This window comes from Lontra canadensis, unplaced genomic scaffold (assembly GCF_010015895.1).
Source record: "Lontra canadensis isolate GAN:19392208 unplaced genomic scaffold, GSC_riverotter_1.0 scaffold59, whole genome shotgun sequence".
NCBI classification, from domain to species: Eukaryota; Metazoa; Chordata; class Mammalia; order Carnivora; family Mustelidae; genus Lontra; species Lontra canadensis.
The window spans coordinates 293,668-365,756 of record NW_022631053.1 but is presented as its reverse complement, the minus strand read 5'-3'; the positions used below and the strand labels follow the sequence as shown (position 1 = coordinate 365,756).

General features: G+C 41.3%; 1 protein-coding gene and 1 long non-coding RNA gene across 6 annotated transcripts; one reads left to right on the top strand and one right to left on the bottom strand.

The window, feature by feature from the left end:
• Positions 1-16,513: 16,513 nt before the first annotated feature.
• Positions 16,514-39,896, bottom strand: TESPA1 (thymocyte expressed, positive selection associated 1). Of its 5 annotated transcripts, none has more exons than XM_032876556.1 (10): positions 39,717-39,895; positions 35,960-36,126; positions 30,518-30,732; positions 29,532-29,574; positions 23,193-23,242; positions 22,482-22,535; positions 21,685-21,721; positions 21,315-21,413; positions 19,359-19,567; positions 16,514-17,551 (listed from the first exon to the last, which is right to left on the bottom strand). In XM_032876556.1, exons 3-10 carry the CDS (start codon positions 30,678-30,680, stop codon positions 16,599-16,601), a joined length of 1,608 nt encoding a protein of 535 aa, XP_032732447.1. In that variant the 5' UTR covers positions 30,681-30,732; positions 35,960-36,126; positions 39,717-39,895; the 3' UTR covers positions 16,514-16,598. The 5 variants fall into 5 exon arrangements, with proteins under 5 accessions (XP_032732447.1, XP_032732448.1, XP_032732449.1 ...); XM_032876557.1 differs by having other exon boundaries at positions 35,960-36,040; XM_032876558.1 differs by lacking the exon at positions 35,960-36,126 and having other exon boundaries at positions 39,717-39,896.
• Positions 21,242-23,800, top strand: LOC116878818. Its single transcript, XR_004384886.1, has 3 exons — positions 21,242-21,251; positions 21,429-21,433; positions 23,716-23,800. It is a non-coding gene; the product is annotated as an uncharacterized LOC116878818 (long non-coding RNA).
• Positions 39,897-72,089: the final 32,193 nt, after the last annotated feature.

The following is a 72,089-nucleotide window of genomic DNA, read 5'->3' as shown; positions in this document are numbered from 1 at the left end:
TAGGTTGTGTATTTGAGACCTTTCTTGTCTCTTGAGAAAGGCTTGCACCACTATATAATTTCCTCTCAGGACTGCCTTTGCTGTGTCCCACAGATTTTGAACTGTTGTGTTTTTATTATCATTTGTTTCCATGAATTTTTTCATTTCTTCTTTAATTTCCTGTTTGACCCATTCATTCTTTAGAAGGATGCTGTTTAGTCTCCATGTGTGTGTGTTCTTTCCAAATTTCCTCTTGTGATTGAATTCTAGTTTCAAAGCATTGTGGTCTGAAAATATGCAGGGAATGATCCCAATCTTTTGATACTGGTTGAGACCTGATTTATGACCCAGGATGTGATCTATTCTGGAGAATGTTCCATGTGCACTAGAGAAGAATGTGTATTCTGTTGCTTTGGGATGAAATGTTCTGAATATATCTGTGATGTCCATCTGGCCCAGTGTGTCATTTAAGGCCTTTATTTCCCTGTTGATCTTTTGCTTGGATGATCTGTCCATTTCAGTGAGGGGAGTGTTAAAGTCCCCTACTATTATTGTATTATTGCCGATGTGTTTCTTTGATTTTGTTTTTAATTGGCTTATATAGTTGGCTGCTCCCACATTAGGGACATAGATATTTAAAATTGTTAGATCTTCTTGTAGGACAGACACTTAGAGTATGATATAGTGTCCTTCCTCATCTCCTATTATAGTCTTTGGCTTAAAATCTAATTGATCTGAAATAAGGATTGCCACCCCAGCTTTCTTCTGATGTCCATTAGCATGGTAAATTTTTTTCCACCCCCTCACTTTAAATCTGGAGGTGTCTTCGGGTCTAAAATGAGTTTCTTGTAGACAGCATATTGATGGGTTTTGTTTTTTTATCCATTCTGATACCCTGTGTCTTTTGATTGGGGCATTTAGCCCATTAACATTCAGGGTAACTATTGAGAGATATGAATTTAGTGCCATTGTATTGCCTGTAAGGTGACTGTTAGTGTATATTGTCTCTGTTCCTTTCTGATCTACTACTTTTAGGCTCTCTCTTTGCTTAGAGGACCGCTTTCAATATTTCCTGTAGAGCTGGTTTGGCGTTTGCAAATTCTTTCAGTTTTTGTTTGTCCTGGAAACTTTAAATCTCTCCTTCTATTTTCCATGATAGCCTAGCTGGATCTAGTATTCTTGGCTGCATGTTTTCCTCGTTTGGTGCTCTGAATATATCATGCCAGTTCTTTCTGGCCTGCCAGGTCTCTGTGGATAAGTCTGCTGCCAATCTAATATTTTTACCATTGTATATTACAGACTTCTTTTCCTGGGCTGCTTTCAGGATTTTCTCTTTGTCACTAAGACTTGTAAATTTGACTATTAGGTGACGGGGTGTGGACCTATTCTTGTTGATTTTGAGGGGAGTTCTCTGCACCTCCTGGATTTTGATGCTTGCTCCCTTTGCCATATTAGGGAAGTTCTCTACAATAACTCTCTCCAATATACCTTCTGCTCCCCTCTCTCTTTCTTCTTCTTCTGGAATCCCAATTATTCTAATGTTGTTTCATCTTATGGGGTCACTTATCTCTCGAATTCTCCCCTTGTGGTCCAGTAGCTGTTTGTCCCTCTTTTGCTCAGCTTCTTTATTCTCTGTCATTTGTTCTTCTATATCACTAATTCTTTCTTCTGCCTCATTCATCCTAGCAGTAAGAGCCTCCATTTTTGGTTGCACCTCATTAATAGCTTTTTTGATTTCAACTTGGTTAGATTTTAGTTCTTTTATTTCTCCAGAAAGGGCTTTTATAACTCCCAAGAGGGTTTCTCTAATATCTTCCATGCCTTTTTCGAGCCCAGCTAGAACCTTGAGAATCGTCATTCTGAACTCTAGATCTGACATATTACCAATGTCTGTATTGATTAGGTCCCTAGCCTTTGGTACTGCCTCTTGTTCTTTTTTTTTTTTTTTTTTTTTTTGAGGTGAGTTTTTCTGCTTTGTCATTTTGTCCAGATAAGAGTATATGAAGGAGCAAATAAAATACTGAAAGGGTGGCAAAGACCCCAGGAGCATGCACTTTAACCAAATCAAAAGAGACCCCAAATCATGGGAGGGAGAAAGGGGATAAAAAGAAGTTCAGAAAAAAAAAATTTAAAAAAGAAAACAAATAAAGAAAAAATATAAAAAAGAAAAAAATATATATATATTAGATAAACTAGTTAAAAATGTGAAAAAAGAGAAGAGTAAAAGTTAAACAAAATTTAGCAGAAGAAAAAAAATTAAAAATTAAATTAACCGCAAGATTAAAGAATCATGGGGAGAAAGCCATGTGTTCCGTGCTTTGCTTTCTCCTCCATTGGAATTCTGCTGCTCTCCTTGGTAGGCGAACTTTGTCTTGGCTAGATTTCTTGTTGATCTTCTAGGGGAGGGGCCCGTTGTAGTGATTCTCAAATGTCTTTGCCTGCGGGGGAATTGCACCGCCCTCACCAGGGGCCGGGCTAAGTAATCTGCTCGGATTCGCTTTCTGGACCTTTTGTACCTTGAACGCTTTCTGTAGACTTCCGCAGGATGGGAATGAAAATGGCAGCCTCCCAGTCTCCGACCCGGAGTTGCCAAGAGTTCGGGGCCCCACTCCTCAGTGCACCCTCAGAGAAGAGAGCCCAATCACTCCTATCTCCCTGGCCTCTGGCTGCGCTCTGAGTTCACTCAGCCTGCAAACAGTTCAAGTTAACCCCGAGCTGAGAGCTCACTCCTTGGCTCTGTCTCTGTAGCTGGCTTCCCCGGTCTAATACCTGCGAGCTCTTTGACACTCAGATACCTCCAATCCTTCTGTTACCCTGCGGGACCTGAGGCCACGCTGACCCCACGTGAGCTTCACCCAGGTTTAGCCTCTGTAGCGATGTCCCTCAGTGGAACAGACTTTTAAAAGTCCTGATTTTTTTCTCTGTTGCTCTGCCGTTTGCCGGGAGCTGGCCCCTCCCCCCCGCAGTCTATCTCCCGTCGTTTTGGATTCACTTCTCCGCTGGTCCTACCTTTCAGAAAGTGGCTGATTTTCTGTTTCTAGAATTGCTGTTCTTCTTCTCTTCAATCTCCTGTTGGATTTGTAGGTGTTTGTAATGGTTTGATAAGCTATCTAGCTGATCTTCTGCTACCTGATATAGTCTCAGCCTGCTACTTCTCCGCCATCTTGACTCCTCCCCCAGTACTAGACTTTTTTCTACTAGATCCACTCTCTTGTGCTATCCAAGCATTTACACACAATCCTTTTTCACCAACACCCTTTCAGTGCTGATTTCTCCCTGCCACAACTACCCCTGCCCCAAACCCATGGCCCCTTTGCCTCATTGACACTCTAAATTACCTAGGAAACAGTGTGTAAGAAAGAGAGGCCAATCTGGGAGGTGGGACCTCCAAGAAATAGGCTGGAGCTCATACCTCCATGCCCCACCAGGTGAAGTGACAAGTATTTACATTCAAATTGGAGTTGCTAAGTATATTCTAAAAGGCTAAGGAATGCCAGGGTGGTTGCAGCAAATTTTTTCAAAGGAAAGTAATGTGGGTGGAAAGGCATTTAGGAGGTGGCTTTCCTGAACTACAGAGAGGCCTCTGAAGTCTGCTGTGTGGAAGAGGTGGGGTGGGGAAGGGGGGTGCCTACTATTGGCATGGGGAAGAAGGGACCAGGTTAGGCACCTGCCTAACCACAGAAATGCTAATGCTTCCAATCCATTTTTCCTAATCTGTGCGTCTGCCCTGCTACCCACTCCATCTCTCTCACCCACGCAGGAGATGGGAGAGGCGGGAACTATGGCTTGGCTCCAGGGACCATGAGCAGTTATCCAGCTGTGACCAGCCTGGAGCTCTGTCCCACCTGACACATTCTCCGTCACTGTGGGGGAATTTTGTGACTGGAGACAAGGGCGGAACTGCCCGACTGTCCTTAGTAGGGAATGGGAGGAGGTGGAGCAAGGCAATTGCTGGAGAGAGCTAAGGCAAGAGAGAAGCTGGGGGAGCCTTTGTTTCCCAGGCTAATCATGGAGTCTTATCCAGATGATTCTGATTACTGTCCGAGTTACTGGAAATCTGCCTGGGAGGGGACTAGCAAGCAAATGCATTGTTTTTTCCCTCTCTCAGTTATTGCCTATGTGGATCCATCAGTTACAGACCTAAGGAGGTTATCCTGTCCATTCCTTTGGACAGTGCATCTGGCAGGAGCTCCATCTCCTGCCAGATGCACTTTCTAGAAGCCTTCAGTAAGTCACTCCTATAAGGAATCTGGCAAAACTGAATGTGAGGGTTGCCTCTTTCTGGAGCCCCAATCCATTTTCCTCTATGAGATGGGGTCAGATACAGACTTTTAGGTTTTTTAAATGAGATAATCTCAGATCTTTCTGTTCTCTCTCATGATCAAGATGGCCTTAATGTTCCTCTCAGCTTGACTGTAGTTGGACTTTTTTTCCCCCTGACTCTAGGCCCTGACCTCCTTTTTCTTACAATGCTTAATTTAGAAAGCTTGTACTGTAAATCCTTTCTCAGACCCTTTGAGATACAAATCTCCTAGCCTTATTCCAATTTTACAACCCAGGCAAGTCTTTCTCTGGAACCTGAGATCACCTCTCTGAAATGTAAATATCAAGGAAGATAGGCCCCTATCTCCCTAGTTCTGTGGAAGGGTGGGAACCTAACTTCCGTGGGGCCCCTAGCTTCCAGTCATCACAAAGATGCCAGAAAGCTTACTTTTCCTTTAGATAAGGCCAATCAGCAAACATGGGTGATCTAAGATTCCTCTACCCCAGCTCTTAAACTCTCTGGTTCTTTGTTTTCACCTAATTTGACAACCAGACTTGGTCAATGTTCCCCAATTTCTCCCCTCTCGCCAGCAATCTTATTGAAATAAAATTAACTTTTGTCTGCTCATCATACCTGGTATGATTTTTTTTCTTTGACCCTCATGATTATGCTTTCCCTCAAAGCCCTCTCATCTGGTCTTTGTTGTCTTGCAATTTATTAGGCAACCGAGTAATACATTACTGGAAATATATATGTGGGGTGTGTGTGTGTGTGTGTGTGTGTGTATTTCCTTTCCTACTCTACCAACATTTTCTTAGGGGAGGAACGTCTAAAATGCTCTGTACAACATACTGCCTGCTAGAGTATTGTAGGGGCTCAAGTCTTGTTTGTTAACAAAATGTTTTCCCTACTACACAAACCACAACTGTTAATTCTCTTTTAAAACATGCCAAGGTTTTTATTTGTATGTTTTTTCTGCCAGCAGAAAATATGGTGATTGGTTTTTAATGACTAAGAGGAGGAACGCTGAATCTCGTTCAACTTTTTTTTATGACGATATAAAGTTTGAGATAGAGGGAAAAATTTGGGATAAGGGGGAGCCTTTTCAGGTGAGGCTTCAAGAAGGAGGACAGGTGTTGTGGAAGACTTCCTCAAATTTAACTGGGAACACATAAGTATATAAAGAAGTTCTAAGGGAACCCTAGGGCTGGATGCACCAAGGTTTCAGAGCCTGAAGGTGGAATTTTTCCTTCTTCACTTAGCTTGAGTCCTTTGAGAATGTTCCAGTAGCAATCCTTGTTCCCCAATCTCGACCATTGTTTAATCCTCTAACTGCCCTAAACAGTGTCAAATTTGAGTGCAAATTAAGTCTTTGTCTAGTTTACCACTGTCCATCTTGTATATTTTAATACCCAGATGGTAGAGAAACCAATGGGCAGAGAAGTGAAATGATGTGCCTCAGGTCTTCCTCTGTACGTGCAGCATGCACCACATGCAACTCTTGGCAAAGATTCCAAGTCTCTCAGTCTGGTCTTCTTTCCAGTGTACAGTGCTGCTTTTCTCCTACCGAGTTCAGGGGTTTGCTGGGCCAGGGAGCAGGACCTGGGTGTTTGGGGCAGTACAACAACCTCTTCTAAGGAGAGGTGGGAATTAGGCTGCTCTCTGAAGCCCATGCTATCAGAACATGTATGGTCATGATGGTGGAGAAAGCCTGCAATGGGATTGAGAATAAATGCATCATGCATTTTTGAGACAACTCTGGGGACTGGGGTTGATAAATGCTTTCCTACCCTACCTGTTGAAATGTTTCTCACTACTGAAAGTCACATTTAGAGGGATTAGCAGCAGCAGCAGTAGCAGCAGCAGCAGCAGCAGCAGCAAAGAAACCCTCATGTAACAGTTTCTGCTGTGCTCACCATGAAGTGAAGTTCCTTGAAAGGTTCACTTCTTACTGTTTTTATACTTATAAAGATATACTTTTATTCTTATCTGTTTATATGGATTGCTGAACACAGCTAGGGAAAATTATTATTTTTTTTTTAAAGACTGAATTTGAAGAGAGTGTGTGTGAGCATGAACGGGAGTGGTGTAGAGTGGGGAGGAGGGGCAGAGGGAGAGGGAGAAGCAGATTCCTTTTTGAGCAGGGAGACTGAGGCAGGACTCCATCCTGGTACTCAGGGATCATGACCTGAGCCGAAGGCAGATGTATAATGGACTGAGCCACCCAGTGTCCCAGGAGAAAATTATTAAATCCCCATAAATACATATTCTGCACCTTGAGCTGAATCCTAATATTATTCCCCTATTCAACTATTAATACATGCTTCTACTAATAAACATTCATCATTTATTTTTCATAGTGGCAATCTCAAACCTTTATTATTGTCTTCAAATTCCCTGCCTTGCACTGTAATGACCCTTTCTTTAGGAAAAAGAGAGAAATCAATAGGCAGAAATTTCTTGACTTCTCCAGGTGACCAATGTAACTGTATTCATGCTTGTCTTTTTTCTTTTCCTCTAATCTCAGACAAAGATCTGTACCTCTAGCTCATGGCTAAACGCTCCAAAAGCACTTTGTTTTTATTTTTAAATTAAGTTTTCAAAAGTGATTTGGATCTCAACTCATTCCAATTTTCCAGTGACTTCATATCATCATTCTCTTTTCCTTCCTGAACTATGGACTCCCCCACCCTACTGATTCTTTCTCTTCAGCAAATATATATGCTTAAACCTTCCCCATCCTAGAAAAAAACAGAACACTCCTTGGCGTCTCTTGACCCCATATCTACTTTATTTGCACAATTTCTTATTCCCTTTTTACATTAATATTTTAAAGCCCTGTCATGCAAATAAAAATTCTCTTATCAATGTTTCTAATCATTGTGTAGATGCAAATTCAATGGTATCTCTGCATTCTCCTTCTTGCTGGGTATTTTATGACATATGTTACTGAAACTATACCCTCTTTCTTGAAACAAATCTCACTTGGCTTCTGTCTGAAACTTTCTTTTTTTTGATGTATTCATTTTTCCAGTTTTTCCAGTTTTATCGAGATAATTAACATATAACATTGTATGAGGTTAAGGTATATACCATGATTTGATATACATATATATTGTGAAGTGATCACCATTATAATTTTAGTTAATATCCATCAACTTACATAATTAGAAATTTGTTTTCTTGTGAGGAGAACTTTTAAGATATACGTTCTTTACATATTTTGGATGTTAGCATCTTGTCAGATACATGCTTTGCAAAAATTTTCTCCCATTTCCTAAGTTGCCTTTTCATTTGTTATTTCTTTTTTTTTATTGCAGACACTTTTTAGTTTAATGTAGTCTCACTTGTTTATCTTTTATTTTGTTGAATCTTCTTTAGGTGTCATATCCAAAAAGGATATTGTCAAGACCAACGTCAGGGAGTTTTCCCTAAGTTTTCTTTTAGAAGGTTTATGGTTTCAGCTCCCACCTTTCAGTCTATAATCTATAAACAGTTAGAATGACCAAAATTAGCAAGACAGGAAACAACATGTGTTGGAGAGGATGTGGAGAAAGGGGAACCCTCTTCCACTGTTGGTGGGAATGCAAGTTGGTGCAGCCACTTTGGAGAACAGTGTGGAGATTCCTCAAAAAATTAAAAATAGAACTTCCCTATGACCCTGCAATTGAACTACTGGATATTTACCCCAAAGATACAGATGTAGTGAAAAGAAGGGCCATCTGTACCCCAATGTTTATAGCAGCAATGGCCACGGTCACCAAACTGTGGAAAGAACCAAGATGCCCTTCAACGGACGAATGGATAAGGAAGATGTGGTCCATATACACTATGGAGTATTAAGCCTCCATCAGAAAGGATGAATACCCAACTTTTGTAGCAACATGGATGGGACTGGAAGAGATGATGCTGAGTGAAATAAGTCTAGCAGAGAGAGTCAATTATCATATGGTTTCACTTATTTGAGGAGCATAACAAATAGCATGGAGGACAAGGGGAGTTAGAGAGGAGAAGAGAGTTGGGGGAAATTGGAAGGGGAGATGAACCATGAGAGACTACGGACTCTGAAAAACAATCTGAGGGATTTGAAGTGGCGGGGGGTGGGAGGTTGGGGGAATCAGGTGGTGGGTATTGGGGAGGGCACGGATTGCGTGGAGCACTGGGTGTGGTGCAAAAACAAGGAATACTGTTATGCTGAGAATAAAAACAAACAAACAAACAAACAAACAAAAAACTCAAGTAATCCAAATAGTGTGGTAGTGGCATAAAGATGGATACAGACCAATAGGAGAGAATGGAGAACACAGAAATAAACTTAGACATATATGATTAACTAATATCTGACAAGGGAGTCAAGAATACTCAGTGACAAAATATAGTTAAATAAATAGTACTGGGAAAACAGGATATTCACATAATAAAAAATAAAACTAGACTCCTACTTTACACCACTCATAAAAATTAACTCAAAATAGATTATAGACTGTCTGAAACTTTCTTTTACCAATCCATATGGCTACTGGTTTATGAACATCTTGTGTTTGATTGATTTTTAAATAAAAATGTTTCTAAGGATTACCTTTACACTTGGACTTCTGACTCTGCATAATTTCCCTGCGTGAACTATTATTTCTCATGCCTTCACCCATTATAATTAAGCTTTGAATTCCAACAAAGTCTATCCTCAAGTCCATATATCCAACTGCCTTATGGACTTTTTTCTCCATTTTAGTATTTCAGAACTACCTCAAACTCATCTTATCTAAATCTTAACTCATCAAATTATTCTAGACTTGAAAACAGACAAACAAGATTACCGGACATTCTTTCAGCAGAGTGCTAGTCTTGAGTTTCTCTTTCCAGGGCTATTTTACTACTCTGTCCGGGTAGGGGTTACCTCACAAATTTATGTTGAGTAGAGATGCAAGTACTTTATTTTTGTGTAACCAATAATCTCAGAGATGAGAGTTTATGGTGTTGCTTCTTGGTAGCTAGTGTTGTACCTAACTCAGGTTGTCTGTTCATAGCTAACTTCTCAAATACTCTTCGGACCAGTTCAAACACATTACTGGAATTCTTATTAATTGGTGGATTGAATAAAATCTTTGAACATGTTTGTCTTATCTTAACACAAGAGCCATTATTTTGCCTTTTTGAAAATTATACTTTTAAAATATTTGCCTTCCAACTTGCTACTGCTACTGTATTTTTTTCTTAGTAAAAGGACATACTCACTTAGTTGTTTAAGAAGAAACCACGAAATTTTGCTATGTTTTTTTCTTTTCCTCCCCTTCTCCCCAAACACAAGTCTGATTGGTCCTCAGTTTAGCCACTGAGCATATTAAATATCTCAAAGTGACACTTGTCCCCTCCAATCGTAGTATGCTTTTCTTATTTCTGGTTGTCCCATTTCTCCTCAGTCTTTTGTGGTATGCTTTTAAGTGATTTTTCCTTTCTTCTTTGGTTCCCGATTCCATCCATCTCCCATATTTCTGCCTGAATGAGCTAAAAGATAAATCTAATCATATAACTTCTTTTGTAAATTTTTAAGTGGCCTCTTATCTTTCTAGATTAAATCTAATCTTTAAACAACATTGATGACTTTTGTTTCATATCTAATTTCCATTTATCTTTTTAGTCTTAATTTAGATCTCCCCCATATTCCCTTTCTCCCATGTGGCACAAGGTGTAGTTTTTGAAGATACTATGATATTCTGTTTCTCTCTGCCTTTGAACACATTTATCTCTCTATCTAGTGTATCAGTGTCCCATTGCTGCTGCTTCTACTTCTCCACACAATTCTTCCCCTGTTGGACCTTTCTTCGTGTGTCCAGATTCATCTGGACATATCCTCAGGGAAGTTCATTTTCCTATGTCCCTGTGGCATTTAATGAAATTCAATAAAAGTAATTGTTGATTTTCCTTGTCATGTCTTTTGCTAAACTGTGAGCATTCCAGCTCAATCTGTATAACATTCCTCTTGTCAGCGAGTTTCTAAGAAGGCAAGCAAAATCCAAGGGTGGCAAGAGGGTATTGGCACTTAGTGCAAAGGCTTAGGGCACATAGTTAATGATGGTCAGTTTCAAGTACACGTTTCAAGGCTTGCTCTGATCCATAGCTACAACCCAAACTCTTGCACACTCAGGGCAGTGTGTTCTGATGAAAAGAGCACGGGTTTGGGAGTCAGGAGATCTGCATTTTAACTGACTAGTTATGTGATCTTGCTAAGTAATTTTTTTTCTCATCTAGTCTATATGATTAAAAGACTGACATGAGGTAACAGCTCTGAAAGTGCTGTCATGAGGGCTAGGTAGGGTATTGTGAAGGCAGACGGGGCCTCTGCTCAGCACAACTCCAGGAACCATGTTTGCACTGCAGGCCACTTGCATGTTGACACCTGAAGCCGTGTGGCTTGACAGTCTTGGATATAGTTTTGGAAATCCACCAAAACATTTGAAATGTAACACAGAAAATGGATGTTATGCAATGCAGGTAGAGATGATCCTTCTACCTTCCACAGCTCCAAAGCAGAATGGGGCAGTATAAGTAAAGGGAAGGCCAAGGAAGAAAAAAGACGCACACACAGGTGCGATGGCAAATACAATTTTAAAATAAGAGGCTTAATTTTCCCTGTCCTAGAAAAGGCTCCCCCCTCCTTTTCTGAAAGTGTGTTTCTTTAGAAAACTTCTAAGTTCTTTGTCTCTTTGAAATGTATATAAATCTTTTTAAAACACAAAATAAGCCTCTTGCCACCTTTACCACCCTGGAATGCCTTTTTCAAGGATTATGGAAGCCATTGCTTTGAAATGCAATCATCAAAGTCCCTTGTGCCCCTATCTCTCAGTTCCCATGAAAGGGTAGGAGTCTAACTTAGGTGCCTGGCTCACACTGGCAAAACCACCTCTGTCATGAAGATATGAGAAGTCTTACTATTCCTTTCAATAAAGGCAATTAGCTAACACAGTTGGCCATTCCAGTTCCAGGGTACATTTAGAACAAACTGTGTGTGACAAATGGTCCTGCAGTGTTCTCTTCCTTGAGGACCAGTCATTGTATGCATGTAAGGGGTTTTATCTGCCTGCTTCTAGAAGAGGGTGGGATTTCCTTCTATCTCTTTAGTGGATGGCCTCTGACACACATCATATTAAAAAATAAAAACCCTTTTCTTTTTCTTATACTTTTCTGGAGAGGTTTTCTGCAGTGGCAGAATATTTTGCTTTTAGAACTTTTTTTTTTTTTTTTTTAAAGTAGGATCCACACCCAGCATGGAGCCCAGAGCAGGGCTTGAACTCATGACCCTAAGATTGAGACCTGAGCTGAGATCAAGAGTCAGATGCTTAATCAACTGAACCACCCAGGTGCCCCAGAAGATTTTGTGTTTAATTATATTTCCCCAATAGATGCAAAATAACTTGGTAAGAATTGCAAGTGAGGCAGAAAAATAATTGTCACATTCTCATGATATCCTCTTGCCTTCTCCTCTCCCTTCCCCCATCTCTCCCTAAACCTTCTATCTGATAGTCTCTCTTCAGAATTTATTTTGGTATAAAAATAACTGCCCAGTGTGATCATCTATAAAATGAAGAACAATAAAAAGGTTATATCATTGGATTAAATGATTTAATTTCCACATAGTGCTAAGGCTTATGCCTGACTTATAGTAAGCACTATATAGAAATATTTGTGGTTAATATTGTCACATGGGTAAATCTTACAGCAAAGAGCAAGTCTATAGCTACCTGGTTCATATAGGTTCCACTAAGTACCAACTAATAGCTTTGAATTACCTGCCATTTGGGACCATCTAGGACTAGTTTTCTTCTTTATCCTATGTTCTGCACTGGCCTCCCTGCCTAATCCTGCCTGTTTCCTCCCACTGCCCCCGGCAGAGCTGCCTAGAAAATGCAACTCCCATCTCTAGATATGATCACTTTGCAAAAAGATTATATATATTAGTCTGTGATACCTCAGATCTTGCAAAGGAAACAAACAATAACAAAAAATAAAACATTAGGCCTGCTTCTTATAAACTTGATAAAGGTCAAACAGCTTACATTTCAGCAGCGGGGCACTAAGAGAAAGGGCTGTGCATCTGATATCTTTGAATACGGTGTAAACTATGAGGAACGATGAGGGTCATCCTTTCCTAGGATCTGGGGGGAAGATTAGGACTTCTCTGGCAGAGACTAAATGAGAGAGTGGAAGGGACAAAAACTGACAGCTGGGGATGAGATCCACTTTTAACAGAAGGTGCCCTTATTTTAATTGCAGAAAGGCACTCACCTTATGTAGATGAGCTAGGAAAAAAAAAAAGGAACTCCCTCTTAGAAGATGAAGACCTTTGAGATTTTGGATGGTAAGCATAGCAGGGCTGAAATTTGATCTCCTTTGTCTCTTTGAGTGTCTTTGTGCAACATGAAGACTATACATCTGGACACCATGGCTGTCTGGGGTCTGCTACTCCTTCCCACCCACGCTCACACCTGGTGACAAGTTGTAGGTGAACGTTGGTGCTTGCTACAGAGCTTCTGGAAGATCATTAATCCCCAGGAGATAATTTCAGACCCTGGAGGAGGCAGAGAGGACTTGTTTCTCATCCCATCAGAGGAACTGCCCCAGCTCGCTTGGCCTTTGATGGTAGTGAGTGAATTTCCCCCTTCCCTATTTATCACATAGCCTTTCATCTTGGTAATTCTGAGGTGCTTTCATAGGTATTCTCCCCTTTTTGTGATCTCTTAAAGGATGATAGAGGAGTGGATTGAGAGAGATAATCCATAGCTTTGAGAAAAGATGATTAAACAAATGTATGGAATATCTGAAGGGTTTGGAAACCACTGTGACCCCCTGTCTCAGCCAAAGACTGTGTCAGTGAAGAAGCGATCCCTTAGTCTTCTAGGGAATCATAGAAGGGAAATATGCAAAATAATTTTCTCATTTACCTGAGAGAATAAGTATATTTAATTTCTAAAGTTACAGTGTTTTATTGAATCTGATAAACCATTTTTGCAAGACTCAATTATTTAACATTTCACTATGGAGGTAAAAAAGAGACATTGGCTGACATTGCCAATTGTTAAGACTCATTCTATCTCAGAGATATTAAAATGTGGGAAAATGCACACCTTAGAATAAATGAGACACAGCATTTCTAACCACAATCTCTTGTGCTGTGATGAGATCCCATAACCCTGGAGGAAAATGGAATCTAGTTCCTTATCTGAAATATATAGCTCCTAGCAATACTTTCTCCCTGGCAATTCAATTCCAATTTTTCTGTACATTGGCAGTTGGCCAAAGGTTGGGCAGCTGTGTGAGAGGAACTGGTGTCCTGGATATTGCCCAGAAAGGACCTGATAGGTCCTGCTCCCAGCCTACTCTACTGGACATCTTGGCATTTTCTTGTGCGAGGCTGACATCTGTTGGACAAATAACACCTGAGCAAAGCTTTGCATTTTAGAGTAAATTAGGTTATTGGCAAAGTAACCTAGCTGTGGAGCATATACTCCACATTTTCTATTTTAATTTGATAAGCCTACCGGTTAATTTCCTTTTCAAGTTTATACACTGTGGCTGAGTCTGAATGAGCTGTAGCAAGAAAGCTTACCCTCAGTGCGTCTTTAATATATGAAGATATTAAAACAGAGAGAATGATTAAAGCAGAGAGAATGAGAGAGAAGAGCAGGGGGAGGGTCAGAGGGAGATGGAGAAGCAGACTTCCCACTGAGCAGGGAGACTGACATGGGGGCTTGATCCCGGGAACTCTGGGATCATGATCTGAGCCCAAAGCAGATGCTTAACCACCTGAGCCACCCATGTGTCCCTAAAGTAGTTATTCTTCACCCTCATGGTGCACTGGAGTCAATGTGATGGACATTTATAAGATGGCACAACAACCCTCCCATTCCACATGGCTTTTTGCATTGTGACCTTGCCACTCCTGTTAAAACTTAGTCTGTTTTCCTTCCCTTTGAATCTCGGTTGGCCTTGTGACTTGTTTTAAATTTTTTTTTTAAATTTTATTTATTTCTTTGACAGAGACAGATCACAAGTAGGCAGAGAGGCAGGCAGAGAGAGGAGGAAGGAGGCTCCCCACTGAGCAGAGAGCCCGATGCGGGACTCGATTCCAGGACCCTGAGATCATGACCTGAGCTGAAGGCAGAGGCTTTAACCCACTGAGCCACCCAGGTGCCCTTGTGACTTGACTTAACCAGTAATGTGGTTGGGGGACATTGTGAAACTTGCAACACATCCCTAAAAGGAAGCATTGCAATTTCAGTTTTTGCTGAACATCCGCGTGAAACAAGCCAGACTGCCAAGGAATGACACGGCATACGGAGAGAGCGCCCCCTGCCTGTCAACACCAACATTCTAGATATAAGAGGGAACCCATTTTGACCTTTTGGTAGAGGCCAGCCAAATAGCCAAAAACAGCTACATAAGAGAACCCAGGTTAGAAGAGCAGAAGAACCGTCTGGTAAACCCACAAATAGTGACAAAAAATAAATAACTTTTTCTTTAAACCATTGCATTTTGGGTAGTTTGCTATGCAGCAGTAGGAAAGTTTTAAGAGAAGAAGAAACGATGATGCCCAAATCCAAACCTCAGAGATTTGCATTTAAGTCTATTGAAAATAGCAATTAAAAAATCTTGTAGGATTGAGAATCACTGATCTAAATATTTTATGCCCATGAATACCTTTTCTAAAATCAGCAGTAGCTATGTTATATTACCTTCACACCCTCCCTGTAATATATTGAATCGCTACATAAATGCCTAGTTCATATGTATACACACACACACACATATATATATATATAATTATATACACATATATGTATATAATTATTCTCCTATTAATAAGATAAAATTAAAGTCAAGTGATTTTTGCAAGATCATGGAGAATTATATAGGGTCGGTCATTTGACTCCATAGCCTAAACTTACCTAGCTGTATATGATGTATTGCTGCCTTCTGATATTTACTTCTTTTGTGAGTAATTACTGTATACATATAATTTATATACCTGGGGAAGAAAGTAATGAGTAAGAGAGAAAGAAGAGTGACTATGGCCCTAAAGTCACAGAGAATGAAAATTAAGAGTTATAAGTATAAAGGTCTTTGTGATTCTGGACAAGTAACACTGCAAATTTAGGGTATTGACCAAAAATAACTATTGGGCCAGGAGGTGCAGTAAATTAAGGAATTTGAAATGGAGAGAACTCTAAGCAAGACTCATTGATTTTATTCAAGAAGGATATCAATTTCTACTACCTTAGAAAAATCATTTAATTAATTAATTAATTAATTAATTCCTGATACCATCTTCTCTCTGGTACTAGGGAGTAGGTGCCTCATTTATCCTTGGTTTAAATAACAGATTTTTTTTTTTTTTGCCAAAACATTCAAGATCCCAGCAGAACTAAGAGCCAGTGGGGAGAGGTGTCAGATGGCAGGTGGCCATAGGGGAGAGGCTGAGTATACTTGAGAGACTCGGCTTCTTCTCTTGTCACAGGAGCGCAGTAGTGAGGAAGGCAGGAGTTGAGATGCAGCTCTGTGTCCAATGACAGGTGACACATATACAAACAATATTGCAAATCATCATAGCTTCTCTTTTGGCAAGGATCTGAGAGCTTTCCCAAGAGAGGTCAGCTCTTGATAGCGGTACTGTCTAGAGTCCCAGACAAGAGGAGTCTTGAGTTTTTGAGAGTCCACAGGATGAAGAGTTGGTGGACCAAAAGGATGTACCCACCTCATCCTGCACTGCCCCTTCTAGAACATGCTCTGGTTCCATAGGATACCTGGATATACTGTTCAGAGGCCCCCAAGTCTGCTCCAGGGAATTGTACTGGTTTTGCCTGGTGTCTGTTGTCTTAAAGGTCACCCTCTCTACTAGTGTATGCATGCCCAGGAACAAGTGATGACCAACAGATGGCTATTTGTGTGGGTAGAGGTTATGTGGTTTTTGGATCTGTAGGCCAGGTGCTCACACATCTATGTGTGAAATCCCTTAAGGTCTAGGATAGATCTGGGCATGGGAAGAGAAGGGGATATTCCTGAGCTGGGGAGTGGCTCTGCCCACACTGCCATGTTCTAGCACAGAAGTCCTAAGAATCTGAGAATATTAACTTTGAACCTGGACCTCCAGGTATTTATGGTTACAAATTTACTAAGGTAGAAGAGAGCATATTTTATTTACTAGTGTTTAGCTTAGTGTATAACTAGCCTCTATGTGTATTCTAGTGCAGGTCCCACAAATGATAGAGCCAGGTGTGCTTGATGAGGAACTTCAGTGAAGATCAGATCAGATGAGGAATTAGAAAAGCCTGAAAACCTGGATGATCTTAAGAAATTAAGCCTATTTATCTTTCTTCTTCTCTATTAACTGGTTCCCAAAGTTTTTGGAATGTAATTCAAGAGTTGGTATATCTGGTGAGGACAGGGAGCCTGGATTCCCTTTACTGAAAGGAAAGAATCCAGAACCTTTCTCTGCCAGCCTCTCTCTTGCCCCCAACTCACTTGCCTCCTCCAAGTCAAAAGTGTCCTGTAGCTGCTGGGTTAGAGACTGGTGCCATGCTGGTTGCTCTCGGCTCTGCTGCATGATGGACAGGTCCAATGACTTAACTCTCCTGCTCATGGGATTCTTCTGAAACAAGCTCTTTTTTGCTCTGCTCTTTCTTCTCCAGAAAGTCTCATCCTTGGCCAAATGGACTTCCTTATTGGTGGCCTGTAGACCCCATGGCTCTCTTTTTACCTGTGCAGGGTCTGTGCTCCGCTGTAAGGGCAGAGAATGCATGCAAGGGGTTGCCTCTGGTTTAGGATCCAGAATTTGTGATGGTGCTTGCATTGTGGACATTCCCTGCTGTGTTTCCTCTCTGGGGCAAAGAGCACATGGTCCGGAAAATGTGGGTAGCTTTGTATCCCTGATGAGTGGTACCGGATCTTCCTCTGAGCCTGGCTCAAATCCAGGGTCTTGCTGGAAGACCATCTTTTCTCCTCTCACTCTGTCCATTACTTCCCACACCACTTGGTCCAGACTGTTCCTTTTGGGGATATTATGGGGTGGTGACAGCCGATCTCGGGGGCTTGTATACAGGCACATCTTGGAGATGGCTTTCCGGAGGCGGTCTCTGGGTGACTGAGGTTCAGGTTCTGGAGCCAGAATCCTGATGGATGGCACATCAGTTGGATTGTAATTCCAGAACATGTGGGATGGTGTGAACTTTTGGACAGGTGTCTTAGACACATAGGAGTAGAGACAGAAGAAGGCATCAGCAGTGACAGCCAGTGTTTGCACCTGCTTAAACCTGCCTGGACACAAGGGTTGAAGATGGTGAATCTGGGGGTCATCAGCAAATTATCTCTTGTATCTCTTCCTTCAAAGCCTTCTTAAAGCTCAAAATTCAGAAGGAAGATGCCATTTTCCCTACCAGCGTTTTTCCCATTTTGATTTCTCATACTCAGGATCCCCTTTGTTGACTTTCTTGACTTCTTGACTCCCCATCTGAATAGATATTTTCCTTCAGTCCAAAAATTAATTCTATATGGGATGGGGAAGTTTTCTATATCTTGATTTCACATATCCTTTCTGCTGTCAGTATGTTCTAAACAATGGCTTCAATTACTGTTTGCTTTAGATGACAAACATGACCAAAATAAAGGACAAAACCAATCTCATTTTCTTAGACAATAACAAAACTTCAGGGTTTTAGAATGCTTCAGAGTATAAACAAATTGGAATAATGACAATTACTAGCCAATAGACTAGGGTAGAGAACTTTTGATACCATTTTTTAAAAAGTAAATATTATGCCCAACGTGGGGCTCACATTTATGACTTTATCATTCTGTTAGACATTGCTTCACAAAGTGTGGTCATAGCCCAGAAGCATTGGCACTAGTTGGGAGCTTGTTATAAATGTAGAATCTCAGACTGTATCTCAAGCATTTTAACAATACCTTTTGGTAATTCATATGGACATCCATGTTTGAAAAACATTTTGATAAGCCACACATCTCTTAAACTGTAGGCTTCCAAAAGGTTTAAGAATTGTGTACCTCTTGCCTAGTCCATTTTTCCAGAATTTAACACCTAATTATGTGCATAGTACATAAAATAAATTCAATCAATTATATTCTAATAGTGTGCATAAGAATCATCTAAGGTTGTGAAGATACTCTAACTCAAAATCTTTGTTGCAACAGGTAGAGCTCAGGAGCATGGTTTTACCAAGCTTATTTTAAGTTGAATCTGATGCAAAGAATCTGAAACAATACTGTCAGAAATGCAATCATATTGGGGGTGTAGCAGAATATAATTTGAAACATATTCTAATATATATAATCAAACAGAGTCTTTTATGCCTCATCCAGGTAGAGAAACCCTCTCATATCTTTCCTTAATATGAAATCAGAACAACTTAAATAATTGTTTCCCTGGATGTGTTCTAAAGATTATACATAAGAATCCCATGTGCTTGTTTAAAATAAATACTCCTGAGCCTTTCCCTCTATGGAAAAAAAAAACCTATGAATTTGAATGTTTTATAAAGTCCCTGGACAATTTAACATATCTACCTTTGAGAACTTTGAGATTATTACTCTAAAAGGAAATGATTTTAATGCAGTGGCTGTAAAAAGGGAACATTCTACTGTTGCAACCGAAAATAAAAACAAGGACTCTGAAAAACAATCTGAAGGGTTTGAAGAGGTGGGGGTGGGTGGGAGGTTGGGGGAACCAGGTGGTGGGTATTAGAGAGGACACGGATTGCATGGAGCACTGGGTGTGGTACAAAAACAATGAATACTGTTATGCTGAAAATAAATAAAAAAATGATAAAAAAAACAAGGATAAGACTTAAAGACACTGTTCTCATTTGATTCAGCTGAAGGAGAGAAAGCCTAAGAAAGCAGTAGTGATATGAGGTCTCTTGATGACTATTTCTTTAAGAGGAATAAGCAGACATCAAAGTTCTCCATCTTCACTGAAAAGGAGGCCGAGAAATAGACACAGAAGACAAAGGGTGGAGTGAAGCTGACTGAGAAAAAGCGGGATCTGGAGCCACTGATCCCTTTTGTGAATGGCAGAGAAGTAGAACAGATCCATGGGAACACTCACTGGCCAGCATGAGGCAAGGGTCCTCCATCTCTATCCTCTGCACTTGGGCCTTCAGGAAAAGCTGGAAATCAATGCCTCTGGCCTGAGAGGGGGTGGTGAAAAATCGGGCAGGAATCCGCGAAGTGTCCTTGTGGTCCTCTTGGGCAAAGCCCAGACTGAAGAGGACATCCTCTGCATCTTCTTGCACCTTGTCCAGAATCTCAGAGACGCTGAAAAGAAGGAGTTTGGTAAATAGGGTCAACTTTGAGTTACACGGTCATCCAGAGTATTTAATAAATGTGTTAGGAGACTGAGCTACCTTTCCGATCATTTCTCTACCTTCCATCCTGACTTTGAGAAAAACTTTCACTTCTGCGAACATACATTTTCTGTATGAAACATGGAATTACAATCCAGCCTTGGTTTAAAAATTGGATTAGATGCTATCACAGTACTTGATTTTTTAAAAGATTTTATTTATTTATTTGAGGGAGGGAGAGAGACAGAGCAAGTGAGAGCATGAGCGGGGGGGGGGGGGGGGTAGTGGGAGAGCGAAAGGCAAATACCCTGGCGAGCAGGGAGTGGGTCACGGGGCTTGATCCAAGGACCCTGGCCTGAGCCAGAGGCAGACGATTAACCAACTGAGCCACTCAGGCAGTACTTTAAACACCATGATAGATGAATGAAAATGTGCTATGAGAAGGATTTAAAAAATCAAAAGCATACTAGAGTTCAAGAAATCTTGTGGTTATGTTATTAATCAATCCTTTCCCACCTGCACACACTATGGTTTGGCTGGCTTTTGCCTAGAGCTTTGCAGCTTGCTCCCCAGCTTCACCTCATGGCTGTGTGGGACAATGAGGCAGGAAGTATGTAAGAAACACAAAACTCTATTGTTACCCTGAGGGTAAAAAATATCCAATGCAGGTATGTTCAAAACATGATTTTGAGAGGTAGACCCTTTTGTAGCACTATTTTCAGGACAGAAGCCCTGTATTACAGAAGATCAAGTTCTCTATCTCTTGGAACGGCACTCACATGTACCTACATCCAAATCTGTGTGCCACCAAGCTGGGTGACATGAGAGCTCAGTAACTACCCATTCTACAGACATAAGTCATCGGGATGACAAGGATAAGACATATAGTCAGTAATACCGTAATAACATGGTATGTGACAGATGGTGACTGCCTTCACCGTGGTGAGCACAGCATAATGTATACAATTGTTGAATCACTATGTTGTACACCCAAAATGACTATAGCTTTGTATGTCAAGTGTACTTCGATAAAAACGTGCAGATATCAGAGTCTTATCTCCAGAGATTCTGACATAATTGAAGTGGGGTCTGGCCAGGGCTGTAGCTCAGTAAAGACAAATCACTACCGATAGTTCCATGGCTAATAAATCCAAGGACCGGTTCTCAGATTCAAACTTTGACACCAAATTCCAAATACTTTTTATTATACCACATTAGTTTTCATCACTTTCTATCTTTTTAAAAGTTCTTTGTGTATGTCTTTTGTTCACTCTTTTTGACTGTTGAGCTCCTGGGGGCAAGCACTTTGCTTCGTCTTCTCTAATTCCACGTAGTTATGCCTGGCCGGCATTGGGGGATAGGAGATTGCCCGAGTGAATTAATATTTTACTGTTTCATTCAATCAACCAACCAATCAATACCTTCATTAATTGTTGATTGAGCACTTACTATAAGTCCAGGGACTGTGATGATGACCCTCATGCTATACCTCCTGTGGTACAAGGTCACCTTTATTTTACAGAGCATCCAGATCTGAGCAGTAGATTCCTCCACATGCCTCAGTGTTCTTGAAGTAAATATGGCCATATTTTTCAAGTATGTGAGTGCATAAAACCTCCAGTAAGGTATCCCCCAAAAAATGGACCAGGTTCTTGGTTCCATTCTCTTGGGCCTCTCCTCTTTCCCACCCTTACACCCCTGCCAGACCCAATACCTACCTTGAACTAGTCTTGTTGGTGCCACCAGTCATGCTGCTGGAGGCCAAGCTGCAGCCAAGATCAAGGAGTTGGCAGGGCCGGACTGGGTCCAGGAAACTCCTGCAGGGATCAGAGTTGATGTCACTGTAAGCTTGTAAGCAGTCTGCATCCTGGATCCAAGACATGTTCTGCTGGGCATATTTACTCCCTGCTGGGTACCTTCTATCGTCTACTGGGAAAGCTCAGTCTAGGGCCTCATTCCTGGTTGGGAAATCTCACTCTCTTGTGACTCTTGGACGCTTTATTTTTCATCTCTTTGTCTCTGCCAACTACACCAGTTCAGTAGCTCCTGAAGAAGACATCATTCAGTCTGGGGGAACCTAACACTTACCTGGAGAAGACCCTGCCTTCGGTGGCCAATAGTGTGGCTGCACAAGGAACAGAAAGGCAAAGAGAAAGTTAGAAAGGAAAATGAAAATCACCTAAGCTGCCTCTCTGTAAGTAACACTCAGTCCCCTTCACTCCCCTCTGCCACTACTACAGGCTAGTTGAGCCCCATGAACTCTGCTCTTTGTGGGGTATCTAAAGTTCATCAAACATAGACCAGGAAGGGGGGCAGATATGGCAGGGAGGAAGTGGTCCAGAGCATCTGAATTATATACCATGACTGGTGTTGAGGCAAGAGTTTCTCTGTTCTGAGGAAGAGAACATCATTCAGCCCTTCAGGCTAGTGTTCCTGCCTCACATCATGAGTTTCCACAGGTCTCAGGAGACACTGGTAGGTTGCCACATCTCCATCCATTATTCAAGTTCTTCTCTCCTTCAGTGTGATCTCCTACTTATACCCACTGTTCAGGCTGCTTTGGGTTTCCTATACAGAAAACAGTTTTAAAGATGTCTGGGCAGCCAACGTTATGGTGATTTTATATGTTGTCCTCCCAGGGGACAGATGAGAGCCCTAATGATGGACTGGTAGATGTCATGTCAGGCTGGTGAAGAAGTATTTCTGGGCACATGAAGCTTAATGAGTTTTAATATTAGTTCATAATGAGACTGCTCTTTCCCCACAGGTAAGACCCCAGGGAATAGGTTGTTTCTTTCTATAGCTATTCCCTTTCAATCTACCCTGAATTCATCTCTTATATATCCCCTTCCTTGATTCCAACATCAGCGGGCTGTGCCACTTACCCTCTGCTCCTAGAGTCAAGTCATCTTCAAAGCTGGTTCCGTGGCTGAGGCACCCTGTTAAATAAAGCAAAAGTCAGAGAAAATAGGCCTGCGTGTGCGCGCACACACAAACACACACACACACACACACCACACACACACCTGTACATATGAACATCTGTAACCACGTAATCATGTCATACATCACATTTGCAAAATTTCCCCCAGCTCTACATATACTACCTCAGAAGTCACATTCATATTTTGATTTAGAAAGACATAAACAAAAAAAGAAAGACATAAACAAGCACCTGTAATTAACCTGTCCCCTATATCATATAGTCATGTATACAATCCTCTGTCAGATAGTGAGCACATGGGAGCGTGTACTCACACACATCTTATAAAACTCTTTTCCCATAGCAGTGGTTGTTAGCTGAGCAACCACTGACGGCAGATAATCTTTAGTGCTAGTTGTTAGTCTGTCAGCTCTGAGCCAACATTTACTCCCTCGTTTGGATCTCCTGGATTGCCTTGTGACCACCAATAGACAGGAAATTAAAGCTCAGCCAGCATTCTTATGCCTCCATATGCAAGTGCATGTGTATAAACATACACACACACAAACACACACACACACACACACACACACACACACACACACACACACACACAGCCATGTTACTATCCTGGTAGAAGAACAGCAGGAGAACGAACAGAGCCTGTACTCACCATTGTAGCTTGACTGTCCTGTTTCCTCAAAAAACCCTTCTTCAGAGTATCTGAGGACCAAAAACAATCTTATAGGTTGAAATCATACATTTTCCAAGGAACTTTCCCTCAAATGTGTCCCATTAGTTCTCATAATTTCCTAATGAGATTAAGCAGTATTTAATTGCTTTTAGGTTGAAGCAAACTAAGAGTAGTCCCTTGACAAGTTCTCCAAAGTGGCCAGGGGAAGTGGGACTAGAGATCGTTGGATTTTGCGCCGCACCGTACTGTCTTTGTGTATGTGTGTACGTGCTGTAGAGTGGGCTGCCATTGCACTGACTGCACTGTCCACAGTTAGCGTGGTGAGCAACAAGTCTGCACATGCTTGGTAAAATAGGAAAGACTGAATATAGAAGCAAAACCAGAGAGATACATTTATAAAAAGCAGAGGGTTGGGGGCTATCAGAGATACATATACTGATATTTTTCAACTTCTAGGAGGTCAGCTTAGCTCCCCACACCTTCTTCCTTTTCTCTGAGCCAGGTTCATATCTCTCAGGAAGCTGCAGAAACTGCATCTTGGTTACAGATTTTAATTTTACATTTTAAGATAGGGTCTTATCAAACTTCTACCATCTCCACAAGAGGAACAGACAGAAATCAGCATACACGGTGGCGAGAAACAACTCAGTTTTACAGACAAGGAAGAATTCTGTGTGTAAAGCAGGTGAGTGAAGCAGTCTATGAAAAGTGGTGAACTGGGACCACAGCGCCTGGCTTGCATTCCTGCTTCCTGGCTGCTGTTCCGTTCTCAAATACCCAACAGGGGGACTTGGATGCTTATCTGTGGTCATTATCTAAGTCTGCTTCAAGGACTGAAAAGTTCTGAAAGTTTTTAAAAGGGAAGTTGCACATGATGCTTTGGATGTAATCTCAGTATATAATCACTCAATGAAATGTTTAATAATAAAAATGATTTTACTAATTGAACATCTGTAGATCAAGCTGTGTTTTTTACAAAATAAATCATTGCATGTGTACACATCTTTTATAGATGCTTTCCTTTCAATAGTGAAAAATCAACTACATTTTCCAAAATCTGAATTTTTATGTCTTCATTAAAAAAAAACTATACATCAAGGTATATTATAAAATGTGTAACAAGGGGCATCTGGGTGGCTCAGTGGGTTAAAAACTCTGCCTTTGGCTCAGGTCATGATCCTAGGGTCCTGGGATCGAGCCCCGCATCCGGCTCTCTGCTTAGCAGGGAGCCTGCTTCACCCCCCTCCTGCCTGCCTCTCTGCCTACTTGTGATCTCTGTCTGTCAAATAAATAAATAAAATCTTAAAAAAAAAATAAAATGTGTAACAACATCCAAGCTAATTAAGAGTGAGTAACTCTAGGGGCACCTGAATGGCTCAGTTGCTGGGTGTCTGCCTTTGGCTTGGGTCATGATTCCAGGGTCCTGGGATTGAGCACCACATCAGGCTCCCTGCTCAGCAGGAAGCCTGCATCTCCCTCTCTCACTGCCCCCTCTCATTTGTGCTCCCTCTCTTCCTGTGTCTCTCTTTGTCAAATAAATAAGTAAATAAAATCTTAAAAAAAAGAATGAATAGTTCTAATAATATAACTAGAACTACATATATGTGCTTCTTTTCCTAACAGATAATTATATAAAAATGTATTTTAAGATCATATCACAAACATAAATGTTAGTCTATATACCATTAAAAATATCAGTATAAATTTATTTTAATATTACTCCAAAAACCCCATAACTTATATAGTCAACTACTAGAATACTGAGATTTACTCTTGTATTTAATGCTTGGGCTGCAGCTACACATTAATGCAAGTGCCAAAGCTGACTGTTATTATGACTACAACTGAAACACACTAGGATTCCACTGTTTACACTCAATAGAAATACCTATGTCTGTTCACGAAAAGAAATAATATTCATTATAACCCAGAGTTGGGAGACACCAAATCTGTATTGTGAAATGGATAAATTGTATGATAAATATACATTTTACTGCTTCACAACAATAAAAAAGAATGACCTGTCGCTGCATGCAGAAATGTAGACGAGCACCACAAACATCATGCTGAATAAAAGAAACAGACAGGAAACACTGCATATTGAAAGAGGTACTAACTTCCAGTTATAAAATAAGTAAGTCACGGAGATGAAAAGTACAGCATCAGGCATATAGTCAATAATATTATAAAAATTTTGTATGGTGACAGTGACTACACCCATCATGGTGAGCATTTCATGACATATACAATTGTTGAATCACTATATTGTACAACTGAAACTAATATAATATTGTAGTCAAGTATATTTCAGTAAAAAATTAAAATTAAAAAATACAAGGGCACATATTGTATGATTCTATTTATACTAGGTTTAAAAAGTGCAAAAGTTTTCTATGATGTTATTAGTCAGGTTATGGGTTACCCTTGGAAGCAGGGTAATGAATGGAAGGAGACCTTCCAGAAGGAGACTTCTGGAATGCTGGTAATGCTCTGCTTCATATTTTATGGCTGTTTGGTATTCTCTTGAAGAAAATTCATGGGAATCTATATTTAATACTTGTTTATTTTTCAGTAAGTATTTTATTTTTCAATATAACTTACATGGCTATTATTTTAACAGGTATAACTGACATACAAAGATCTGTACATATTAAATGTATACTTAAGAGGACATATTCAAACACCCATGATGCCATTATCAGTTAAGGTAACAGACATATCCAACATCTTTCAGAACTTCCTTGCTTCCCTTTGACCTTTTTTTCCCCCTGAGGTAAGAACATTTAACATGAGAGCTACCCTCAATAGATTTTGAAGTGCACAGTACTGCACTGTTAACCATGGGCACCAAGTTGTACAGATCTCCAGAACTAATTCACCCAGCATAGCTGAAACTTATACCTGTTGATTTGTACCACAGCTATATTAAAAAGAAAAACGCTATTGATACGTATGCTACACTTCAATAAAATTTACATTAAAAATACCACTGATAGGGGTGCCTGGGTGACTTAGCTGGTTAAGTGTCTGACTCTTGATTTTGGCTAAGGTCATGATCTCAGGGTTGTGTGATAGAGCCCTGCTTCCAGCTCTGTGCTCCGCAAGGAGTTTGCTTGAGATTCTCTCTCTCCCTATGCCCCTCCCCCCACTCATGTTCTCTCTTTTAAATACATAAATTAATCTTTTAAAAAATAAAGGAAAGCTTTCTTCTGAAATAAAAAAAAAACACCTCTGGTAAAATTTCTGGTTTGTCCATACAAAACTCAGTACTATTCACTAGATACAAGTTTCTGTTCAGTGTTCCTCGTACATTTCTCTTCTCTAGTTGTGCCCTGGTAGGCATGTACATATTCTCTGTATGAAGACCAGTCCAGGATGAGCCTTGGGACAGTAGGCTGTGTGTGTGGAATCTACCACAGAAGTACAGATAGGCACCTGGATCTACTAATCAAACTGAAGTTGATTTAAAAAGTCATGGCCATCACCCAAGTCCCAGGCCTTTCATGGATTATTATTGAGGACATAAAATTGATGACTAGGGACTAGATCTCAGCTGCTCCTCTCTCTCCATCTTCCACTGAAAGAGCCCTTAGCATCATTTCAAGTCTGAAATATAAGAGCCAATGTACCACTCCTCCTGTATACCCAATTCATAAGCAAAAGTAGGAAGGAAGATCAGATTTTGAGAAGGATGTGACTATTTTTAGCTTCTTCCAGCAATTTCTATAGACTTTGCTTGTAGAGAGTTAAGCTAAAGTTGACGCAGATGATTTTGGAGCTCCTAACCCTACCTCCAATGATTCACAAGAAACACACTCATGTCTTGGAACACCCCCTCCCCCACCCCCGAGAGCTTTAAGTTGAGGAAGCAAAAGGATAGGCAGAGTTCGTAAAAATATACATGATCCTGACCTGCAGCAGAATGGTCTGCCGCTAGATTCAATACACTGATGCTCAATCACCCAGGAAGTTGGTGGTCTTTCTTGGAGAGCTCGTCAGAAAACAAAACTGTCTTCCTATCAGAGGATGTCTGTTTGACATTAGAAAGAAAACAGAAACTATACAGTCTTGAAGTAAAATTTGAAAAACGCCTTGCAGGCACCTGTCAACAGAGCGGACAGATGTCCAGTGAATGTAGGCTCCTTGTTCATCTTCCTTCTTCTGTGGTCTCAACAGCCTAAGAGCGGAACACTGTGTGACACAGAATGGCATATCTGCAATGCCATTTCCCCCTCTTCTTCATCATCTATTATCACAATCCAGTGTTTTGTCGCTATTGTCAACCATCATCAGCCTTTAATTTTTCTAATTTTCCCATATAGCTAAGAAATATTACATATATATTAGAGAAGGTTAAAAAATAGAGAAAATTGGAAATATTTTATGAACCTAAATCCCCCCTGCAGAGACAAATATGTGTTAAGAGACTTTCCTGTGGGCTTTTCAAAGTGTAAATATTGACATTTTTTCAACACATAAAAAGGGAAAGAAAATGTGACCGACACCCTTGCACTTGCCACCTTGTTTTCACACAGGTAAACATTTTGTCATTTTCATTTCTGATCTCTGTTAAAAAATATAAATATAATATTAAAATATAACTAAAGTTTCATTTTACTCCCATTCCTTCTTACTTTTTTCCTTCCCAGAGGTAACCACTGTCCTAGAGTTGGTGTGTATCATTTCTGGACATACTTTTCTGAGAAATAATGAGATTTAGACAGACAGGTGTTAAGTCTATAGACAGAGCTGTTTTAAAGTAGCAGAAAGTCTCTTCTTTATAAACCTCACCGCTCACATTTTACTACAGGGCAGAGAACACTTGTGCACATATTATCTCATTTAAATCTCACAAGAAACTTTGAGACATTATTATTCTAAATCTCCACCTTATAGGCAAGGTGTCTGAGCTAGGAGTTTGGTTGTTTTCTGACAGGTGCTCACACAGTTTGCAGGAGTGTAGGCTCAACTCTGAGCCTTTTGATTCACCAGACCACTTTTTCAGTACATGTTTTGGTTTAGGGATTATCTCTGTGGAATATAAGTGGGGAAGGGTAATCTCTGGAGTTTAGAATCTTGTATTCCTGTGAATTTATTCTTTTCAGCTAGAATGTAGTATGTTTGAAGTCAAGGAGCATATTTTAAACTCCTTGGTCCCCTTCTAAGCCATTTAGACAATCAGACATCAGCAAATGCTCTGTCATTAGTGATGTAAACTGACTCAGGAGTAATTAATGACATAAAGGCATTCACTGAGTTGACTGGTTCTCCTGTAGATACCAGGTAAGGCATTCCAAATCCTAGGACAGTTGTGACACACTAGAATGTGCAAACGTTCCTGTTTCTACCATCCCTTCACTTCCTGAGCTTTGAGGACCCTTCACAGACTGTGAAGACAAGAATTGTGAGCCAGGTCAGGACAATAAGGGCAGTATGTTTTGCAAACCCACAAAAACACAGAATAAATCCTTTCGGGCATTACTTTCTGGGGCAGAGTTGAAATGAACAACCTTAGATAATTTGGTACTATTTATTTCCTACCAAATAAGCAAGGATGGGTTTATTTATGTGTTAATGGACGAGTTCAGATTAAAGGCTATATAAAGTTTGAAACATTCCTGGAGGGGAAAAAAGGAGCAGGCAGGAGTTATAAATTCTCAGAATTATCACATAGATGATCAGACTTATATAAGGCGTAGAAGCTTTCCCTCTGTGTCTGGGTAGACTGAGCCTAAAATGGTACTGATGGGGTGTGGGGCCTCATATTTTAGTGTTTCTGAGGAGGGAGACACTGCATTTTGTCTTGAAGTACCTGCTCCTGTTCTTCACCACTTTGAATAACCAGGATAAACCCTTAGCCCATCGTCCTGTGTTCTGTAGTAGAAATAAATGCAGTGATGAATTCCTGTGCTCATAAGAACAATGAGGTTTCTAACTCCTCTTTTGTTACACGGTGTAAGATTCCAGTCTGAGGGAGAAGTGATGGAATAGGGATCTACCACTCAGCCCAGACAGTCCCCATACATTTCCATCATTCTGGGCTTTAGACCACATCCAGCCTGGATTTCCAGACCTCCACCTTAACTTCGTCTCAGCTCGGAGTTAACTTCATTTACAGCCCAGGCCCAGTTACTGGTAACACTTACCCAAACCTGTACAGTCTGCTCCCCCCCCCCCCCCCCCCCCCAGCATTTCAACCTCACTCCTGATCTTTAGGCCCAAATCAAACCTGTTTCCCGTCTCTTAGTTCCGAAGAGTCAGTACCAGTAAGCATCTCCACATGTGCCGCATTTACTGCCAGGGCCTCCCAGGACTTACCCGCAATCCTGCAACCAGTCTTCAATCTTGTTGATTGGATTTCCTGGAAATATCAGAGGTCAGAGCACCGTAAGAGCTGAGGGAGGTCAGACTTCCTCCCTGCAACCCATCTCCTTCTGCAAGTGTATCCTTTGTGAGCCACGTCATAAGACTCTTCCCCCCATAAAACTTTTCTTTAAGATATGACAGGAATACATCCATGTATAAAAATAGTGGGTGCTTCTTCTCTCTCTCTCTGCCTCCCGCCTCCTTCCTCCTAGAACCTGGAAAATGCCCAGGATGACAGGCCCACGGCTCCCTTCTCTCCAGGGTTTGGGAACAGGGTGGATCCTTCTCCTTAAAATAAAATAAAAAATAAATAATAGGGAAAAAAGTAACAACAACAAAAAAAATCATAAACTTGTGTTTGTGCTTTTGTTTTTTGCCAGATGGGTTTATTTATATGAGGGTTTTTTGTTTTTGTTTTTAACGTTAATGTTTGTAGTCTCATTCGAACCTCAAAGAAGCTCTGAGAGGCGTGGAGGAAAAGAAAAGTCCTACTCAGACTTCAGGTACCACCACTTCCATCAGACAAATATGTCTTTGTGATGTAAGTGACTTGCCAAAAGTCACACAACTTGCTCACAGCAGAGTGGTAAAGAGTCCAGGCATCCAAACTGAGTGTCATTTTGTTGCCCAGACAAAATAAAAATACCCCAAGGCATTCAGGAGAACCCTGATCTCAGGCCCTTACAGAGAGCTTCTGGGGATGATGCAAAAATGTATTTTATTTTTCCTTATATTATGCCTTTCTCTCCCAAAATTATATATTTTGCGTTTCTTTACTCTTCCTTTAAATGCATTAAACCCATCAAAATGAGGCTCCTTGAAGACCCAGCCTCAGCAAGGGACCCCCCTGAGGACACTCGGCAGACCTATGCCTGCTTGCATGTTTTCCCTGGCACGAGACCATGGGCAAGTCTGTTTGTTGTCTAATTGCCTCTTACCTTCCTGGAAAACATCGTCCAGGTTGGAAGGTTCTGGATCTGAGACATCTTGCAGGGCAGCTGCAGCCTCCTCCTCCAAGACCTGGGTCTGCCAGTGGCGGCTCTGCTGGAGCCAGGCCCGCCGTTTCTCCCAGGAGGTGGTGCTCAACACAGAGCCCTCCATCGCCCTGGCTCAGACTTTAGGGCCTCCCGCTCCAGGAATGCTGCTCGGAGAGCTGAAATACAGTGATAACTCCCTCATGTGCTATTCAGAAACTACTCCAGGGCTGCCCCCACATCTTCCCAGCAATGCACAGAGGAGCATGACCCCTCTGCCCTTTCAAGAAGGGTGGGGGGAGTTGTCCAGCCCTTCCTCTGTCTTCGCCCCTCATACTTCCCCCACAAACGCTCTGACATATATCAGGGCAAGTATTTCAAATCAACAAATTTTGGAACTTCAAACATCTTATGATTTAAGAGACATTGAGAAAGCTCTTCTAACTTAAAGAATTGCTACTTCTCACGATGGCTAGCATACTGTCTTAGAAAACAGTTTTCTTCAATCCTTAAGAATGTTGTCTCTCAGACTCTTCCACTAAAATTAGAGTATCTTTAAATTGACAATTGATAAAGTCCACGCTATTTGGTCTTCATAAAGATAAATGAAGAATTTCCAGATCTCAAACGTTAAGACAAAATTTCCAAGGTGCCACAGCCAGGATGTCACTCCAACTAGAATCATTCTAAGTCTGTTGTTTGTTTCCCCCACTCTTTTACATATTAGGGGGTCCACATAAGATTTCTCTTGGGAAAAAAAATCCCATAACACAAACAAACAGGCAGAGATGTTGCCTTGTACAATGAGCTGTCACGACCTGCAGAGTCATTCCTTTCTAATTTGTCAACGTGGACTTCTCCACAGCTAGTAAACTCCTCAGTTCATTTATACATTTATATTTCATTTAACACTGCCTGCTCAACATCTCTGTGTCTTCCAAAAGATATGTTCTGATGACACAAGCCACTTATTGAAAGAGGAAGAAAGAGGGGAAGAATCTTGCCTGAATGAATAGAGATTAAAAAGCCTTGAGGCTAATGCACATAAATCAGCGGATGCTCAATCCTCCTGCCTCTCCCCCGCCTGCCACACTCAACCCACTGGACACAGAGAAGTCTGACCAGGGCTCTTCACGACTCATCACTCTGCTCTCTGGAGCTGCCTTCCACAGCCCCATCCTCATAGCTGTGCTCTTAATTGTTGGAGTAAGGGAAAGCAGGAGGAAAAAAAATATGAGTTCAGGTTTCCAGAGACTCCTATTCTTCAAAGACTTCAATACAAATTCATTAGGGAGGCATGCAACCATGGAGGCCCTAACATAGCCATTTTTGGAAGGACCATCCTGATCCTAAAGTGCCTTCCTAGGGCAATAAAATTGTTTTGGATGCCTCTGTTTGCGACAGACAAAACATACCCAGAGAAGAATGATGATGCATAGTTACTGTGGTTAGACCTAAATTCTTTCACTTCGGTCCTGCCCATTCCCTAGTATTTTCCAACGAGAGACAGTTAACCTGAGATGTTGTCAACCCTGAGCACCTGGCTCTTTGTCCACTGCCTGGGCCTTTGAACAGCAATTAAATGAGTAAATTCAGCTTGTGACGCAGGGAAACCACAAAGAGGGGAGCACAGAGAAAACTTGTCCTTTAGTCATAGTTCTTGTGGGGTGATAAAAGAAAGGATGAAACTAGAAGAACTTAGGAAATCTAAAATGTCTTGATCAGGGTTTATTTACCTCATTCTGCACCTTTAAAATATTGAATAGGTTGATGTCAGTTGGTCCAGAGAAGAAAACGTCAAAGGCTGACTTGACTACTGTCTTTAATTCCCAGAGTAAGTGGACCTCATTTAAATCACAAGAATTCTCAGAATTCTTCAGCTCACAAAGAAGAATTTTTTGGTAATGAGGGGAATTTGAAAGGAAGACAGGAGGGCAGGAAGAAAGGAGGGAAGAAGAAAGGAGGGAATGAAGGAAGAAAAGAAGGAGGAGGGAAGGAAGGAAAGAAAGAAAGGAGGAAAGAAGGAAGATGTGACTCCCGCTTTTCACTCTGCCACTTGCTAGTGGTATAACCTTGGAAAATTCAATCCCTTTCTCTGGTCTCAGTTTCTCAACTGGGACATTATGCCCTAAAATTTGATGCTTCTGGTACTGTAAACTTCTGGATGTGCCGTTTTATAGCTGAACCCCCATAACGCTTAGTGCAGTGCCAGAATCTTGCTAGTTGAGATGGTAGATAGAGACCTCTACTTGGGTTTCGACATCCTCTGTGATACGAATCTATTCTACATTCATCTCACATGTTTGAAAATACATCGGACACATATAGGCTAATTTCTCTTTTGCCCCCTGAAAATGCTTATCTCATTTTATTTTATTTTATTTTATTTTTGCTTATCTCATTTTAAACCTTATGTTCTTGTCATGTTCTTTTCCCTCTCTATTTTCCTGTCCCTCGGCCTTTGACGCACTGCACTTGCAAAGCCCAGTTCTTAGTGAACCTTCTTCATGAAGTCAGACCTGGCTTCTACAGCCTATGGAAACAGAATCCTCAATGCTGAAGAATTCCAAAGAAGGGTTTATAAATAAATGACTATTATGGTTATGGCAACAAAAAGCCTGGATGAGTTAAGGACTCAACCGCCCACTGAGAATGACAGGCATTTTCTGAGCAATGTGGGTGAGAATGGAATAATTTCTTCCCTTGGGAAAGCAACATGGTTTCAAGCCTGAAAGAAAAGATGCAAGGCACATCTAAGCTAATCTCAGCTGTGGCAGACTGGACATGGACCCAGGGAATTGAACACGTTCATTTCCCCCCAATATCTGCTGCAGAGACATGTTTATGGTGTTATATGGGAACAAGATGAACACAGTGATATTATGAGGGAGGGAGGGATAGAACTGTCTGGCTAGAGATCACAGGAGGAAGCTGTGTTGCTGAGAGATAAGAAACTGGGTATTCTTTGTGGGAATCTGGAGGAAGCGGCAAATGATATCAGACAAGCACATCAGCAGTGACAGCATTAGAAAGAATTGCAGGCTGGATGCTTGCAGATGGCAACTTTGTAATTGAGAGAAGGGACTGGACATAGTTCCTTCAAGACGAGTCATACAAATACATACACCTAGATGTATAAGACAGTTGGGAGCCGTGAAAAGAGTAGTGACTAGGAATCAGGGTAGACATGGGCGTTCTTTCAACCTTTTGGTCCAGCTCATTGACTCCTGACAAGTCAGTTAGGTTTCCTCCTCGGACAGCAGTTTCATCCTCTTGAAAATGAATTGGTGGGAGTCAATGTACAAATCTGCTTTCAATACCAATGCATTTGAATTTATTCTAGTTGAGTTTGAAATATCTGTATGGATAATACCTGTAAAAGAAAATGCTTTTGCATGGTTTTCCCCAGAAGCGTTAGGAAATGGTCCTGTGGCCTCTGGTGTTAACTTCCCATTTGGCAGATTCCCTTCCCCGGTGACACTGATTTATGACGTGCCTGCACTCGCAACTTCCACGGACTCAGGAAAGCAGTGAGTCTTGAACTGGGGAAGCCCAAAAGGGGCCCAAAGGAGTGTAATTCTGTTAGGCATTGCTCACTGAGCTCCAGCACTGTTTGAACATTTCTGCTACTTTTTCTTTAGCTGATGCTAAAGAAAGTTTCATCGCTCCCCGCTCTACCCACACAAGTTCTATCTGTACTTTGAAGGCCTATCCAGTCATCTCTTCTCTTCCCCACCTCTAGCAAATAACACATATGCCCACACCTTATGCTGCAAGAGAGAAGAGGTCACCCATCTCATTGTCATGCCCCCTTCTTTGTAACCCTTCCCCCAAGCCCCATCTCAGGATCCAGCAGGGTAGCTATTGCAGGAGAGGCTCGGCAAATGCTGTACCTACAGAGGAGCAAGAATCATACTGATGCTGAATAACTAACCTCATTAGTACATGCCATGGGACAGGGGCTCCCGACTCCATAGGTCACAAATCCTAATGTATATGTATTTTTATGCCTTGTGGTGAAGAGCAGAGAGTCTTGGGGCATAGTCATGCTGATCTTTTATTGATGGAACACAGGAGCCACACCAAATTTTATAAAGCTTAAACTATCAAATTCTTCTTTATTTAAAAAATATTTTCCTACAATTTTCCATTCGAACTTTCCACTTCTTAGTCAGAAGTTCCCTCTGGAATCTGAGGACCATTTTCGTGATACTGGTTTATTGTATTCAATCTATTTGTATTTGGTATTTTATTTAATCTAACTCCTGTGAGGAAGGAAGTCCTAGCCTGCTGTTATTTTTTCTCTGATGTTCCTACTAACTGTCTGCTCCTCAGACCAAAAAATTCCACACTGATTCTATTGCTATTTGCCTGAGTCACTCTTTAAAAGCCGTATTTTCCCTTTTGCTCTCATTTTTAGCCCCTTGTCCTTTCCTCTTTTCTACTTCTCTCTAGAGGCTTGCTCCCTTAATATTTCTCCACAATCTGGCCAATGTTCTGGAATCTGACTACAACAAATAGAGCAGGAGGGAATTCTTTTTGTTTCGAGTATGTTATAGCTCAAAGCAAAGTTTTTCAGCTGACAGGATCGAAATTAGACAAAAGAAGAGGGCACATATTGCATGGAGCACTGCATGTGGTGCATAAACAATGAATCTTGGAACACTGAAAAAAAATAAAATTAAGATGTTAAAAAAATAAAAAAAAGAAGATTCAGGAGTTAAGAGCTTTGAAAAGAGTATCTTCTAACAAAAATTGTCAGCAGAAGTAGCAAGTGTAGTAGCAGGAGGAAACATTTATGGGTCTGTCATTATTATGCACTGCGTACACCATATACATTCAGTCTGTGTTCTAAGGGATGTAGTCAGAGATTCCCCATATAGTAACATGTGCCAAAGTGATAGGTGCTAAAATTACTGGGATGTACAGAGTACCTTATATTTATCCATAAAACCTTCTTGTAAACTATCTCACTTAATCCTGACAATCACCTTTGAGCTAACTATTGCTATGTGAAGCTCAGGGACATATGTGACTTATTCACGGTCATATAATTAGGATCTTATAATGTTGAGAATTAAACTTGGGTTGGTCTGATTCTAGTTATATGATCTTTCCATTAATTATAGAATAAGAAAATAAACTAATATCTCTACCCAAGTATCAGTGGTACACGTAATTTGGGATAAAAGAAAGGAGAAACTATTTCAGTGAAATCTGCATTTCACATGCTACAGAAACTCTCCACTTTAGAGCCTCATATAGAAGAGACAGCATGAAATTAATTCATGCTCGGCTTTGTGTCAAACTTAGTGAAGGAAATGTTGCTTTTTTTGGTTATTAGCATAGTTTTCCTTCCTAACTCCCGACTAGGTTACGAAGCAATTTTGCTTTTGTCAGGCTCACCTGTCAGTTCAGCAGCAGGTCCAACAAGGTTCCAGTTGAGAGGAAAAAGTCTGCCTGGGATTCCACATTGCTTTCGGATTGCTGTGCCATTCAGAACATTTAAGGATGGTTATAGAGTAACACAGACCAATCCGAGTTGACACCAGTCACAGTCCCGTAGCTGGGTCCTGCAAGTATATGGCATTGAGTTTCTGGCATTGGTCTGGGGAACCTTGTGGGGAGAGCTGGGATAGTCAAGTTGGTCATGGGCACTCACTGGACTTGGGGCAATTGATATTTATCATAAATTGGCATGGAAATATTTTAACAATCATTATGGGTCTACCAATTTGTACCTGCCAAATTCAGCTCTGCTTACAGGTGTCTCATGGAGATATTTTTAAGGGGCCCAGTGAAGATGGCCAACTCTCGGGGAGGAAAAGAGAGGGCCTGTAAAGAAAGAGCAAGGGCCTTGGGATCAGAGTTCGCTTTGTTTAAAATCACAGTTCTATCTACTTACTGTATGTGTGTCCTTGCTAAAATCATCTGTCCCCTCTAAACCTAAGTTACTTTGTATATAAAACAGGTAACACACAACTTGTTGGGCTCCTGGGGGCTAATATCAGGTAATGGATATTAGGTACCTGATATATAAAGGAAGTGCTGATTAAATGATAACAGTTATTATTATTAATCTTCCCTCAGTCTAAAACATTCACCAAAGTCAGAACACTTTCAGGAATAAGAAAGAAGAAAGAGTGAGCAGTGGCATACAACAGTGGGTATCAAATCCAGATGGCTGATGAGCAGAGAGAAAACATAAACAGTAAGTAGTTCCTTCCTTCTTACTTCATGCCCAAAGGGATCTGAGAGATCATCTAATCCTGGTCAATCATTTTGAAAAAGAGAAAGGGTTGGGAGAGAGAAAGTGAGAAAAGAGAGAGAGAGAGAGAGGGAGAAGGGGAGGCTTATCTGAAATCACATAAATATTAAGGTTATAAATGGGACTGAAACACGCAAGATCTGAGCCCCAGGTCTATGCTTTTTCCTTTACATCACACCACCTTCCTCATGCCACTCTGGTTTCCACTCCGGCTGGGCCTCCTCCCAGGAACACATATCAGACAGACTTCTCTTCTTTTCTTTCCATATTGTGCCTATGCCCAAACAGGGCCTGTAAACTGGGACTGAGAGTGAAAACAAGCGTGGGAGGAGATAAGAAGGAAACAGAGTTTCCATGATGGGGCCCACAAGACCTTCTGCATCTTATCCATATTTACAGCCAAGATATGCACATATCACCATGCTTGCAAAGGGCTGGGAAATCCCAGGACAGCCATTTTGCTGTAGATAGGACAACCTCCATTTCAGGCCAGGGTGACAGCACCCCATTCGACACACACCCCCAACCTGCAATATGGTCTCACATTCCTGCATAGATAGGAAATATATTCCTAATTTCTAGTTCTCTTCCATGTCACTGCAGTTGGGAAGATCTTCAGAACAAAAACTCCCCTGAGTGTAGCATCTGAGTGTTCTGAGACTCCTATGATCTAAAGCAGCAGTTCAATCTATTTCAGGGAAAAAGGGAGATGTTATTTGATAAATAATATAAAGAAAAATTTCAATGAATGAATATAACTATTTTACCCTCCTCTCTTACCGTCTTTCTCCCATAAATAATTTCAGCTGAATAAATACTGAAAAGTGACCATCTAAAACCTATTTCTCTCTCCTTCCTTTCCTTCCCTATGCCCAGCTCCACAGTGTGAATGAGTTTTATGGAAGGCTTATAAAGTACCAGGGAAACATTAAAGTTATACATTTGGAAAAGAGTAATCCTGTGCTCTCAGTGCTGTGAGACACTAATTTTTTTCACCTGGATGGGCTACAAAGACAGCAAGATGAAGAAACCTCCGTTTACCTGTCTTGGTTTGCAGATGACTTGGTCTGGAGACAGGAGTGAGGGTGAGTGGATTTCTTAGTTCTGTGAATCCATGTCTTCAATTCTTTGGTCCTGTTTCTATGGGAATGGAGCTCTTTCTCTCATGTGCTCATTTTAATTCTCCTCTCTTTTTCTTTCACAATGATCTATACCCCTTCTTCTCAGAATCTGTGTTTAGGCCTTTCTGTATTGGGATTGGGTGTGGGGAGGGTAAAAAGTACCATGGGTACTGGGATACCCACTTTACTTTTGTCCTTTAGGTGGAAAGCAGAATAGTTGCCAATTATCAAGTGACAATCACTGTTGGATCTTTTCCCCTTACTGTAGCCCAGGGTGGACCCATGAGTCATGATTTAAGCTGGGACCAAACTTCCTCTCCATTCTCTATTAGAATATGAGTCATTCTCTATTAGAAACCCTGAACTAAAAATGACTGTGTTGACTCCCAGGGCCACTATGTAATGCTTAATCGCAGGGTTTCATCTCCCTTTCAGGGACCAGGGGAGTTATGGGGAACAGCTATCAGTAGGGCTGTAAAGAGTTTCTAAACTCCCTGGAGTGCCCGTGAATAAGAAATCATTTGTTAGATCTCTTTCTATCCCTCTTGTTCTATCTTCTCCTTGTTCTTTCTGATAATAATCTAGTAGAGATACATGATAAACTCGGCCTACTCTCCTCCTAGTAATGCTTCCTGTTACAGGAGACTCATACCAGATTTTCAGCTCCGATCCCTCAAGCCTAAGAACTGTTAACCTGTAGCTTGGACACACAAGCTGAAAGCCTCCAACCTCCAATCTGCTAACCTCAGCACCTGCCACATACTGTCTAAGAAGTCCCCTTGCCTAGACAGGGAGACATTTGTGATAGAGTCACTGGTATTTATAAATCCTCATGATCTTTATCAAACCATTTCTGGGGGCTCTTTTATCTTGTTGCTGTTCTGTGTTGGGGACCTGTCCCTTCTCCACCCAGTGGAAAGCTCAGTTGCACAGCAGGGGCCTGGGAAAGCCCCAGTGTGGAGGATCTTTCCATTCCTCTACCTTCCCCAAAAGTCACGTAGGTGGTGACATTCTCAGCCCGGCTGCCACTAAGACAAAGGATGTTGGAGGAACACAGATCCTTCCCCACCTGAGATGATGTAAATCATGAAGTGGTCAATGTAACCTATATCCATCTCTGAGATGTACAGCCTGAGAAACAACCCCCACATGTGCTTGTCCCTCTTGAGCCTTCCGGTTAAATTGGCCTGGCCCTGTCCAATTGTCCAATGAGACTTCTCCCTCATATCTACTCCCAACATATCTTTCTGTAGCTTATCTCCTCGTCAGCTTTCTACTGCAGCTTCGGAGGAGAGTAGGTACAAAGCAGCACTGATTTAGGCAAGGTATTCCCACTAGTTCACAGTTAGGAGCACTAGAATGGGACCTGCAGTGAAGTGAGAAACTTTACTCCTTGAGAAAAACTTTCAAAGTTAGAATCGGTTTGAAATTACAGGACAAGGGAGTATATAGCAAGACACACGGAGGAACGTCCCACATGAGAAAAGTGAAACATTCCTAAATAGTAATTCAGACCATCAAAAGAACCCATGTTTTGTGACCCTATATAGGGTACCTCTCCTGTAGTAGGCAGAAGGAAAAAAAAAGTAAAGGGTCCTTTTTGCTCTGAGAGACACAGTGATGAATTTTTTAAGACTGAAGTCAGGGATGTGGAAGATTTTCTCCTATTTTTTTCCCTTTTCTTGGCAACCTGATTTCTCTCCTGTTTTCTCCTCTCTCCCAGCACCATCCCAAATCAGTATAGTCTTAAAATTGAGGTGGAAATTATACTCACCTGTCCGCAGGTAGGGAGCAAAGTTTGAGGCAGAACGGTTAGCGAAGCCGGGCGAAGCCCTTCCCAGGTATCGGGATCTGAGTGAGGAAAGTGACAGAGTATCATTTTGCATGTTGTACCTTTCTCTCTGTCCTCATTAAACTTCTGTTGCCAGCTCAGAAAGGGGAAGCGGAAGTGAGAACACACACACTCACACACACACATGCATAGTCTCCACCTCCTACACCAGCCACATCCTTTGCCCTAGCTCAGGAGACTGAAGAACAAAAGATCTGAAGTCACTGAGCTCACCACGAAAGAGCCCTTCCTGTCAGAGGGCTGCCTTAGTCTTTGTAAAATGAAAGGTCTTTTCCTATTAAGGGAAAGGTACCTCCCATTTAACAATGCATGTGTAGGAGTCTTCCTACAATGTTACTGGAATCTCTGTGTGATAAAGCTTTCTGTCCCCAGGAGGAGGGGTGTCTAAAAGTTAACTCACATTTGTCTCAGACAAAATGCTCGCAGCCCTATCACACACTTGAGACAGTTCTGAGCAAAATGGATGAGTTTGCATACCTCTTTCACACTCTGGTAAATTCTACAGAAGTTTGTTTTTAAATATGCATGACATCGTGGACAAGTTCTTTTGGGGTTGACTTATTAGCCCTTTTAAAAAAAATGTTTAAACCACTTTAAATTCTTTCTCTCTCTATTTCTCTCTCTCTCTTTCCTTCTTTCTCTTTCTCTCTTCTCCTTTTCTTTCTTTCTAAATAAATGACTGCTTTCCCAAGGAACTTTTAAAGCTGAATTTTAAAAAACTCTGTCACAACCTGGAGATGTCTCCAGTTTATTGAGTTTCAGTTCCAAGAAGTTTTTTTAAACTCTGAAAAATTTTCCTCAACCCTCAATCACTGTCACTCCTGGCTAACATTTAGCATTGGTGATCAGCTGTCTCCCCACTTCTCCAACACCTGCCATACAATGAAAACAACTAAACCAGTGGAGCTCTTTAAAATTCTTTTTAGCCCTAAGTTTCTGAAATGCAATATTTTCCTTAACAGTTGGGGTCTAGAGAGGAGCACCTCTACAGAAAGTTTGTAAATACGGAATGGCATTTTAATTTTCAGAGTGACCGTCAAGCTGCTCCTGGTAGTTAGTGTCCGAGGGCCAAAGATGCTAAATGTCTCTGAAGATACAGGGCTTGTCAGCACAGGAATCATTGGTGGTTCTGTCCAAAATGCTAACATTTTTTTTAATTTTTATTTTATTATTTTTTTTTTAAGATTTTATTTATTTATTTGACAGACAGAGATTACAAGTAGGCAGAGAAACAGTCAGAGAGAGGAGGAAGCAGGCTCCCTGCTGAGCAGAGAGCCTGATGTGGGGCTCGATCCCAGGACCCTGGGATCATGACCTGAGCCGAAAGCAGAGGCTTTAACCCACTGAGCCACCCAGGCGCCACCAAAATGCTAACATTTTGATCAATATTGGTAGTGTCATGGTTAGGAGAGTGGGCACCAGCATCAGACTCTGCCATTAGGTGGCTCTGTAGTCCGGTGCATAGGAATTAACATCTTCAGGACTCAACTTACTGCCTGTGCGATTTGGCTGTACAGCGCCTTGTCACATGGCCTGTGTGTCCCTGTGGGAGCCCTCTCCCTTGGGCATTAAGGAATTCAGTATAAACATTGGACTGGGAGTAGAAGGGACCCTCCACTTTAACATTAACCTTGTGGTTGTTACGTAGTTTCATAGACATCAGTTTCCTTTTCTGACAAATACAGAAATATTTTCAAAGATTCTCTTGGCTCTAGGAATCTATGACCTCTGCAGCCATTATTGTTCTTTTGTCTCATGTGGCTACATGTGGCTTATTGTGGAAAATGGAAATATTAAGTGACAGACCGTTGGTAAGAAATCATCCTGCGGGTAATAGAAGATGCAGTAGAAAACAACTATTGTCTATGGCAAAGCCAAGTAAAAATTGCTTGTGAATGATATTATCCCCCAGACAGGTAACTGGAGAGCACTGAGAGGTAAAAATGGTTTCCGAGTGGCCCAGCTGAGCTAGAGCTGGGAGTGGGTTCTGAGGCTGCAGGATGGAGCACTCCACTGGCAGCTGGCCCAGCCAGATCCCAGCCATGGAGCCCAGACAGCTGCTCAGAGAGGCCGTCCCATGAAAGAGAAGCTGCAGCTCCCAGCCCTGCTCGGGGCCAAGCAGCTGGGCCCCTCCACCCAGGTGCAGCTGCGAGTGACCTGCTTTTATTTCAGTCCTCAGCCTTTCTCCTTTCTCGGATGTGAGTGAGGCTTTGCAAACATCCATTCTTCACTGAGTCTGGTTCCTTCACATTGCTGATGTGGGAGTTTGAGTGAATTTTTCTCCTTGCCATACCAAAGGCTCGAAAGTGGGAATAGCAGATAGATTTGTAGGAAGGAAGGCTGTGGTCCAACTAATGGAGGGTTTTCTAGACTTTCTCCAGACAGAAAAGAGTCCACCAAGGTCATCTCCTTCTCTTTGCTTCTGTGTTCTGGGAGTTCAGGATTCCAAGAAATGGGATTTGCAAACTTTCTTCACACACCTTTCCTGTTGAATCACTCAACTCAGTTGCAGGAAAGTCCTTCCTTCTGTCTTGCTATGGCTTCCTTGTTTGTAGTCTTGCAGCCCAGGGGAGCAGTCTGTCCTAGGCCTCTGTGGAGAATACTCCTTCAGAGACCTGAAATTAAAATTCTATCCAAGTTGCATTTTATTGGGTGGTGCCAGAAAGAAGCGAGGTGGAGGGGCATATGAAGAGACACAATGTAAAATGCTCTGCCTTAGAGGGTGCACTCTCCAGTCTGATTAAATAATTTGGGGAAACATATGGTCAACAAGAGACAAACGTGATTTCTAGACACAACATCTTGAAGCTTTTAATAAGCTCATAAGAATGTGACTCCCTAGAAGGGGAGAGTTTGTAGTTCCCAAACGTATTAGTGTATTTTTTTTTCCTTTTTTTTTTGAGGACCGTCCCAAGGAAATTACTTTTGAGAAAGTTTTCCTCCACCAAAGACACTACAGTTCTGTCTTCTCTAGATTAAATAGTGACACTCATGTCTTTCATCATACTCAGATGGTTTGAGCGTAAGATTGTTTGACGGTCCTATGAGCTGTGATCTATCTTTCTTTTGATCAAGCCTGTTAACTTAGAAGCACAGCACCTCATTAAGGTCTCAAGTGGGACTCATACAGTGAATGCTCAGTGCTTTACAAGCCTATTGAAGAGCAAAGAGCCTGGGGCCCATAGTATGGAGTGTATGTGCAGTGGAGGAGGAAGGATCTGAGAATGTAGGAGGATGAGAGGCAGGGTTCTTTTGGGGCTCCATGGACTCGAGGGATAAGAAATGTGGAAAGATTTTCATCTTGGTCTCCCTGTCTAGAAGAAAAGAGGGCCTCTGTTGGGTTCCCCTCTATACCAGGTACCTGGTATGGATCATTCATGACACTCATGACAATGATAGCATTGGTGACAGGAAAAGAAAGAGGGGATGACAGAAAAACAATATAATTTTTTTGAATAAAAAATATTTAAGGGAGCACCTGGTTGAGCGTCCAACTCTTGATTTCAGCTTAGGTCATGATCTTGGGGTCACTGAAATTGAGCCCTGTGTTGGGCTCTGCGCTGAGCGTGGAGCCTGCTTAAGGTTCTCTCTCTCCCTCTCCCTCTACCCCTTCATGCCTGCTCATGCACGCATGTTCTATATAAGTAAATAAATAAGTTTCTTTTTTAAAAAAATCATTTAACTTGGGTTGAAGCTTGGAGGAGCTATGAAATAAGTGCCAGGAGGTTAGTGACCCCATGGATTTGAGGAATATTTAAAACTGGGGTCTTTGGTCTGATAGACTAACATCTTTAAGAGGATAGGCATTAAAAGCCAGGACAGCAGGTAGAATTTGGTAGTTGCTGTAGATTTGGTGTAAGGGAAAAAAAATGTTGGGTGAGTATGGGCACTTACCTCTAAGTGCCCATACTCATGAGCATGAGCCCATGCATGAGCACTTGGGTTACACTGAGATGGGCCAGGAGGTGAATAGATTGGAGGGACGGGTAGCTCTTTTTTAAGCCCGTATTGTTCTCTCATCTCCCCAGCAGGGAAGCCCTGAAGCTCCGAGGCCATCCCACCAAAGTCAGACTGTTACCCAGTCGCAGTGAACTAGAGACTCTGGCGGGTAAAGTGAGGGTGTGGAGTGGAACCCAGTGAGGGACTGGAGAACAAACCAGGATTTCTGGAAAGACGTTATCATGCTGCATCAGTGTTGTGTCAGTTAATCAGAGGAAGTGGGCTAACTGTCATCGGCTGATCAGAGGGAGAGCTGCAGAGGGGAAATGATGTATGTGTTAACCCCAGCCCTTGGTCTGTGCAGCAGTCTTGGTGCCAAGGAGACATCCTTTTTTTAGTTTCAAAGAAAAGGAGGAAGAGGTGGAGAAGAAGAAAGAAGAGACACTGAACCAGACGGAAGCACAGAGGGAGAATCTGAAAGGAAGAGATTCATACACAAGAGAAAGTGAAAGTGAAGCACAACCACCCAGATTGCTCTGGTCTACCTCATCGGAGGAAACATGGCACCCTTCCCCAGGCAGTAGCCCTTGTTGCAACCATCCTCTTCCTCCCTCCCGCTCTGGAGTCCTCTCCTGCCCTTACCCACTTGGAGCTAGCTGCTGGCAGCCTACCCAGAAGGCAGATGAGAGGATGGGAAGATAAAGCAGATAAGAAGACGGGATGAAAGATTTAAGCCACTCAAAGCATTCTATGTTTACCTATCATAGTTTTTGTCATGCTCATAATGAACTTGCTTCTTCTGACCTACATTTGCTAAAGGACTGCGGGATCAAAAAGTCTGTTTTTTAGGACTTGCTCTGCACCCCTCCTGGATTTCATGTTCCTTAACTATAAAATGGTAAAATGGAAATAATTGGTCTTTAAGATTTCAGTATACTATTTTATGTTTCTAATAATAGCTCTCTTTTATTGCATGAATATTCTGTGAAAAACAACGAATCTATCTTAATTGCAGTCTCAACGCGATCCATGAAATGGATTTTTATAACCCACAGATGGATCAAAGGAGGCTGTAGGCCAAATTCCTGTCCTGACTTTGCATCCTGCAAACCGGCTCACAGAACTCTTCAAACGCATATATTCCTAATGACCACCAGGTGGCAGCCTAGATTCAGTCTCTGAATTCGGTTTGTGGTTTCCTGGGTGAAATCCGAGGCTAGTTTACTCTGCCCTGAAGGGTGACTTCACCCAGATTTAGGAGTAAACCCAGCAGACTGGATGGATTTAGGAGCTAACAAGGGTTTCTTCCTTAATATTGGGTAATTTTTTGTAAGGAGGTCCAGGGTTGAATAGGATTTCAAAAGTTGAAGGAGTAAAAAGAAGTCTGCTGGCAGAGAGATCTGAGTGAGAATGAAAACCAAAGTGGAAAATGTAGGGTTTGTTTTGGGAAAAATCAAGCGGCTCAGGGTGGCTAAATGTGAGAAGGAGTGGAACATAAGATTGTTCAGATAGTTGGAGGTGAGAGCTAAGAAATCCTCAAATGTCACCATTTTAGGGTTTGAACTTTTTTTTTTTTCAATTTTGTTAATTCCTCTTTTGAAATAATTTCAAACTTACGGAAGAATTTTCAGGGTAGTAAAGAGAACTCTGGTACACCTGTCCCTTGGATCTTCGAGTTCATATTTTGCGTTATCACACTGCCTTTTTTTTTTCCTGAAACTTTTGAGAGTAATTTGCAGATATTATACCCCTTTACCCTTACCTAAAAACAGTGATTTTCACAACCACGGTACAATGATCAAAATTAGGAAATTTAAGATTGATACAATAGTATTATCCAACCTACAGACTTAGCTTGGATTTCATGATTTTCCTAATAATGTGTAGAATCACAAAGTGCACATAGTTTTCTCAGTCTCTTTTCTCCTTTAAGCTGGAACTGTTCCTTGGCTTTCCTTTCTGTCTCAGGGTGCTGACCTTTAAAGAGCACAGTCCTCCTATTTTGTAGACTGTCTCTCACTTTGGTTGGCTTGCAGTTTCACATGATTCGATGTGGGTTGGATGATTTTGTCAGGATTCCATATGTGCTCCTGTGCCTTCAGTGCCTCACACCAGGGAGCACACGGTATCGCTTTTCCCATTACTGGTAACACGAGATGCTACTTTTCTACTCTTTACTTTTATTGGTGGGTATTAAGGAGTGCATGTATTGCATGGAGCACTGGGTGTGGTACATAAACAATGAATCTTGGATCACCAGAAAATTAAAAAAAAAAAGCAAACAAACAAAACAACCTATCTGCAAACCATAATAAAATGAGGTACACCTGTTAAAAAATTATCATTTTTTAAAATTACGGAGCACTTCTAAAGATTTCAGGACTCTGTAAATACCCTATTCCTTGTCGAACTTTCAGCTCTCACCTGCTAGTTTTAGCATTTCATTTCCTTAACAGTAGAGAGTCAAAAATATATCAAAAGTGGATTGAATGGGGCAAGATATAACCAGAGTCTTGTTTAGAAATCTCAGTCTGGAGGCTGTGTCTATGCATGTGTGTTTGTAGCTCTGTGTGAGATTTCACTGTCTCTAACGCCCGTGCATTATGTCTTGCCTGGAACTCTGGTACTGGAGTCCCAGCGGGCTTCAGGAAACCTTTTAATGCATGAGTCTAGGACAGGGCAATCTTGGTAGATTGGAGGGCAAAAATGACACCTTTCTTCCAGGCCAGTGCAGTTGGGGCTCAGAGCATGTGCTTTGGTTGTATTTGGTCCCTAGGGGAGGTACCTTTACTCAAGGTCCAGCCAGCCCAGCCGTAGTGCAGGGGTCTGCAGCCCTGGGTTGGATTTGGAACACTGGGAGAGGACAGACACATCTCAAGCTCTCACCAGCCACCTATCTCTCTACTAGGTGTTTCACTGTCCATCCCCGCATTGAATCCCATGATAATCCTTTGAGGATAGCAATCTTATTCCCAATGTACTGATGAAGAAAATGAGCTCCAGCCATCTCAGGAGGAGGCCGGGATTTCATGCCTGATCTGCCTGATTGTGAAACCTGTGTCATCACTGCTGCTCTGTACCCTGTTCACTGTGGTGGCCATACTAAGAGCAAGCCTGGCCATTGCCTCAGTAACTGATGTAACTGATTCTTCATGGACATTTTCCTTTCATTCTCACCACTTTGTGGGAAATACAGAGCTGTTGCCATTTGCCACATTCTATAGATGAGGATAGTGCCCACACAGCTAGGGCTGAACCCAAGCTTTTTGATGTTCAGCCAAAAGTTCTTTCCACTTACAGCATGTGCTCTCTTCTGAGCAGGATTTTGGGTAGTGACAGGGAGGACAGGGGGAATAAAAGCTATATGAGTGGAGGATGTCAGAGGTAGGGAGACCTATGAAGTCAGGATGCCTCTCCTGGCTTCCTAGACAGGGACCGTAGAGTCCCACAACAGTGCCCGCGGGCTTCAGGATGCAGGACACATCTGCGCCCTTTTTGGCTCCTTTTGCCAGAGCCCAGGAGATTGGCAGAAACCCTAGAGAAGCCCCACTCCTGGGTGCAGGGCAGATGCTGAGCAGCTGAGCAAGCAGGACAGGCAGGCAGGGAGGGCCATCTCCTCTAGCTAACTCTGTTGTCCTGAGGCCAGCAGATCCTCCCTCTTTTCCTCCTTTGGGAGGAGGAAGCTGGCTTCTCTCCCTTCTTACTCCCAGTGGCTCAGCTCTCCAGGCCCTGGAGGGAGGTCTTTGCCTGGGAAAAAGGGAGCTGAAAGAGTCATGGAACTGAAAGAAAAAGAAGAAACAGGCCTCTCCCTGTTTGGGTTTGTGCTTTTCTAAGATGAGAGGACAGAACAGTTTTGCAGGTCTTTGCAGGGGAGGCAAAAGACTAAAATCCACAGAGAAACTTGCTGTGAGAGTAAAGAAAAAAATCCCTAATACAGCTCTGTGTCTTCCTACTGCCTCAAATAATAGGCTGAAATATGATTTGTGCTTGCTGAGGCTTGAAATTAAGGAAGATTTCTGTGGATCTTTGAAGTTTCACGTCACTTCCTGGGATGGGTAAACCTCTTGGCTCCATCATGGACACAGAGGGAAGGGGGCAATGACACCTGATGGAAAGTATGGCTCACAGGGAGACAGGGATGAAGAGAGCCGGTTGTCTGCATTGAATCCAGGCTCTATCCTGAGCCTGCCATTTGCATTTGGGCAAGTGGTGTAGCCTGTAAGCCTTTGTCTTCTCACATAACATGGGGCAGTAATAGTGCCCATGTCCAAGTGTTGTAGGGGTGAAGTGAGAAGACATGTAACCCAGGACACTCTACATGAGCAGAGAACTTCACAGTTATTATCATGCTCTTAGTTCTAGTGATGAAAGCATTGGGTTGAGGGTGAGGAAAACAGCCTTTTCTTTCTCTTTCTTTTCTTTCTTTCTTTCTTTCTTTCTTTCTTTCTTTCTTTCTTTCATTTATTCATTTAGAGAGAGAAGAGACAGGGAGAGAGAGAGAGAGAGAGGAGGGGCAGAGGGAGAAGGAGAGAATCCCAAACGGACTCAATGTTTAGCATGGAGCCTGACACAGGACTCGATCCCACCATCCTGAGATCATGACCTGAGCCGAAATCAAGAGTCGGACACTCAACGGACTGAGCCACCCAGGGGTCCCTATTTCTGTTTCTTTAATGTGTCCAGTTCTTACCCTGGCAAATAATATCTACCTCTTTCCCCTGTAGGTCCTCAATGCAGAAAGGCAGTACAGTGTGAGACCCAAGTCCTATTTCCAGTTGTGATACTAACTCACAACTGAGGTTGTTGGTTTGTTGCTGGTTAGCAGCATCTTGTCTAGAGTCAGACAGGACTGATTTCAATAATCTCTTATACCTTTCCTAGCTGGGTGATTGAGGGCATCCTATTTGACTTCTCTGAGCCTCAGTCTCTTCAATCGTTAAGTAGGGATTATAATACTAAATACCTTGTCGAGCTTTATAAGAACTACTTAATAAAGTATAAACTGCTTAACCCAGAGTCCAGCACAAAGTTAACTCCCTAGAAATAAAATTAGCAGCTGGTTGCTTTTTGGTATGAATGAAATCCCCTAAGAAGTATTCTTTTAATCACATTTCTTTGGCCAAAGGCAAAAAGGAGATAATGTGTGCAGATTTAAAATCCTTATTCTGCTTTCCCCATTTAGACTGATCCACTGAAAAGGTATCTAAGATTTGTCCAGAATTCAGCCATAACCTGCTCTAGTACCCTTTCTCCCATCCCTTCCAAGGTAACCAACAAGGCCATCCATCAACCCTTAGTCTCACCTTTGTCATGCAGAGTGGAGTAGCCCCTAGCTACAAAGCCAGGGCCTCCCAAACACACCAACATGCACACACATCCAGCATACCACATACATAATTACTCAAAAGCCAAATTAAAGTTGCCATCCATCCACTGACAGAAGCCTATTGCTTATTCCCTTCTCCCAGGGGAATCCTCACTCTCCCTTGACATCACCCTCCCCCCTCCACCCTGGACAGGGCACAAACTGGTCATCGTCCCACTTCTCCTCCCCTTCTCTATTGCTCTGTAATTATATTCTCCGCCTCCCAGTGTCATGCTAATACAAGCTCCTGGCACAGCTGCCCAGATTAAATTAGAGCCCAAACCAGCAGGCTGACTAATTATATTTTCTGGCCCAGAATTCTCTTCCCCCACCTTTGGGGGTACTGGGCCAGTGCAGAGTAAATAAGCACTGCCAATATTTGCTGAGGATATTTGACTCCTCTTGCCTGGGTGGTTTTGTCCTCCCCAACCAATCTGGGCCCCTCAAATTAGATTAGACTAGAATGAGAGAAGAGAGTTTCACTCAAAGGGACCTTCCTAAATCCCATCCACTCTGCTGCCTGGCTCCTCTGTGCCTGGCCACCATCATCAGGCTGAGGGAGGAAGAATGGCATGGAACTCATTCTCAAGAATGAGATTCTACTCTTATCTCTACTGGTCCTTCCATTCTTCCCAACGACAAGGTCTTTCCTGCAAATATTCACCGCCGGTTGTCCTGCCATATTGTTGCTGAATTCTTTTAGCTCTGTTGCTTGTGGAAAAGAATGCTACTGCCCTTATAGAGTCCTGCTTCATAACCTCTCTCTAATGTTTTCTTCCCTTATTCATGCCTACAATATAATAAATGTTGCAATTTGCCTACACACAGCTTACCTGGCCTTCATGTCTTTATTCCATTAACATGCCTCTTAGTGAGATGGATGGTAAAGAAGTAGAGACATGATTTCTGTTTTCAAGAAGAGGAAGGCAGCATGATTGGTCTAAATATATGTAGATGTGCCGATAGGTCTTTCAAGAGACATGTACAGGGTGCAATGCTGGTGCAAGAGGCTTAGGGTAGGAATCAGGAAAAGCATCACTGAGGAGGTCTCACAAGAGAAGCTTTGAAAAATTGCTCAGAAGCCACAACAGGATGGGAATTGGCAAGAAGATATAGTAGTTTTGTGACCTGCAAGCATATGGGTAAGACAAAAAGGAGTAGCCAGGAGGATGAGTCTTGGGAAGTAGAGGAATGTTTTATTTCTGGAACTTTCTGGGCCCTGAATTCATGTCTTTTACTCAGGGAGAACAACTCTGCTTCTCAAAGACCTGAGCTGCTCCAGTTAGGGCATTGGCTTTGTATTAACTTTCGTCTTCAAATCTGTGTGCAATAATCTTTCCCACAAATAACTATCCCATTCTTCTTCTTCTTTTTTTTTCCCCTAAAGATTTTATTTATTTATTTGACAGAGAGAGAAAAAGAGAGCTTAAGCAGGGGGAGTGGCAGAAGGAGAGAGAGAATCAGGCTCCTCACTGAGCAGGGAACCCGATGCAGTGGGTCCCAGGAGCCTGGGATCATGATCTGAGGTTAAAGCAGTCGCTTAACTGACTGAGCCGCCCAGGTGCTCCACTATCCCATTCTTGATGACTAGCTCCTTTGGCAGTGCATTTAAGGAAGAAGCTAAGATTTCCAAAGAATTGAATGCAAAAATTTTGGCATAGGATTGCTAAATATAAAAGAAAACAAAACAAAAACTTGGACTGGATCTCCATATCTTCTCTTATAGTCACCAATCTCCTTTTACTCTTTATTCATTTACATGCTGATTCAGCATGTATGTTTTTAGTCCTTTTCTGTATCAAGCACTATTCTAGAGATGGTAAGTAAGAGAGTCCTTCCTTTGAGGAATTCAATCCAGAGGAAGATAGGCTCATCTCTATATAAATAAAAAGAGGGTATTGTGAAAGGGTGGAGGAAGAACACCGAATCTTTTTCCTAGGGCTGCTACAACAAAATGACAACAGATATTTGTTGTCTTAACACAACAGGTATTTATTGTTTTATAGTTTTGGAGGCTAGAAATCCAAGATCAAGATGTTGGTCAGGCCATGTTCTCCCTGATGCCAGGAGGGGAATCCATTTTTCCTCTTCTTACCTTTTGGTGGTTTGCTAGAAATCATTGGCATTCCTTGGTCTATACATGCATCACTTCCATCCTCTGTGTTCACAGGACATTCTTCCTGTGTATCTCTGTCTTCAGATGGTCTTCTTATAAGGACACCAGTCATATTGCGTAGGGGCCTGCCTGCTTCCCGTATGACCTCATTTCAACTAATTATTTATTCTCTAGGAAGATCACATCTAAGGTACTAGGGGTTAAGATGTCAATGCATCTTTTTTTTGGAGGGAACACAGCTTGCATCAGGTAACTAACTCTTCCTAGGTGTATCAAGATGTTTCCTAGAGGTGGGAGTGATTGAACTAAGTTTTGGTTTTGGACAGTCAAATAAAATTCAGCCGAAAGGGTAATTTGGGGGAATATATTCTTTTGGAGGATGTAACACTGGAAGACACATGAAGCCATCTAAAGGGCATGAACAGACAAGGGAAGTGTGAAGAAGTTTCTGCAGCTCTAGAATGGAATATTGAGACATGAAGCAGTGAATGATGGGCATGAGAAGTGTGCTTGGATCTCAGAGTGGCAGGTGCTAAGAAGTGTACACTTTATCCTGGTGCCAACAAGATGCTGTGTCTTACTTATGGACTTGGACTTATGGGTCTGACCACAGAAAAATGGAAGGCTGAAATGCTAATAAGTGGGATATGGGAAAAGAGGAGTGAGGGATGGCTCTTCCTCAGTGGTTGAAGTGGCCCTCCTACTGACCTCCTAGAGGCATGGGCATAATTTTTCTGGACCACCCAATAAGATATCAATCCCACAGGAAAGAGACTCTGTCCTGTTCATCACCATATTCCCAGCTCTTTGCACAACAGCTGACAGAGCGTGCGTGCTGGATTTAGATGTATTGAATGAATGGGTAGACAGAAAGGTACATTAAGTGCATCAAAACTCTGAGCAGGCTCTGTTGGTCAAATAATTCACTTTGGCTCATGCCATTTACCGATCCTGGTGTCCACTTCACTCCTCTCTGCTATCTTTAAAGTTGCTTCAGGGAGGGTCTTGCGGACTGTAAGGAAAGACTCACAGAAATCTTTCAAAATCCAGGTTTATTACCTGGCTATATGGGGACGTAAAGTAGCATGAGAGCAAATGGCAGTGACCCAGTTATTCTGAGTCCCAGGAATGCCAGGATATTGATGCACAGGGAGGAAGACTGAGATAATTAAGGACAAAGTTAAGTTCTTTTTCTTCACCTTCTGTGTGAACATAAGTTTGCACTTCCTGGGAGAGGATCTGATGAGGTCTTCTCACCAACATCTGAGATGAAGTTTTCCTACTGCTGTGTGTTGCCCCAGGCCGCTTCAGAGGGGATCATCTTCCCCCACATATAACCTACCCAAGGTCTGCCTCTGACTGCTGGTCCAGTCAGCTCCATTGTTGGATTTCAATTTTTAGATAAAGCCTGAATTATAACTTTAGGGAGGATGAAGCACTATTCTCAGAAAGGCACAGGAGCCAGCAGACGCTTGTTTTTAAGACTCCTTCTTAGAAGAAGCAATTGACTATTATCAAAATGATCTGGGTGTGAAATTCCACAGCCTCTGAGGATTCTGCCACTTCTTCAGCAGGCACCTGGTGTGGACTTCTTCACAATTTATATGCTGCCTTTTATACTCTTCCTCACACATGAGCCTTATTTATTTCCCCAGCCACTCTGGGCAATCAAAACATTATGAGCTTTTCAGTCAGGTAAAAATGGTTTGGAGTCCTACTGTGACAATTAATAGGTATGCACATCATTTCATCATTTACTTTCCTATTAATTCACAGTCTTTATCTGCCAAAGAAGAAATGTTTCTTCGCAATTCTTTTGAGTATTATGTAGGTCAGGGTTCTCCAAAGAAACAAACCAGCATCTGTCTGTCTATCTATTATCTATCTATCTATCTATCTACCTATCTATCTATCATCTATCTATCTATCTATCATCTATTATCTATCATCTATCATCTGTCATCATGATCTATCAATCATCTACTTATCTATCATAGGAATTGGCTCATTTTACTTCCTATGCTGCATCTTACTTCCCTATTTCAAGCCAGTCTGCTTTCTCTTTTTTGCATTCTAAACTAACTCCCTGGATGGGTTTGTTCACACATCACTTCATTATTTTCTCTTGGGATGCACAGATAAACTTTGTAACACATCTAATTCAGTTGCTTTTACAGTGTTCTAAGCATTTAAATGTCTTAAGCTCCTTGAAGTCTGCAACAAAATATTTGAGTTCAGAATTTTCAATAAGAACCTCTCACTGGGAAAGAGAAATAGTATTTCAGACAGGTTGAAACCAAGGTAGAACATTCTGACTTCAGGAGATTATCCCTGAAAAGAACTTGTGAAATTAAATTTTCTAGTTTCTATTTAAGCATAAATAATACAATGTAATTGGAAAGGAATTTGTCAAATGAATGCCCCACTAGTTCCTGGAACAGTGGCTGGCAATCATATGGGCTCAAGAAGAATTTATGCAAAGATGTCAGGTTGTCATATCAGCAGTGCAGGATTCTTGAGATAACTTCTCACAGTTCGAGTTCAACAAATGTAATAACTGTGCTGTGTTGTGGACCACAGAGATTTCACTAGAGACTAAGACATACTTCAACATGAGGAGAACATGAATTCTGTAGGAGAAATGTACAAACAAAATGGATTATGATTAAGGCAGCATATCCTGATAAGTGTTATGGTGGAGATAAAAAAAAAAGTTCTTCTTTCTCTTACTGGACGGGTAGGCTGATTCTGTCTTGGAAGGAATATCATTGAGGAGGTGGCAAGCTCTAGACCAATGAATGGGCTTTTAACAAACAGAGTCCAAAAACTATTTATTGGGAGGCAAAATAATCTAATCTGAATATAATTTGGGATAAAATAGGGTGGTAGGAGATGAGGGTGAGAACACAGGAAGATGAGGGTCTTTGAGGAATAGCAGAGAAGCTGGTGATCCTGGAGCAAAGCAGACCAAAAGAAAAGATGATCTGAGATCAGGTCATAGAGGTTGTAGGATAGGGAGAAGGGAAGATGTGTAGAGAGTTGTAAGTCATTATAAGGATTTTGTGAGGAAAGTATGAAGTTATTAGAAGTTTTTGAGCATAAATAGGACATAATTCTCACTGAGAACAGAGAATAAATATCAGAGAAACGGACAGGGAGAACAGTCAGGAGACTGTGACAATAATCCAGATGAAAGATGATGATTCAGACCAGGGTAGTAGGGTAGTAGCAGAAACAGTGAGATTCTGAATAAATTTAGAAATTATGGCTAAAAGAAATTGGTTGTTGGATTGGAAGTATAACAGAAAGAGAGTATGCAGGAATGATGGTGAGTTTTTTGCCAGAGTCCTGGGAAAGAGAGGTTTTGCCAGCAGTAATTGAGGTGTGAAAGCCTGGAGGAGAAAATCTGGGGAGGGGAGTTGCTCAGCGGTAAACATGTTAAGTTTGTGATGTCTCTGAATCACAACTTGGTGTTATTAAACTGCAGTCAGATGTATGGATCTGGAGTCCAGGAGAGGCCTGGTGTATCACCACTAGTTCAAAGAGAGCTTTAGAGTATTATCATATAGAGTTAGATGTAGGAGATTAGTATTAATAGAGTTCGTGCAGAGTCAGAAGAGTAAATTATAAAAGGAAGAGAGAAAGCATTGAGATTTCAAAGTCTGTGCTCTGACCCACCGTCATGTTGGATTGCTTTCAAATTATTTTATGTTCTCTGTGCCTTAATGGCATGGAATGCATCTCAAGAAAATTACAGAGGGGTGCCTGGGTGGCTGAGTCGGTTAAGTGACCGACTCTAGATTTTGGCTTAGGTCATGATCACATGGGTTGTGAGATTGAGCCCCATTTTGAACTCCATGCTCAATGGGGAGTCTGCTTAAGATTCTCTCCCTCTGTCCGTCCCCCCACTTGCATGCATGTTCTCTCTCTCTCTCTCTCAAATAAATAAATAAATCTTTAAAAAAAGAGAAACCCGCAGAGACTTCATGGTATTTATACACTAATAGTTTATTTTAAACTTGTGAAAAACACATTTTTTAACTATAAAAATTAAGAAAACAAAAATCAAACATAGCTTACTGTTTAAGTGGTAACGATTATTACAAATCTTTTGTATTTCGTTCTTGCTTTTTTTCCTTTAAATATTAAAAAATGCTGGATTCCTCAAAACTTCTACCAATATAAATTGCTTATAAGACAGTTTATTTTCTTACTTTCCATAACAAGGGAGATCACTTTCTTGCCAGAGTCCCAAGAGTGTGTTTTTTTGTTTGTTTGTTTTAGTCAAAAGGGACCAGATTATTTATAAGAAGGAAGTATAGTTTAAGAAGGTTCTTTCAATGTGAGAAGTAAAGATAATTGGATAAAGATAATAGAATAATTAAAAGCAAGGATTATAAAATGAGAATTTAATTTAGTTTTATGATTTTATTTTATTTTATGATTTTATTTATTTGTCAGAGAGAGAGAGTACAAGTAGGGGGAGCCCAGGCAGAGGGAGAAGCAGGTTCCTTGTCGAGCAAGGAGCCCAATGCAGCACTTGATCCCAGGACCCTGGATTAAGATCTAAACTTAATCCTATCTTAATCTGATTTTAATCAGCTGAGCCACCTGGATAGCCCAAGATGAGAATTTTATTTTAATTAATTAATTAGTTAATTAACTTTTTCCGAGATGAGAATTTTAAAGTCTTGACAGTAAACTGTCATTGAATATACTGTCATTCAATGTTCATTTATAATGGTTTTGTTTCAGCAAAATTCTTGAAATAAACAGTAAAGTTACTTGAAAGCTCTTTCCTCTGAGCAAGAACTTCTAGAATAGGGAAGCCAGGTTAACGTAGACAGTAAGCTGAATAAGTGAAGAAAAGGTTCATTCTTAATATACATTGTAGGTAATTGAGCTCCCTTGTATATAAAATTTTATATAACATGTTCTTATTTACTTTATGTCATTTTCTATGTCTTAGACATCTGCTGTAAACACCCAGGAAAAGCAGCAAAGTTCTGTCTCATGGATTCACATAACTTGAATTAACTATCCTATTGGGCCCATTTCAGTTATCTCTTATGTTAACTCATCTAAATAATGCAGGGAAGAATTTACTTACCCATGAGGCTATTTCTTAATTGGGATTGTTTCCTCTAGCTAGATCATTTGAGGCGAAATTATAAAATCAAAGGATTTAGTCACATCTTAACACTACAGTGGCGGTAAGTCGTTTTGGTTGTTTCCAGACAAGCTTCAGTCACCAAGACAAGCCCTCTCCCTGGATAACCTCATTCAAGCCACTCTCCTTGTGGACATTTTACTTTTTCTTTTTTTCCCATTCACACAATAATTCACACTTTCTGCCCAAGGGAGTTAAAACTAACTTTAGCTTAGCAGATACTTAGAGCTCTCTGCAAATAGGAACTTGCTTGTATTCTCAATGGCTCCAAACCGTTGGAATTTTAACAGCTAGCACTATCGTGCAACACATCTCCCAGAAAACAAGTTACTGAATGCTTAACCCCAGCCAAAAATCTGCGGATTTTCCTTAGCACTCACAAGCAAAACAAAACACAGAGACAGAACACTCTAGGGTTTTCACCTTAAACAAATAAACTCCACAAGTTTGCTCATACACAGTACATAAAATAGATTACTGCGGTGCTTTAAAGAAAAACGCCTGTAAATGCCTGGTTCCCACTTGGTGCTGAGTTAGTGGGAGTACATCTGTTCAAGGCACAACTCAGGTTTTGCCTCCTGCTGGAACCATTCCCTGAGCCTTGAGGTATCTTTTCCAAGAGCCTGGAGCACATTTTCTCCACTCATCACTATTTTCCTTGATCAAAGTTATTTGTATATGTGAAGAGCCTCCATTAGACTATGAATCCTTGGCTTCCTTGGGGTGTTTCATATTTTATTCATGTTTGTGTCTCCAGCACCTCCCAGGATTTGAACAAATAGATATTTGCTAAGTGGGATATAATTTATCGGATTATCGGCAGTTTGGGATTTTCTGCATCATTGCCCCCTATCGTCAGTGTGCCTAATCCTGAATTTACTGAGAACCCAATGTACTGTTAGATCAGCAAGTCTTAATTATATGGCATCAGTCATCCCAGTAGGGAAGAGGGCGCAAAGCGACTTCATGGACTTCATGGACTGCACTTTGTCACTGACTTCTGTGGCTTCAAAGGCTTCCTTTGCAGGGATGGCAAGAATCAAGCTGAGTGAGATGGGGGAAGGCAGGGGGAAGGAAGTCAACAAGTGAGGGCTGAAGTAGGAAGAAGTGGGTTAAGGGAAGTTTGCCTTAATCTTCCCCAGCTCTCTTAGAAACTGCCCACAGGAAGGGAATGGGAGGGAGGGGCAATGGTTGGGGCTGGGGGGGGGGGGGGATGGGGAAAGGCTGACAGATGGAGTGCTCCCTCTGAGGGCTCTCTAAGGACCGACCGTTGCAAAGCCACACAATGTACAGAAGTAAATCAAATTGAGGAACATGTGCACTAAGGAAGGGGAAGGATGGGAGGGGGAAGAGGACACACAGTGGGGTGGGATCAGAGACAATAGGATGGAGCCCCCCTCGGAACTTGAGGAGGAGAGAGCAGAGGAAATTGGAGAGAGAAAAGGAAGCCTTGTCTTGGGATGCTGGCATTTTTCCAGAACAGTTAGGAAGTAAGAAGAAAGCTAGGACAGGGAGGGTTGGAGAGTCATAATTCTCAAGGCCTCGGGGAACCTGGAGAAGCATTTCAATGACTCTCAAATCTAGGCAAGACTGAATTCTCAATACTGCTGATAAATAACATTCTAGGAGAGAAAAGCAGTATCTAGGGAAAGACCTCACCAGCACCCCGAATAATAGGCTGCAATTCTCCCCACAAATTACTACAGGAGTTTCCTGGAAGATAGTGCTGCGGTTTTAGCTTGGCCTCAGCTGGTACCCAGGGAAAATATTCAGAGCCGTGATTTAGCCTTTAAAGATGTTAAATCCCTTCTAGCCTGGGGGAATAAACAGCTCCCACCCTTAAAGCTGGATCTGGGCTTCTAACTCCAGGCTTCAGCAGGGTGCCTGCAGAAGGGAGGGGGGTAGGATATCAAGAGCTGGCCTGGGGGTGTTTTTTCATGGGGGTCACTGGATGGGTTAGAGGGGGTTTTGTTTTTGTGTCTGCTTTCTAACCTCTTCTCCCATACCTTACCTTCCCCAATTCTCATTTTAATCATCTTTTGCTCATAAAGCCGCACCCTGCAATATCTTCACAGCCCTCCAACGACCCTGATCATGACTACTTTGAGCCTGGGGGAGGAGTGGCAGCCTTTCCCCCTTTAATGTGGAGTAAACTAGTACGAACAAGGGAGGGCTAAGGTCCTAAAGTCCAGGAACAGGCAAGTCTGGAACTTCAGGGCAGAGTGTGAGTAGGGTGATCAGTGTACATGAAAGCTGGGATTTTTTTTTTAAGATTTTATTTACTTATTTGTCAGAGAGAGAGAACACAAGCAGGCAGAGGCAGAGACAGAAGCAGGCTCCCTGCCTAACAAGGAGCCAAATGAGGGACTTGATCCCAGGTCTCTGGGATCATGACCTGAGCTGAAGGCAACAGTTTAACCCCTTAACTGACTGAGCCACCCGGGCATCCCAGGGATTTTTTTTTTTTTTTAAGTGAAAGGGGCTCTGAAGTAATTAATGGACATTAATTGATCTATAACAGGCACAAACTGACTATACTAAGCAAGCCAGAACTTATGGTCACCCTGGATATGAAGAAATGGCATGTAACACAACAGTTGTGTGTTGTCTCTGTGTAAGTTTGTGTGTGTGTATGTGCACAACTGTGTTTGGGAGGATGGGTGGGGTTGTGGAGACTGTTGAACCTGTCATAGAGTATCCCTTTTTGTGGAACTATCTGGAAGCATTACTTTCCTTTATTTGATCAATGTGACTTTTTGGAGGAGGTGGTAGTATTTACTTGGTTTTCATTCGAATCTATCCTCCCAGTGCTTAAGGGTTAAAAGAACAGAATAATAATCAGAATAAATAAGAGGGACATACCTAGGCTTTCAAAGCATAGCCTTCATTTCTTGGCTGTGTGATCTTGGACAAGTCACTTGTCCTTTCTGTTTTGTTTGCTGATATATCCCCAGTGCTCACTGGACATAAGAAGCAGTCAAATATTTACTGAATGCATGGATTAAAGGACCTCATGCTCCTCATCTATTAAAAAAAAAGTGATAATACTAGCCCCCATCCCAAAGAGTTGTTGTCACAATAAAATGAAGTCATGTTGGTAAAGCTCTTGGAAAAATGTAAAAATTCACAAAATGCTGGTTGTATTTCTGAAAGAGATGATATATGCAGATTCCTGATGCAGCAACTATATGGTATAGACACATTGTAAATGTCAGTTTCCTGCTTTATCCCTACCCTTTCCGCACACTAGAATTCTGGGATCTTAAAATACTCACCTTTGAACCCCAAAGGGTCAGCAGAACTTTATATTCTCTGTGTTGCCTGATCCCCTGCTTTCCTAACTCATACTAGGAATTAAAATGTCTGGAAAGGAACGCAGTTCTGGCTGAGAGAATGGGTGAGCAGGGAGAAGGGAAAAATGTTTGAGAAATTCAACCAGACTTCTCTGGTTGAAAAATACTTGTTGCAGATGCAGAACACCAGAGTTTGGGAACTGCACTATGTAGATATTTCATGTATTCTTCCGGTACTTTTGTTCTCTTAAAATTAGTGGGAGAAAGGAAAAACTCCACCTTGGAAGATGAGTCTTAGGCTGGTCAACAGTATATGGTCTGCTTCTACAACTAGCTCCCACAATGGTCTTTCAATACTCTACTTGGCTCAAATCCTAACAGGTTTTACATTTTATTTTCATAAGAGAGGTCATTGTCTCTGCCCTGGATTCATAAAATACTGTCTCAGAGCATGAGATCTGGGCTAGATCGGGGCTCAGGAAGGCCAGATGAGTAGAGAGTAGTTCTCCTACTATAGAAGCTTCTAGGTACAAAGATGTTACCATCTCTCCATATTGCAGTATCCATTGTAGAGGTAAAAAGTCTCCTGAAATTGAATCTCAGCTTAGTAGTATTATGAGCAAACCATGATTCTTCTAAACATACCCTGGACAGCAAGGATTCAGATAAGGATGCCATCCTGTCAGCTGTTCCTGGCAAACACTGTTAATCATTTTACTTTTAGTATCCCTGATGGAGCATTCAGGGAATAGATTTTAGATGTAGAGTTAATTATTAGTTACCTGCTTTAAGAAGGTAATATCATGTAGTAGAGGTAGACTATTTGTATCCAAATTCCAACACCATCATTTAAGACACCATCACTTCCTGTGTGGCCTTGGGCAAGTGATTCACCCTCTCTGTATTAGATCAATTTGCCTCTAAAAGAGAGATGATTCTACTATTACTACCTACCTACTTCATAAGGCTCTTGTGATGACAAAATAGATTAATACATGAAAAGGCCTTAAAATAACATCTAAAATATGGTATATGTCCTATAAAGATTAGCTATGAATTATTACTGTTAGTAATCAGTTTCTTCTCATTGGCTTCTACCTCACTCAGTTAATGAATGTTTAGAAGTGATGGGACTAGGGCACTGGCCTAACGAAGCAGACTGCTGAAAGTTACCACAGATCCGGGGGACAGTCTCCATGATGGCGTTGTGTCCACTTGGAGGAGTGGAGCTTTGGCTGTGATGGGAGAGTGCCAAGGGGAGTGCTCTGCTTAGTCTTCCCAGAAGACTTGGTTTTATTCATTTTTATTCTAATCTTCTGCCAGTGGCATAAATTAAGGCTGGATTCTTAGACAATCCCTATTGCCCTCTACCAGACATTTCTTGGGGCTTAACAATCACATGATTGAAGCCCCTTAAATTCTACATAAAGTTTGCTCCTAAGATTTGGCAAATGCTTTTGGGACTGAGGGTATGAGGGCAGAGTCAGTGGGAGCTATTCTGATGGTCTTGTCATGGAGGAGGCATGTGGCCATATAGCCAGTGTTTGGGGCTGGGGTGGAGGGGATTGTTAGATCTCCCTGAAAATAAGGTTGGCTATGAGTGGGGAATCAGATTTTTAAAAAATTAAAAAAAAATTATTTATTTGACAGAGAGAGAAGGAACACACACAGGGGGAGTGGGAGAGGGAGAAACAGGCTTCCCGCCGAGCCGGGAGCCCGATGTGGGCCTTGATTCCAGGACCCCGGGATCATGAACTGAACTTAAGGCATCTGCCTAACGACTGAGCCACCCAGGTGCCTGGAAACAAGATTTTTGAAATAGCATATATTAATTATATATTAATATCAATATTGCATGCAGAGATTATATAAGAATACATTATTCTTGGACAAGAAGAAAACAGTTTCCTTTGATAACTACCTAATCTCAATCTACTTAATCTCAGTAAGGAGATATCCTGAGGAAAAAATCACTGTTACCAGTTTGTAGATGTGTGTGTACAATATCTATTATTTAACATATACATTAAAAAAATTAAACGTATCATATGGAACCTATATTTCTACCCATTGCTTTACATTTCCTCCCACAGCATGTTAATACATACAGTACACTTTTTGTTAGCATATATAGGCCAGGTCATGCAAATTAAATAATATTCTATGGGTTGGCTAAACCATTGGTTACTTAAAGTGTTGATAACGTACTTTCTCACTATTAAAAACAACACTGCAATTAATATCTCTGTCCTATACGTGGCTCCTGGGGCACACATGTAATTGTGTTAGAAGGACATTGAGAAGTGGAGTTTTTGATTTATAAACTTACATAATTTGGTTCTCTGCCTCTGCCACTGTGCTGAAAGTTGGTTAGGAATGAGGAATCTTACTCAGCTCTGTATTCCCAGAATCTTACACAGTACCTAGGGTTTTATATACTCATAAAACTCATTCTTGGATAAAGGAATATAGTATGGTCATTCTTATAAAGGATGAATACTTATATGGAGGTAGGAGCACAGAAGTATGAACTCTATAAGAAGACTTGACATCAGTTTTTCCTTGATTTCTAAGAGATGAAAAATCAGATTTAAATGTTTAAGACAAAATACCAATAACAACTGCAATTTATTGAGTACTTGCAAAAAGCCTGCCTCTATACTAGGTACTTTGCATACATTATCTCATATTTAATGAGATACATACTCCTCAGGGCAGGTTTATTGGATAAACATTATTACCTTCAATTGACAGATGAAGAAATTGGGGCCCAGAGAGATAAATAACTTCTCTGAAGGGACATGGTTAGTAAAAGGCAATGCTAGGTTTCAAATGAGTGCAAGATGACTTTGCTCGTAGACGTTGGGTTATTGCAAGTACAGAGAAGGTCGCTGAGGCAGGTTGTAGGGCTCCCCAAGGTTCAGAAGTTTCCTAACAGATTTTTAACAAATGCAGGTTGTTATTTTGTTGCTGGAATGAATCACTCTGTGTGCCCTGTGAGTGCCCAAAAGAATAGATCTTGAATAGATGGGGTGGGAGAAGGTTTAGTCAGAAGTGTCCTGGGGCGCCTGGGTGGCTCAGTGGGTTAAAAGCCACTGCCTTTGGCTCAGGTCATGATCTCAGGGTCCTGGGACGGAGCCCTGCATTGGGCTCTCTGCTCAGCGGGTAGCCTGCTTCCCCCTCTCTCTCTACCTGCCTCTCTGCCTACTTGTGATCTCTCTCTATGTCAAATAAATAAATAAAAATATTAAAAAAAAAGTGTTCTTCCCAAAGAGACCAGGAATCTGGGTGGAGAGAGGACTGCCATGTCTACTACCTATTTTCTAACCCCACTTTTGTCATTAACCTGGCTTGTTATCTTACTCAAACCTGGGGATTCAGACTGTATGCTTTTGAAGGTCTAATGTTATTCATTCTCAAAAGGGGGACTGTAACATTGAACCGTGTTATCATCACTAAATATTAGAGGAAGGAACCGAAGAGGTCATGATCCAACCCAATCATTGACTGATGATGTGAGGCACAGAGAGCTCATATCACTCATCATGGTCACACAGTTTGAGGCAGACCAAGATTTAGAACACTTTCCTTACTCCCAAGCTTTTTTCACCCCACTACATCTCAGAGTTTTGTAAAAGAATGAAAGAGTTTACAGTTGTAAGGGAGGGTTGTTAAATGCCCAGATGCCTGTCTCCAGACCCTTCAGAAACTCAGCTGACACCTCTGTTCCACTGCAGTCTTTGTTCGGAGAAAGTCGTGTTCACAAATCATTTTGTTTCAACCTGTTTCACGATTATTTTTGGTCCCGTGTCATTGCCCTACTGGAGCTTAGTGAGGGCAGGCACTGTGCCTCCTTTACCTTCTGCCCCCATCCTTACGCTACTCGAACCCTGTACTAATCCTTAGAGAGCAGCTTCAGGATTGGTTCAAGTTTTATCCTAAATATGGGCAGCCTGAATCTTCGCTTTCTACTATCCCTGATTTATGGCTCTGGACTGCATTTGTTGATAGTATTCGTTTCAATTCAGCAAAAGCTAGCTGTCTCCCGAGGGAAGGTGAGAAGGAGGGACATCTGGGGATCTTAACAACAGGGTCTGTGGCATGTAGTTGAGCACCCTGGGGCCTAATTTCAGGCATTGGTCCCGGGACTTCAGTGTGTCTGGTTGAAGAAGGCAGTTTCTAGCCCCCTCAGGGGCCCATGGGCCAGTCTCCTTTGGGGGTCAGGATTACTGGGAATACTAATTAATTCATTAGTGGGGTTGATGGATTATCAAGCTGTCTCCTGGCAGAGGGGCCTGGGATGGGGGGAACAGATTGCTGCCCATAAATCTGCCTGTTGCCTCCCTCCTCTCTGCTTCAATGGCTCTGGGCTTGTGGGCCGGCAACTGAGCACTGGCTGCATTTTCCCCACCCAGCAGATGGTTCTAACAGGTTAGCTCACAGCTTTACAAAAAGCATAGAGAAAGAAGGAAGGCCTGGGGATTGGCCCTCTGGCCCAGAAACCATGTGGGGGAGGAGAATGAATGTAAATGTTCTGCAGGCAGTCACCGCCCCTTTCCTCTGCTGACTGCACGCACCCCTCCGGCCGGCCCCCTTCCTGCTCCCTGAGTTCAATAGCCAACCTTCAGGAGTTGTGATGAGGAGTTGTGATGAGGGTGACCCGATGAAATAAATTCCATCCCTCCCTCTGCAAAAGGCAACTCATAAAGAAAATTCAGCGTCCTCCTCAATGCCCTCCTCAGGCTGCACACACAGGCACATACACATACACACAATTGAATGTGTTTTGAGAGCTAATCCTATTGTGTTTAGTTTCTTACATCTGTCAGAGACAGCAAAGAGCCCCACAGAATGTTTTGTCCCCACCCTCATCTTTGTCTCAATATGCTCACCTTTCTGCTAATCCACAATCCACTACTCTCACCTGCCCTTTGAGCATTGCATAGACAGGATACTAACATCACCAATATCCTGAACTATCAAATATCCATGGACATGGCTGTGAAAACAGAAAATAGGGGATCAATCCATTCTATACATGCTCATTGCAGCTCTCTCCTAAGCACAAATTATTCCATAGATAAATTTCCTCTGGATGAAGAGAATCTGATCTGGTTTTCAGAAATCCACCTTGCCTAGCATGCATTATTTAATTCCTCTGAAAATGAAGTTTATTTTGCTGAGCAGATATTTCCTAAGAAGAAACACAAGATAAATTATTAAGAGCTTAAGATTTGCTGAAGATGAACAACTTCCTATAAAAATTGAAAAAAAGTTAATTTTTATTCTGTATGTATGTGCGTGTGTAAAGGACAAGAGTCATATGACACCTATATCAGAGTTTTTAAAAAATGAACTATTTCAAACCTAAGATATGTTTTTCAGCCTTATTGACAGTAAACCCATCTTTTGTTTTAACCTTCTGCACCTTTCTTTGCACATAAGGCATTCTCATAGCTCTTTATCTCTAGTAGACATGTGCCCATTGCATTGGTAGAGCAAATGATTTCCAAAAACCTGGAGGATTCTTTTCAAGACAATTTCCAAAAGAAGTAGAGCTTGGGCTCAGAATTCTATCTTGCTACTGATGGGAAAAACTGATCAGATCCTTTTACAGATGTGAAGACTGATATGGAAGTGAAGTTGAATTACTATCATTCAGTCAGTTGCTTGATCCAAGCACCTTTCCCTTTCCTCCCCAGAGCCACTAGAAGTTTACAAAATCCTTTACATCTTAAAATGAAGATTCTATGTTTTGCCTAGGTAGCTCTCTGTAATAACGCATATCCGTATATTTTCTTTAAATCTTTCCAGCTGTAGTTTTCTTTTTCTGTTCTAGCCAATTAATATTACTTCAAAATATCACAGGGATTTAAAAACTTATAGGACCTTTCTTTTCTTTCAAGTCCACTGCTACTTAGATGGACCTTTTCTAACTGAATGCTTAACAATATATTTTGATATATTTTTGAAAAACAATCATGGATACCAGTTTGTGATTTGAGGAGCTAAGAGTCCTTACAATGAAATATTTCGCTCATTTACTTTATACTTTTATAAATTTCAAGCAAACAGAAAAGTTGAAAGAACTGTACAACAAATAGAGATGTAGCTTTGTCTATATTCACTAATTACAGTAAAAAGGTTTTTAAATGGAAATAAGTTTGACATGTGGAAAAGAAGCGAGAGGAGGATATTTTTTCCATCTACTTTTAGAATTCTGAAGTTTTAAAACGAAAGACACCAATCTACATGCATAAGGTAACAGTCAATGATGCTGTGTTCTGGCCCTGTGTCTTTCTTATTTTTTGACTCTTCAGATATGGGCCACTTTCCATTCACCCTTCTTAGCTCTCTCTCCAAGTCTACCTCAATTTTCTCTTACCCCATTTCTTACTTTTTTAATCACAAAGATTTGCAGTCCTCTTTTTCTTTGCCTCTCAACTTCAGCAACTCCCCGCCCCCCCCAATATTCTCTTTCTACTAACTTCTATCCCTATTCAAACAAACAAGCAAATAAACAAAACAATTGAATGGTAAACTGGACTTGGCCAGAGGGGCCCTCTGAAGTAGGTGTGTCTTTCGGCTGGGGAAGGGGAGGAGTTAGATCCGGGGCAGCATCACCCCGCCCTGGTCAGCTGGGAAAGCAATCAAAACTGCTGCCAACTCAGAGGCTCCAGTCAGAGCTCAGGAGCTGCCCAGAGGCTGTGGTTCTGAAAACTCCACTCCAGGGAACTAACCACGCAGAGTAGGTGCTGAAGACCAGCTGCAACGGGGACATCAGCCCGAAGGCGTCCTGGAGGAGGATACAGAACTCCAAGGAAGGAGGAGAACAAGACACAGTCAGAAAAAGCAGATTCAGTAGCATTTCTAAGAGGCAGTGGCCGGTTTAACATGGATCGCTAATAGCACCTCCTATGATCTGGATGGTCAGGGAGAGTTGGGTTCTCTGAGTCTCCTCCAGGACACAGATTCACAGAGTTCATACCAGGGACTGCCACTGACAGAGGTAAGCCCTTGGATGGGTTGGTATGGGACTGTTAAAGTTTCTGTGGGAAGTTCCCACAGACCTAGAGGAGCAGCTGAGTTGAGGTAAGGTTCTTCTGGGCTAGGAGAGGAGGCAGTAGGGTTTAGGAAACTTGAACAGAGAAGCAGAGAGAGAACACTTAGGGACAGATATTTAAGTTTTAATAATTTCACTAATTCCCATAGCACTTACGACCCAAAGTGAAACTCATACTCCAAATCATTTTTATAAAGCTGATATTACAAATTATCTTCCCCCTTTTCTGTCAGACCCACCCTTCCATTTTATTAATGCAGGAGGAAAGTGTATAGAAAGTTTAACTGCTTTTCTGAGATGGCTCAGCAAGTAGGTTGCAAGAATTGACTCAATCCTCTGTTCTGCTCACCGCATTTTAGGGCTGTGCAGAAAGTGGATGGGGAAAAGGAGGAATGGCAATAGAAAAAGGAATGAGAGAAGATGTTGGAAAGCCATGGGGTATATTCTTACCATTGCCCCCATTTTGTCTGCTAAAAATTCTTAGATAGTTGTAACAAAGTGGGGAAACTTTCCTTTTCCTCAGTTCTTCTGCTAAGAAATCAGAAGAGAAATATTGTCCATGTATATTTTCATCTCCTCTGCCTCTCACTCATCATTCACCACCCCCAACATGTATTCGGAACAATACTAATAAGTGTAAAATGCTTGCCTTGTTTTTTGACAGAGAGACCAGAGGTGAAGTGTTTGAGAACAAGGGGTCAAACTGAAAGATTGAGTAATTTCTGTTTGCAAAGTTCAACATTTGAATCTGAGGCTATGGAGACTGAAGTATGACATGGCTATGTTGAATAAGATGTGCCTGAGTGTGTGTGTGTGTGTGTGTGTGTGTGTAGATATTAAACAAGTGGTAGAGTATAAAAAGTTGTATTGGAAGAGCATAAAACAGCCCCACAGGATGTTTCTAGGTAGTGCAGCTTGTGAGCACTCTGGTCTGCATTCTGTCTTTTCAGTGGGAAGACTCTGCAACTCTGAGCAGGGCATTTAGCCTGTCTGGTGCTTAGATTCCCTAGAAACTGAGCTGGATAGTCCCCTTTCTGTTGCATTTAGGATTTAGTCATAGGATAAGGAAGTGAAGGGAGTACAAGCAGCTTCCAAGAAGAAAGACACTGTCTAATCACCACACACACATGCAAGTACTCCTTGCTCACTTATTCATCAGTTGAAACTTCTCCACAACAAATAAAAAATTAGTAAAAGTGTCAGATGAATTCAGTACAGCTCCACATAATAGTCATGTTCAATGACCTCAGTCTCAGTAATTAAAGTATTGGGTAGTCAAAATCATTGCCTAAGCAAACACTTTGCTAGAACAGGTTTAAAAAAAATGAGAGACAATTCCAAATTTGAAAGAATTGGGTAAATGTGAAATTTAAGAAGACCCTAAAGATAAGCCAAAGTTTTGATATAATGTGTAGATGCGTAAGGATGTCCCAATTCCAAGATCAAAGAATAAAACGGGCTTTAGAGAATTAGAGTGCATTTGAGGGTGGAGTCAGGGAAGGCTGTATTCTTCCTCCAGAGCCAGTATTCATTGATTTTGCCACACTGGTGTCAGCTTCATGTATATTTTGAGAACTAATTTCTTTTGTAAAATTTGGGGAAACTTAAAATCGTTTATCACAATACTCTGTGTAGTGCTATAGACTTTCCCATTCTGCTTTTATCAAACAATTGCCAACCATTACATTTGCATAATAACTTTACAAAGTATAAGTACTTGTGCTTGGTTTCCTTGCTTTTCATTAAAGCTTCTGAATGCGATATGAAAGACAGAAATATCATTTCCACTTTGCCCTAAGGGTAAAAAAATGAAAATAGTTTTTCTGTGCTCATTTAATAGATAAGTAATAAATGAGTGAAGAGGGTCTCAGTTTCATGATTCTTTCAATACACCCCTGAGCTGGTTTTTTAACAGGCTAAAAGCCACGGTGGATTTAGATACTTGTTCTGGAGAGAACCAAGTTAGTCTCCTTGAACTGTATCACACACATTTTCAATTCTCAAGTCTAAAACTGGGTGTTCATCATCTTTTCCCCTCTGCTAACTTTTTGATTAATTGGAGATATGTAGGTGGAAAAAGTCAAAGGCAAAAAAAAAAAATTAAAAAATCTTTGAGGAGTCCTGGTTTTTACTTCTATTTGAGAGACACTTTATTTTTCTCTTCAGACCTCTGGTACTTCATTCTGGTAGGAAAGTCTTATCCCCAATAGTGTTTAATCAGACAAAAGGAAAAATGTCTAGGGGCCAAGAATTTTCTATATTCCACCAGAAACTTTATGAACCTAAAAATTCATGTAATTGAGTAGGAGTGTCCATTAAATTGCTGTCTTCTGATTTAAAAACAGAATGAAAGAGACTAACTTCCTTCTTGAATGGTGGAAGAGTTTTAGTCAATCTGGTAGAGGCAGCTGATAGAACTTCTTTTCCTCATCTCTTGCAACAGGATAGAAGCTTTGATATTTAGTTTCAGTAGGAAGTTAGAGGAGTGGGTTTGGCAAACATCTTTGAAAATGGTTGTTGAGATAGAGCTATTGGCTTTTGTTGGCATAAAATCAATATTAAGCACAGATTGCAATTACGCTTATTTTTGTCCATGTGACTGGAAGAATTCATGATGAACTTTAGGAACAATAGTACCTAACACTTACATGGCATTTATGATGTCTGGCATTATTCAAAATCTTTAAATACATTAGCTCATTATGCTCAGAGTAATCCTATGAGGTAGGACTATTATTATTCCCATTTTAAAGAGAGGGGATAAGGCCCAGAAAAGTTATGAAACTTGGCTAAGTTCACCCATCTAGTAAGTAATAGAACTGAAATTTAAACTCAGGTAATATGACTCCAGAGTCTGCTGTCCAGCTGCATTGGGCAATTGTCAGATTATCTTCTGAGCCAATCAGAGAAGTTTCCCTCAAGATAATAAGGGGCACAGTAGTTAGTACAATCTACTTTTACCATTCATCTGTTAGAAGCAATTTCTATTTTTGAATATGCAAATGTGTAAATAGATAAGAGAATTAAAGAATAAACGCAAAATTAATATATGGATAATGTTTTATAGCATCTAAGGTCTACAAAACCTTTTCTTATTTTTATTTACTATGCAAGAACCATGTTGAATATAACTTATTCCTATTTTATCAAAGAGGAAATGGAAGATCAGAGAGTCATGTAATATGTTTGAGATCAGCAACCAGGAATCAGAAGAGTTGGGCCTAGAGTGTGTGTTATTCTACCTTCCAAGATTTCAAAGCCACATCAAATACCCATGGGATTCTCTTAGGGCTAAGGGACCAGAATCTAGGGGAAAAGAGAGAGTTAATTTGAGCCATCCATCCTTTCCATGATTGTCCTTTTCATTGTTTTAGCTAAAGCCAGTTGGTTGTTTTCCTTCATCCCTGCTGATAATCTAATTTGAAAATAGCTCTTTGACTCTTACAGGAACCATTAAGTTATGTTAAAGGCAAAGGATAGTCTACTCTATTCTCCTAATCCCACTTCTTGAGGAGGATGAGGATTGACAGAGCTTGGCTAATTTCCAGAGGTAGGGAGGTGGAGATAAGAATAAAAATAAAATAATAAAAAGGTCAATTACAGAGGCTAGGGTGGTATTCAGTTTCAGGGGTAATTCAGGAGACTCTGAATTCCTCTCTTGAATCTTCCTTCTCAACTCTCCATGCTTGTAAGTATGACTCAGTGATATCATGTTGAAGAGGAGATGAGATAAATAGAAGGAAGAGGGGGAAAAAAAGGAGAAAGTAGGAGAGTAAGAGAAGGTGGGAGAATAAAAGGGTGGAAGAAACAAGAAAAAAATTTGGAAGAGGAAGGAATCCTGGAATATGACAGTTAACACTGCAAAGAACACCTAAACTAGCCTCTCTTTGGATGATGGTCATTTCCTGGTGACTTAGTTCTACTGATTCACATCTCCTGAAGTCAAAGTGGCTTTCTTTCTTCCTGTAGTTGTGATGGAAAAAGAAAGGAGAAAAAAACCATAAAACCTAGGATTTGGAATCAGACCTGGTATGTCCTGCTCTATCAGCTTTACATTTTTGCATTTCTGTCACTTAATCTCTGACCCACAGTGCCCTCAACTACAAAACAGGCATAAATCCCTATTTCCCTCCGAGGTTGGCTATAAGGCCACACAAGTGTTTTTATAATTGCATGTGGAATATTACGTTTCCCAAGCCTACTCCATCCTCTTTGGCCTCAGAGTGCACCTGCCTCAGAAATGTCTGTGTTACTTTAACAGAAAAGTTAATTAGGTCCTTCACCCTCCCTCTGGATAGCTGGCTGAGTTAGAAGCGCAGCTCAGCACACAAGCTCCATCATCCATATTAAAAGTGGGATTTTCTAACTTGGCCTGGGCAGCCAATTGACCAATAGGTTCCAACGTGTGTTTTCAATAAAGCTGCTTGCCCAGGAAACCTTATTAAGTGAGTAAGTCAAGCTGACATGATTTCTGTGCTGATTAACATGAAACCTAGGCTGTTTTTGCAATGTGGTAACATTAATTATTTATAGGAGGTAAATGAGGTTACAAAGAAAACAAGTTCAAATTACCAGAAACAAATCAAATCATATATTTATATTTTTAAAGTCTATATGCTAATTCCTGCATTCATTGGTTTGAGGCCCAAGCTTTAAGGATCAAAAAACATTTATTATGCTTTCTTCTTTCTGATATACAAAAGTGATGGAAGAAAAACAAAAGTGATGGAGGGTTTAACGTTTCAAAGACTAAGCTGGTAAATTGGGATGCCCAAATGGAGCTTCTCAGATACTTTTATTTGGTAAATTATATATCTACAAATTGATCAGCAAATCTCAAAACAAGTCATTCTTCCAGAATTAAACACGAAATGTTTATTAACTGCTGATGTCTTCTGGTTTTCATACTACAATATTGTCAAAGAAAATTCATATTAAATTGTATCTGATAGGCAAGTAAATTAAAGTAGTCAGGCTATTTCAATGTTTGCAGCTACCATTTTAAGTCTGGCATTTGTTCCAGATTTTTCATTTTTAATGAAGTATTTTTATAATAGTTGCACTAAAATAATCTTCAGTGAGCTTTTTAGACCTCTGGCTTATAAATCTAGGTGCTCTGCCGTAGTCTTATCTAATGATGTGAGATGCATGTACAATGGAAGAGTTATCACTGTAAGATATGGGCCAATTTGAAAAAAATGGTCAGTGGTAACCCTGCTCTCTTTTCCTGATCCTTTTAGACACCATATCACAAACACCTCTAACACCACTACACTAGACAGGCCATAAGGTGCTTGGTGAAAAGCAAAATGCTCTTCAGGTGATGGTGAGGAAATATTTCATGTCACA

Coding starts and splice junctions, on each gene's coding strand:
- TESPA1 (XM_032876558.1), bottom strand. CDS start 30,680: ATGGAGGGCTCTGTGTTGAGCACCACCTCCTGGGAGAAACGGCGGGCC. Junction 22,536..23,192: donor AGGACAGTCAAGCTACAATG/GTGAGTACAGGC, acceptor TTTATTTAACAG/GGTGCCTCAGCCACGGAACC. Junction 21,414..21,684: donor GAAGGCAGGGTCTTCTCCAG/GTAAGTGTTAGG, acceptor TGATCCCTGCAG/GAGTTTCCTGGACCCAGTCC.